This window comes from Halichoeres trimaculatus, unplaced genomic scaffold (assembly GCF_033239565.1).
Source record: "Halichoeres trimaculatus isolate MK-OKI-2021-1 unplaced genomic scaffold, fHalTri1.1 fHalTri1_scaffold_14, whole genome shotgun sequence".
Classification (NCBI taxonomy): Eukaryota; Metazoa; Chordata; class Actinopteri; order Labriformes; family Labridae; genus Halichoeres; species Halichoeres trimaculatus.
Genome location: NW_027437192.1, coordinates 14524046 through 14581599, shown reverse-complemented (window position 1 = coordinate 14581599; position 57554 = coordinate 14524046). Strand labels below are relative to the sequence as shown.

The window sequence follows — 57554 nt, the reverse complement described above, 5'->3', positions numbered from 1 at the left end:
CGGATGGAGATGGATGATAGTGAACGTCATGACTGTTTGTTGTAAGCTTTGTGTTCGCCGTCAGTCACATTGTCCTCACAAATAGCACTTCAGGCTGCAGTGTAATGCACTGTACAGGTGTCACTGTTCACAAATAAGACAGGTAAATATGCATGTGAGGAATGCAATAACTGTACATGTCCATGCTCAACTGCACGTCTGTCTTCAGTCTGCTCCTTCTGCTTATGTCAGTGCAAGTTGTTCTGATGATCTATTTACATACAGGTTTATGCAAAATATGTAAATGATGCAACAAGGATGCAATAAATCTGGTTCTCTATATCAGTCAGATACCTCATTATAATGCAGCTAAGCTGTTTAAATACACAGAGAGGATAAACTTTGTCTTGAGGTGATTAAATAATAAAATTGGAAGAATTAATTTGTTATCACGCATATTTAACCACCTGTAAGGACACAATAGAGTTCCAGCACAAACATGACGCTGGTGGACTTGCTGACCTACTTTGCATGTTGATAAATTAAATTATTTATAAACAGCTTAACATAAGATTTCCAGAAATACCAATTCTGTTGGCAACATCCTCTTTGCTCCTTCCTTTTCAGTTTTGGTCTATGCAAACCACTACATACCTCTGTTATAAAGGATTATTATATTTTATGGTTCATATGTTCCTGTTTTTAAACAGTAAACATTTATGTGTTAGATATTTTGGATACCAATGCTAGTCCCTTAGTCCCTGCTTTCTTCATTTGATGTGACCTGCAGACAGGACAGTGTCATCTGGCTGTGCAACAATGCACATTACAACAGTCTTGCTTACAGGCTACAGACAATGAACCAAGTGTGATATAGCTGGAAGCTGCTGTTTCTGGTGACTACCATGGAGATTGAGCCCTCTGGTGGCTGCACAGGGTTTTACTCTATTTATCCTAAAGGTCTGTGTCGCTTTTATTAATGAGAACAGCTATTTCAAGCAAGCTGAAGGAGGCACAGTTCCTAAATTACATAAAGCGACTTGTTTTTAATTATGACTTTTATATGTGTAAATTGAGGCTAAAGTGGCTTTACCACTAATTTCATTTTTATCATATGCAAATGACCTGTTGATATCATATTAGATAATGGAGTGAATAAGTGCAAAAAAATCCTTGGCCAAACACAGCATACAGCTGTGTTTCAGTATACAGCTGGGGATCTAATTCTACCCATAGTACAAACACTAAAAAGGTATCAAACATATCTTAACACCAAAATAGTCACTTAATTGAAAGAAAACTTTTGTTAAATACATTTTTGGCATTGTTTCAGTAAAAAAGAAAAAAAGAAAGAAAAAGGAAGAAAAACAGTCCAACAGTTAAACATATTAAAGGGTATAAATCAAAATATACAGCATCTTGACAAAAAAAAAAAAAAAAAAAAAAAAACAGCTGTAGTATAGTAGAAGAAAAACAGTTCAGTACAATAAACTCATCAACACAGACTGAGACCGCGTGGACCAGAGCTAAGAAGAGGAACTCAAAACAAATAGATATGAAATTGTTAGAAAGTCAATCAATATAAATTTTATAAATAAATCAATAAAAATAAGATTAAAGTTAAAATTAAATTCAAGTAAAATGCTAATGATCCATGTACCATTTTTCATATTCAAACATGGGTTAATTTTATCCTCTTTTAAACTTTTAATGTTATCTCACATAGCAGCAGAATATAGACAGACATATGGTCAAAAACCCCAAATACAAGATGCTGCAGGATAGGAAAGGTTACAACACAGTACGCTACTATAAAACATAAAGGAATACAGTTTCAATATGATCAGTGAGATACAATATAATATACAATATGATACCATATGATGAAATAAAAGACAATAAAATTTAATAAGATTTGATTGAACCTGATATGATAATAAAATAAAGTATAATCCAATAAAATACAGTTTCAAATTCTAAATTATTACAGTTGTTTGCAAACTTTGTTCATGACCCAGCAGAGCCTGAGTGACACAAAACTTGACTAACCTGTGACCACAGTCACTAGAATGTGGCTAAAAACAGCATGAAATATCACCTTAAGCTCATCATTTTTTAGTTTTCCTCCTGATTCCTGCTTCAAAGGACTATTGCATTCTTTTAAGTGAAGTTTATCATATTAGTTACATAAAATGAAAAACTTTCCTGATGCACGTTAGGTGTTTATAAGAATTGCATGACAAACGTTACTGAGTGTATGTTCCCAAACATTCAAGCGGACCTTCATATTTTTTTGGGCCACCTTTTGGTCCCATGATTAAATACTGGTGCCCCAGTTGGCCTTGGAATTTAGGTGTTCCTCGACTGTTCAGTTAAAAAGGGGTAGAGACGCTATTGCAGGAGATCCTGCTGACTTCCAACTCTTTGCTGCATATCTTCCCACTTTCTCTACTCTCCACATTTCCTGTCTGTCTTCAGCTTTTTTTTACAGCTCTACAGTTTCATTCAGCACACGCTTTTGTCCAAAGCAATGTGCAACAGTAAAAGAAAGAAAATACAGAACAATATAACTTACAAAAAAACAAAAAAGCAGAGTACTGAACTATTAGAAGTGTTTTTGAAGCTGATGAAGTGGTAAGGAAGAGGTTGCCACTGCATTTGTGAAGGGGTAGTTATTTTCGAAGTCATTGAAACAGAAGACTGTTTTATGTGCAGGGATCAAATCAACAATATTCACTTATGTACAGAAAACAGTTGCAAATGCCTATTTGCCTGTTCCCAAACATTCAAATGGACCTTCATATTTTTTTAGGGGGCACCTTTTGGCTATCTCTTGACTTGGTGATAGCCAAAAGGTGCCCTGATGTAAAATGGAGAGGTCTGATAATAAGCTGGAGCTCCTGGATTGCAGGATGGGATGTTACCCCACCTTTCTCATTTAGAGAAGTTTGGGGTCCAGCACTTTTTCAGGCTGCTTGTGCATCTGTGAGATCTTTAACCACAGGCAAAGAGCTAATAAGACTCTTGTATGGCATTGATTTGGCATATGTGATCCTGGTGACACTATTGTTATTTGGGGACAATTACCCTTGTAAAGCAGTTTTGATTAATTAGAATGAAGTATTCAATGCACCAGAGAAACAATTCTGTGAATCCAAACTGAGTTTTTCATCGATTTTTAGATATTAGCCACCTCCACACACTTATCATTAAACAGTTCTGAGAAACCTGTTTTGGTCTCAGTTTTCAGTTAATGTCTGAAAGATTTACTTTAGTTTATATTTCTGTTTAATTTTCATACATTCAGAGGTAGATGTGGTGTCTTGACTGTGAGTGCAGCTTACTCAATTGTAAATCAACCTGAGTCTAAGCAGTACTGTCAGAAACCAGGGTTACTCACCAGAGGACGAGGCATCAGACAGAAGCAGGCTTCAGACGACATAAAGAGCCTCTTTGCAGAACGATGTCATAAATCACAGTCTGATGATGATGGCTGAACATGGCCTGCACTATGGATGAGGTGATGTGGCGAGAATAGAAGCGCCGTTCCATAAACCAACCATCAATCCTTCGCAATCACTCCTCCATGTCTACCGTTGCACTGTTAATTTCTTTTCTTTTCTTTTTTTAATTTTATATCAATCTTAATAACATCTTAACTTAACTAGGCTGTGTTTAAGAATTGAGAGGAGATAACTTAACTGGTTGTTGTGGAAACCTGCATGCACCAAAAAAGGGCCTTCAACTTGTTCTTACATCTCAACACCTTTATACTTTTGAAGAAGCTTTGCCTGAATGAAGAAAAAATGTGAACAAAGCAATAAAGAAAGAGTATAGTAGTAAGGTATGTTGTTGATGCAAAAGAGCAAGTGAATCTTTCATGTTTGCTTTGTTTTGATGCAAAAATGCCATCCTACAAGGAACTGATGGATCAGGATTGAGGTTAATGTACTGTTTGGCTGTAGCTCATGATTTGTTGGTTAATACTCACTTTACCATTTAACGTCAGAAGGATGAAAATGATTTGTTTAATTGATGAATAGCAAGACCTTATTGCATTTGTTGTTTCTGAAGATATTTTTCTTGAAAATAATCTTTGTCTTAGTGGATAAATGTGTCCTCTCCCGCATGAAACTCAAAGGCTCTTTTAATTTTTTAAAATAGCAAACTCCCATTTTAACACAGAGGTGAGGGATCTGTTTGTTTGTGCTGGTATAAGCAGTGAAAATGGAGTCCATGGTTGAAGTGTGAGAAACTGCAGCTCCAGGTGTGTCAACAGGATGTTATCACTTAAAGTGAGTCAGTTACTGTGGCTCATTTCTTTATTTGTAAAACTGCACAGAGGAAGAATTGTTTTACAATCATCTGTTTTAATTACAATAAGAAAGAAAGTTACACATATATTTATTGAGTCAGCATTTCCAACTTTCCAACTGCCTTTAATGGGTCTTGTTACTGAAGAAACTAACATCACAGGGATTACATTGGTGTTTCAGGTTAGGTTTTTGGGAGTTTTCTTTTTTCTTTATTGCATTGAACAGCTTGAAAAAGACAGAGAATCCTGTGACCAGTGCCAAGAGAATTATGGCTGCTGTTCATGTGATGTCAGCTCTAAGAACTGAGCTCTGCTGACGCCTAATTCATCCATCTTTTATGTTTTGGCTCGTGTATTGACAATAGCTTAGGGTTGGCTAAGAGTAAGTGTTTTACAGTAAGGGTATTGCTGATTAAGGGTTAGTGTAGGGTAAGTGGAGGATTGGTGTGTACACAGTAAAGGGTTATATTAGGGTCAGTTAAGAGTGTAGATTTAAGGTTAGAGTTAGGATAGGATTATTCAAGGTCTAGCTTAGACTTAGTTTGGGGCTTGCAGTGGCTAACCATAGGGTTAAGGTAGGGTCAGTGTAGGTAATGGCTAGGGTTAGCAAAGAGTTAGTGCGAGTCAGTGGCTTGGGGTTATTGTTAGTATCTCTCTGGTTAAGTGAGCAAACACATTCATACTACTGGAAGTTTAAGACTCACTTTGAAAGTCCAAGAACAGGTCGTCTCATTGTTTTGGGTTGTTTGTTTGGATCTAGAGGTTTAGAGGTTAGAATACACAATCCTCAAGCAAGTGACCTAGGTTTGATTCCCAACCTGTGGACCCTTCCCATAGATGGATACCTACTTTCCCCCAGGTTTTCTGCTTGTTTCATTATTCTATTCCCTCTGAATAAAAGTGTATAAGCACAAAATATAAATAAATTAGTAAATGAATATTTTTTCTCCATATGGAATTTGACTGACATATTTACAACTACAATTTACAGCTACACTTGGCACTACTCGTTTCTTTAATTTATTATAGTTACCAACATGAATCCAAGTTTACATTATAGTTATATTGCAGTTAATTTTTGTGGGCTTTTTCCAATAGAATATACTTATAATATACGCATTTTTACTTGTCTGGACCTCAAAGGGAGCTGTAACTGCTTTTCGAAGCTGTTGTTAAACCACATAAACAGAAAAAATATAAATTTGATTGAGGGGACACACTGCAGTTTTTTTTTAATTTGACCGTTATTGGTGATGAGCTGCTGGTGCAACTACAAAGCTACAACTTAAAAGAGAAATGACGCGAATCGAGACTTAATGATTGTGTGACAGTGACAGCAGGTAATGCTCCTTCGGTTCATCTGCCGACGGAATCTTTCACAGAGGAATCAGAAAGAAAGCAACACACAGAAAGACAGACGGACAGACAGAACTGTAGTGGGTCTCTTCTGCTCTGCACAAAGCGTCTTTCACTCCGCTCATACTGGAAATTCCCCAGGATGTGTCTCATATCACAAAGGTGCAGTCTACCGCTGCAACACCCCGCGCGTCACCCGCCTTAATTAACCAATCGGCATCGATCCTCGCGCCGTTCACACTGGAGATTTTTACAGTGGAGGGTAGAAGGCTGGAGGAGATGGAGGCGATAACAAGGCACAAAGTGATCTGGTAAAATCGATGATTTATTGGTGATATTAAATAAGTGTGTGAGGGGGGGTCAACGCGTCGGAGGGCATGGACCAGGAGAAGTGATGCTTCAGCACTTTGGACAGCTCCAATCCGGGACTGGAATCCTGCAGGTTTGATTCCCCACAGGACCACCGGCAAACTGAGCTGACTCTTCCTCGGGTAAGAAGCTTTTTATTTCTCTCCTCTTTGACTGTATTCAAAGTGATGTTTCTGATTTAGTGGTTTTAAGTCAGTGTGAGTGTTAGCAGGTCGGCAGGGGATGAGGGCGCGTCCCCCCTCTCCCTCCCCTCCACATATGAAGAAGTGATGCAGTGTGATGTGTGCAGGTGAGGATGAGGAGAAAGTGACAGAAAGACGAGACTGACTCTCATTGAGCGTCTCTTCAAAGATAAGAGACGATGTATGAAGAGAATGTCTGTTTTTATTGAGTGAAAATGAATCATCATGTTGCTTACAGTCTTTGGTGCAACAACATATGAGGGTATGCAGAATTCAGCCGGGAGAGGGCGCTGCTGCACCGCCTTTAACATAAATAACCCCACTGTTTCCTGCACCAGGAGTACGAGGAGCATCTATCACTGCTGCTCAAACCACAAAGACTGATTTTCTTGGTTTTCCACATGAAAAAGAGCTTGGATTCTTGTGCATTTAATACTACAGTCACGACCTAACTGGTTGTTTGTAGAGGCTCACTTGGCTCAGGTTGCCTTTAAACAGTCCAGTAAACAAAAAGCATAAACAAATGCAAAAAATGTTAAACCATCAGGAGATTTTTGTGTTTACTGTGCACAGTGCACATCTTGCGGGGATTTAACCCCTGTGTTGTTGTCTTTATGTTGTATTAGTTTATTTTATTCTATTTTTTCACTCTCATATGGACCAGGGTTTCGGGTTTCAATAAATCAGTGAATGTTAAATTTTTCTGAGGTCTATGCAGGAAATTTTTTTTCACACCTTGTTCCTTTTTGTACAGACCTTACAGCTCATATCCTGCTCTTACAGGCACAGATCATTTCAACTTGTGTTATCAGAGGATTAATCCTTTGACTCAATTAATCACATTTTGGATCACTTTTTTAAACTTCCACTATTTATATAAAGACTGTAAAGCCACCCTTCCCACTGTTTTGATTTGTGGATTAAATGAAAGCACTGATCTGCTTTATGATCTTGACTTTTAGATTCATCATTCAAATAAATGCTGCACTGCTACACTAGAAAACGTGACTCGGAGGGAGGAGACAGTTTCGGAGAATTTTTTATGTTTAATTTTACATATATACATTTTCATCCATTCAACGCAGTGCAGTTCTGCAGTGTACAGTGTCAATATAATGAACAGTTATTCAGGGACATTTTGATTGTTCTGTGAAGGCCAATTACACCAACAACAATATACAATTAGAAATACTGATTTATGACCCAAGAATTCAGATCGGTCTATCAGCATTAATTGGAATTCCTGCAAACACCACACATACTTCATTTGATGTAATTTTTTCATTTTGTCTTAGTTTTTTTCTCTGTCCACCTCTCTTTCTTTCCAAACCTCCCTCCACCCCCCATCCCCCTCAAATGCTGACAGAGCCAATTTGTATAACATTGTTTTTGTGTTTAAATTTTAACTTAACTCGGCCTTAGCAGATGTTTGTCCAACATGGGTCTCTGCCTGTTAAAGAGAGTTTGTTGTTACTACTGTACTGACTAAATGCTACACAGGCCTCATAGTGGGCTAAGATCAGATCAGACTCCTAATCCTGTCTTAATGTTGCATCTTTGTAAATATAGAGTACGGTCTGTTAAAGGTTTTTTTTTTTTTTTTTTGAGATACTGTTTATTATTAATTCTACTGAATGGTCATTGCAAAAAAAAATTCCATCTCTCAGGACTTTCAGATAGGTTGCTCTCTGTTTAATACAGGTTCTGATTGTGTGAAACTATTGTACCCCACACACTAAAAAGACATATTACTGGTCACAAAAACCTTTGGTTTTCTTACAGCAGTGGTTTCCAAAGTGTGTGGGGACAGGGGGTCCTCAAACCCTGATTAGGGGGGTCACGAAATGCCTATAAACCTAATACTATTTTGACAATTGCACATTTAAACCATTATTGTAAAAATATAAAGAAAACTGGGTTTACGTTTTACTTAAAACTAGTGAATGTGTTTGACCTGTTCCCCCACAATTCTATGTTGCATCAAGACTCTAGAGGTGACTTAGCCAGGATAACGTTGGTATTTATTTAGGAAACATCCATATGAAAACACAAGTGGCTTAGATTTCTAACAATCAGTAAAGTATTTAAGGGATTTTTTTTCTTCTTCATTTCTGTCTGTTTTTGGATTGGCTTGTTAGCGTAGTCCCTCAGCAGGTGGTTCTTGGTCTCTGGCATTGCTATCATTTGGATGGTGGGCTGAAGAGTTCGGAGAACCTTTTCCTTACATTCATATACCTTATGGTGTAGTCAGTTTACACCCCTTAAGCTGCGCTGTAGATTACATCTTGGGATCAGTTTTATCTGTGGTGATAAAAACAATCCTAAGTGGAAATCTGGCAGCTGACATCTGTCTTATTAACTGCACCTGTGTGCTTAACTTCTAGATTGTAACTCAAACTCAAAATACCTCACTAAAATTTTATTTCTGCTTAGATGCAGATCACATTCTTGTCCATTTTACAGTGTAGGAGTTCTAAAAGAGGAAAGTACGGTGATACACTGTTTTGCGTATAAATATACTCTTAAGCTCTGTCACATTTGCTTTAATAGTGGGGGAAATGTAGGTGCAGATGACTTCTATGCAGAATTTGATCAACAAGAAAAGACTAAATTATGGTTTTCAGATAAATCAACATCCAAAAGACAATAAGGCCCATCAAAAAGGTGTCAAACAAAAGGAGAAACACAGGGAAACATCGACAGAAGTAAGAGATGGAAAAAACAACAAAAAGAAAGAATGAAAGATGATCTGTAACAAAAATATGAGGAGTACAAGGGATGTCCACAAATTATACCGTGAATCAAATCTAAGAGACAAATTCTCTGTGTGGGTCTTTTTTTCTCCTACTACCGCTGGAATATATATTTGTATTTCTTTTTTAATCTTTTCCTCTTTTTAATTTATGAGGTTCAGTTCAGTACCTTGGATACTTAGAAAGGCAACCTCTCCTTAAAAAGTGAAATTTTTAGGTAAGAGTAAGTGACTCTACAGGCCTGAGCCCCTCTGAATCTGACCGTCTGTCTCCATGTCTTCATCCTTCACCTCCCTGAAAGCATCCATTAACCAGAAATATCCAGAAACCAAAAATACTGGCATAAAATATGTATCATCGCAGACCGTTTTCTTTTCAGCACTCCTGACAGTTTCTGCTGTAAAGCCATGTCTTTGCACATGAGCCTGCACAATAATGTGCAAAGGAAGACCAGAATTGGTCTCACATTTTCTGCAGTTATATCAAGACCTGGTGATGCTCAAATAACAAACTATGTGAGAGATGATAGAAGACTTTTAAAACTGCAAAGAGACAGGTTCTTAAATAATTTGCCTTCTTCACCCAGACTCTCCCAAAAATAAACCATGTTGCTGCTGCTGTGTTACAGAGCTAAAAGATAAAAACACCCTTTAAAATGTTTCAGGTAATCTAGAGCCCACAAACAAAATACAAACAAGTTTTGATAAATCCACACTTCTAATTATCAAGAAAAGTAGTACAATTCTAAAGTTAGCATAATTTCTTCAGGAAGCATCTTATCAGCTTCAATGTGTGCAGCTAAACAATCTGTTAAAATTAGATTTTGATATGAAAATCTTAAATCTGTAAAAACTGGATTTTAGTCCAAGAAGAGATCTGGTACCTGCTTGTAGTTTGGTGAATTAGGTCTGGGTAGAGTTCAGTGTCTGCAGGAGAAACGGTCCGTATGGAGAGTAAAAGCAGGAGAAACACTGCTGATCTGCCCTCCATAGTAGATATCTGCATGCCAAATGAGCCAAGATTCTGTTCAGGATCAAATATTTACACTGACACAATAATAATTGCTTGCTTCTGTGTCACTAAAAATAATCAGCATTTAGATTTGCTGACTACCTGGAATGAATGGACAGAAATGATGAATCCAAAGTCCAATCAACAAATGGCAGAGGAAAGACCTGAAAAAGCTTGATTTTTTAACAATCCAAATCACTATTTTGTTGTTTCTTACTTAAGACTTAGTTCGACAAAAATCATGAGAAAAAAGTTTCTTTTTCAGCTTCATACCCCTGACATAAACCAGTGGGAACCTTCTGCGGAGCTATTAACAGTGAAGCTGAGACTCACCTAAAACTGATGAATGTGCTTTCCTCCGGAATAAACTAGGATTTGATAGTTCTACTTGACAGATGTATCTAGAGGTTAAATTTTACTTAACTTTTGATCAGTCAATTTGTGATTGGACTGTCAGCAATGCATTCAGTGATGATAATAAAATTTGCCTAATTAGACAGGCGTCATGATTTCAGGAAGTGTAATTAGAATGTGTGTCTAATTTATATGTCCCCTCCCTGTGTCTCAGGATGTCAGGAAACCTGTCTCTGTGGGTGTCCCCCCCTGGTGATCCTCTAAACGTCTCCAGCCTCTCCCTGATGAATTCCTCCTCTCCTCCTTCCCCTCCACCCTGGGAGGCTCCTTCCTTCACGGTGGCAGCCCAGTGTCGCGTGGCAGCCACTCTGGTGCTGTTTGTGTTCGCCGCCTGCAGTAACCTGTCAGTCCTGATCAGTGTGTGCTGGGGGCGGGGCTATCGGCTGGCTGCACACCTGCGCCCACTCATCGCCAGCCTTGCAGCGGCTGACCTGGTGATGACGTTTGTGGTGATGCCGCTGGACGCTGTGTGGAACATCACGGTGCAGTGGTACGCTGGGGACATCATGTGTAAACTGCTGTGTTTCCTGAAGCTCTTCGCCATGCACTCTGCAGCTTTCATACTGGTGGTAGTGAGTCTGGATCGGTATCGGGCCATTCTGCACCCGCTGGACTCTCTGGATGCTGGACTCAGGAACAGACGCATGCTGCTGGTGGCCTGGAGCCTCAGTCTGCTGCTCGCCTCCCCTCAGGTACAGACAGGTGAAAGTTACATTGATCTGATCCAAGTAAACACAAGTCAAAACAAAACAAAACAAGTCAAACAAAAAAGGGAGAAACATATTATACACTAAATTATTTTAGGACTCAAACAGATTTTTCTCCAAAGTTAAACTTTCAAATAATTGAATTTATGTAAAATATTATCAACCATGTTTTTGCGCGCAAACTATATTTTGATATTAATTCAGCATCAAGAAAGTTGCAGGACTTTTTTTTATATTGTCCAACACTCTTGACCGCTGCCAACAACAAAAAATGCAACTTTTAAATGCTAAGAAAGCCTGTCATGATAAGCTGATTTCAAAGTAACTCTCGCCCCTGGTAAAACAAAAGGCTAAAGCTAGATGCAGAGTTCAGGGTAGCAATTCAGATTTCATAAAGGGGGTAGTACCACTCCTGGCTGTCCCCCTGGACACACCCCTGCCTGTCATGATATGAACATACACTGCCTGCCCCCCCAAAAAAGTCGCCACCTAGATTTAACCAAGCAAATAGGCACGAGCCTCCTATTGGATAATACTGCATGGGCGATTATTTTTCAGCTGGCAACAAGTTATTTAACCCCAGCTGGTACATTGAGTTGCTTCTCATTTCTTTAACAACCATGTCGAAAGACACATCCTGTGGTCGTGGGGAAGATGTTAGTCTGAATGAGGTCAGCTGACTACCTGAATATACTGAATGAGCAGGTTATTCCATCAATGGATTTTTTTCTTCCCTGATGACACGGCCATATTCCAAGATGACAATGCCAGGATTTATTGGGCTCAAATTGTGAAAGAGTGGTTCAGGGAGCATGGGACATCATTTTCACACATGGATTGGCCACCACAGAGCCCAGACCTTCACCCCATTGAGGCTTTGCACAGCGGTCAGACTCTACCATCATCAATGTAAGATCTTGAAGAGAAATTGATGCAACACTGGATGGAAATAAATCTTGTGACATTGCAGAAGCTTATTGAAACAATGCCACAGTGAATGTGTGTCGTACTCAAAGCTAAAGGCAGCCCAACAAAATATTAGAGTATGTGACCTTTTTTTTGGTGGCATTTTTTTTAGCCAGGCAGTGTAGTACTGCTTTTCCCAAATCAGTTTCTCTGCTTGTGCTCCCTCACCTATTATCGGTAAGTGTTTGAGTTTTGCTCTCGTGTGATCCCAGCTCTGGTCAATGAAGCATATTGGTTTTAAAAGTGATGCGATTGAATGGATGTTTTTGGTCCTAGAAATGGTAACATCTCTATTTTTCCCATTTAACCAGACTCTTCCTGAGTTGCTTTGTTAGTGTTATTTTGTCGGTCTGATGTTCAAGATCATTATTCCCCCCCCCTTAATACAAAAATTATCTAATGAATCAAAGAATCAGTGGATCAGCAGCTCCTGTGTCCTGTGAGTTTTCATCGGTTCTTTGGGCTTTGTAGGTAAAGATCATTGTGCTCTTTAAAGAGGGGTTATAGAGCCCCCCCATATTTTAAACATGGATGTAAAGTATTGATGCTGGATGTTCAAGCTAGGGTGCAGGTTTTCAAACTGCTACATATTCATGCATTGTAAAAATCTCTGAATCTGTGTACTGCTTGAAATGGTCCATTCCAAAAAATAACATGGTCTTCATGAGACTTGCTGAGTTGATGAGACATATGGTCCTCCAAACTGGTTCATAACAGGTTGGAGCAGTGGGCCTCAAACACCAAGGTCCGCCCATGGCTCTACAATAAGAGGAAAGGGGTTTATATATGCATACTTTTGAGAAAATGGGTTTTCTAAAACACTAGAGGGGGAAAAAAAAAGAAGTTCCTGCTGTAAATAAAAAGTTACTACGGAGGCACAAGAGGGACAATATAGAGACTAAAAATAAGGCACAACACCCCCTCTTTAACCAAAAGCTCTGTCTCTTTGCGGGAATTCTTTTAACAACAATCTGAAAAAACAAGAACTTTCAGTGGGTAAACTTTGATCCTTCAAAGATGATGCTGCAGCCATTACAGCATGTTTACCTGCTGCAGGGTGAAGCAATAGACCAGAGACCCTTAAAATGTTTATGCACACTTCCATCCTAAATGTAAACAAAACAAAACAAACAAACAAACAAAAAACAGTCACAGGCTTTAAAAGTAATTGAGTTCTCCTCTAATGTAGCAGAAAAGCTATTGAATTGAAATGGCCTGTGAACAGTTAATGAGATTTTCTGGCTTCATCTGATGGGTCTCTAACCACACTGTGCATCCAGCAGCTTTTCCTCTGAGGAGAGAGCAGAGCCAGAAATAAACCTGGACACAAACCTGTTCAAGGATCTGATCTGTCACGGATAAAGCAGCAGGGTGAGAAGCTGCTGGGCTGTATGTCAGACTGATCTGATATCTGATGTGTTTGAAAGCAGATTACTGACCTCTGCTTCCCCCTGTACCACCGTGTATCCCTCTTAAATGCTCCTGTGACAGGGCTGAATCCCAGCATGCATTAGGTGCAAGGCAGGCTATTTTACACCATGAAAAGGCCAAACTTGACAGACACTGAATTTAAAACAGATAAACTGCTGGAGAGCAGCATGCACAGAGCAGGGACAGAAGATTTAAAAGGCGATGTTATCAGTAGTCTGTATCGGCGGGTCACTTTACAGAGCTTCATCGATCTCTCTCGTGATAAAATGGTGTTTCCAGCAGCAAACCATTTCTGTTCGTCAATATCATTACAAACTCTGCCCAGTGTATCCACGGATATTGATTTTTCTTCTCTTATTATGCTACAGCTGTACCTCGAAGTTAGAGTTAGGATCTGAAGCCCTGAGAGCCAATGCTGCTTAAAATTACAGTCACCACAATCTGTTATCATACATCTTTAAATACAAATTAAACATTTCAACGAATAGCTTCCAGCCCTATCAGTGGAATCATCAGACTATCCAGTATATAAAAAATACTTTAAATGACTAAAGTCTGTTTAAGTACCCCAAACAAGCTGTTCAGGGAAAGTGTGTCCAGCTACTAAACGAATACCCAGCTATCTGATATTTTGAGAATTTGAAGACATTCAGTCTGGAAATTCAAAACTTTAACATATGTATGAATAAACACAGATCAGCATGATAGTTCTCCTTTAATTGGTATAGATGATCAATAAATCAATCAGAGCTCAGCTCAAACAGAAAGACAAATGTAAAAAGCTTGTTTGAACCATAAACCTGTGCAGCTGCATCCTGCTGAAATAGTGCCAAAACAAAAACCTTCATCAACTTTCAGAACAAGAGTTTTTTGATGTTTTGAGGTCCATCAAAGTGAATTCAATGCACATCACAGAGACAAAGAACAGCCAGAGGTCTGCAGTTCTTCGTCTAGTTTTCAGATCTAAAGTTTGTTTAACTGTAAACAAACTTTATCTGTGTTTGCTGTGACCGCATGAAACTCATTCCTCATCTCTCTTCACTCTCTTCATCCTCAGCTCTTCATCTTTCGGGCCATTAAAGCAGATGGAGTGGACTTCACTCAGTGTGTGACCCATGGAAGTTTCCAGTATCTGTGGCAGGAGACGGCATACAACATGTTTCACTTTGTGACGCTGTATGTCTTCCCCCTGCTGGTCATGACTTTCTGCTACACCCGCATCCTCACCAAGATCAATGGGCAGATGCTCAAGAGCAAAGGTGTGTGTGAGTCTACGGAACACAAGAAGGGACGTTTTTCTACCAAACACTTCACACAACGTGCTGAGTATAAACAGGATACTAATAATAGTGCAATGATGGAGTCAGCAATCTGACTTTTGGTGGAGTCACTTGTTAGTAAAAAGTCAAAAAAAGATTAACAGTCACCTTAATAATCAAATAACTTTTTAAAAGGTGAAACAAAACAACACACCAATCAAGCAGCTTAATCCCGACTCTATAAAGAAACAGTCATTAAAAAATAGCAAAACACAGGAGCCGCTGACACATTCAGTTTGTTTTTAAAGATACAAAATATACATATATAAAAAAACTTCATTTATACAGCACCTCTGAAACAGTAATTTAATAAGAAGAGAACCCAGGCAGTACAAAACACAAACTACATAGAAAGAGGCCACGAGAGGTAAGAAGAAAAGACTAAAATAAGTAATAAAGCAATAAATAAATAATAAAGAAGATAATAAGTAAATAGATATTAAAGGAGATAAAAAGTTATAAAAAAAATAGCAGTGAATTATTGAAATGAACAGATAAACCAAAAAATAAGAGATACAGAAAGATTGTTTCAAGCCAAAACAAAAGTAAGAAAGGGAAAGAGTAGAAATTAGAGAATGAAAGAAGGAAAGACAGAACATGTAAAGGCCAAGTTTGATAAAAGGAATAAGAAAAAGAATAATCAACTGAAAAGAAATAAACACATCACAACAAAGGACTGAAAAAAAGACAAAGAAAGAAAGAAAGAAAGAAAGAAAGAAAGAAAGAAAGAAAGAAAGAAAGAAAGAAAGAAAGAAAAAAAGAAATGTTAAAAAATAAGGCATGAACAAAATAAGAAACTGAATAAATGTATATATTCATTTTTCAGAGAAAAAAAATAAGAAAGCTTAAAAAGGAAGTAAAATGTAATAAAAACCTAAATAAAAAAAGGAAGGAGTGGAAGGAGAAAGAAAGAAAGAAAGAAAGAAAGAAAGAAAGAAAGAAAGAAAGAAAGAAAGAAAGAAACAAACAAACAAACAAACAAACAAAGAAACAGAAAGAGACAAAGAAACAAAGAAAGACACAAAGAAAAAACCAAAAAGAAACAAAGTAATGTTGTAAGCTACATAGAATAAAAACCTGATGTACAATTTGAGTTTAAATTCCTGCTCTCTCAGTAACGTATGGTGTGTGTGTAGAGTGCTATATCAATTGTGTGTGGTTAAAAGTAGTCATCTCTTTAACAAGAGGCTCTTTCTGTAGTGATCATTTCCGTTACATCATCAGGCCCTGAAAACAACAACCTGAACCTGTCAGGGACAAAAAGAAAAACCTTTCATGTTTACATATTTTGACCAAATTGCACCAAAGGATGATGTTGTAGTAGGCTACTTTCAGTCCTGCTGCCTGAACAATCTACCAGAGGTGTGACATGTTTTTGTAACTATAAACCATTAAGCTTTCACAATACACAGAGGGGTCTGAAGGGACCAAAATCTATTAAAGGTTTCAGTTGAAGCTAAAAGAAATTTGAGTTACCAGACCTGATTTATTGCACTGCCTTCTGTGTTTGTGGCTGCAGCTGAGTCAGAATGGTTTTTAGTTTCTCTTGGTGACGTTTATTTGTTTAACTTTTTAAGAAGTGTCAGGTTATTTAATTAGATGGTTTAATATGCCTTTTGCTCCCATGGGGTTTTATTTTCCCAGTCATTCTCCTTCATTGAATATTGCACTCAGGTATCACATAACCTGATTATCATTTAAGATAGCCACAGGCTATAATTGTTATTTAACTTTGCTTTGACTAAATTTTGATAAAATAAAGAACTGTCCCTTGTCCTTTGGTTGAAGTTGTTGTTGATTTGTTGATCCACAAGGGTGACCTCATGGAGTTGTTTCTTGTGTTTCAGCAGAAGGTGAACACTGTCTCAGACGCAGTGGGACTGACATGATACCCAAAGCCCGCATGAAAACCCTGAAGATGACCATTGTGATTGTCAGCTCATTTGTCATCTGTTGGACCCCCTACTACCTCATGGGAATCTGGTACTGGTTCCAGCCAGCCATGATCAAGCACACACCGGAGTACGTGCACCACATATTGTTTGTCTTTGGGAACCTGAACACGTGCTGTGACCCCGTCATCTACGGCTTCTTCACTCCATCTTTTCGAACTGACCTCGCTGATGTGTTGGCTTGCTGCCGTGGCCGTCGGGCCAGCAATGCCTCCCCTCGCTCTGTGGACCGTCTATCTCATCGATGCCATGGAGCCGGGGTAGAGATGGAGTCTGACCTGAGCTCAAACCCTCACAGTGGAAATCCAAGTTAAACGGACTCCAGGACTGCTTGGATGAACTCCATGTCTTACATAAAGATGTCAACGGTTTCAAGCTCAGAGAAATCCAACTGTATACGATTGCATGGTCAACAACTTTCTTTACCCTTTGGAAGAACTTGGGCTGTGATCAAGATCCATAAAATCTGCACAAACTTTCATATCACACAGTTAGTGAAGAAAATCCCGTCACATGTTCTCTGTGGGTTCCCTCTTCTCTATAAACATATATCTGCATAGGAATGCAAACCAGAATGCAAACAAGATTTCTTTGTGCTTGGAACTTTCTGGTTTCCAATCATTGACTCGTTATGTTTCTGGGAGGATTTGGTTGTGAGCATGAAAATGGTTCAGGTGAAGGATGAAATAAGGATAACACATTGACCAAAATCCAATCCAGTAGCTCAGCTCTTAATCTGTGTGTAAAAATCTGCAGTCAAGTGCTGATAATCAGTGAGACTTCACTTCAACCTTCTACCAATAGAAAAAGTTAAAGCTGCAAGTTTAGCCATAACAATTGTCTATCACTCCAGAGGCTACCATTTGATAACATTTTGATAACTCTTGGGTTTGGTGACTGTGTTTGGCTACAAAAAGTTTCCATTTCTCTATTAATGACCATCCCTCTCACCTCAGAGGACATCCTATTTTTCCATTCCTTCCATACTGACCGAATAAAAGAAGTGGGTGTGGCCATTTTAATGTCAGCAATTGCTTCATAAACTGTTTTAAAGGTCCCATATTATGCAAAAATCACTTTATTAAGTCTTTTAGTGAAATTTGTGGGTCTTTGGCTTTCCTCCCAGCCCACAGAATGTGATAATTAATGACAAAAGCTGTACTTTGTAGTGCTTCCTGACCTAATACTGACCTAAAACGAGCTGTTTGGAATTTTCGGGATTTGCTGATGTCAGCGATTCCCTTTTTTGACCAATCAGTAGCAAGTCTGACCTGATTGGTCCACCGGAGCAGATACCCCTGAACCTCCTCCCCGCCCACTCCCCTCCCCTATGGTAAACAAGCTTCGCTGTTTTCTAAACATTATGCACTCGGAGCTTGGTTGTCATGGTTATAAGGTGCCGCTCTCGGTGATGCGGAAGAGCGGGGCGGTATCAGCGGTGGCTCATTTACATATGAAGGTCACGCCCACTAAATCAGACCGTTCTGAACAGAGGGGCTATGAGAGCCCAGAAACAATGCTGCCGTGCTTCATTTATTGGCTTTTTGGACCAAAACATGTTACGACCATTTCATGAAGACATCAATGATCCATATTAAACTGCAGAAAAGGAGCATAGTATGGGACCTTTAGATTTTGATGGTTTAGTATTTTGAAGCTATAGTTAATCAGATTTTGTTGAAGGGATGAAACTCAAAGGAGCAAGAGCTAAGAAACTAGCAGCTAATGCTAGCACAAACTCAGTCAGATTGGTGCATCTGTAGATCTTACTGATGTAAATTTAAACACGAAACAGCTTGAGTCCAAATGTATACCAAACTTTGTTTACATGTAGACGGAGGCAATAAGTAAAAGTTGAAATAGCATTTAAAGAAGCAAAATTCACTTCCACTTTACAACCAGTAGCTTAGCCAGCCAATGATCCAAATCACCATGTGAGGATAATAACCCCGGTATGATATGCAGTGTGAGGCAGCTGCTTTCTGGCTTGTTTATCCTGACCCTGGTCTCATACTTGGTGTTTTTCTGTGCTTATCTTTGGCTCAGGAGGATTTTTAACCAATTGACAAAACTCAGTCAGAGTCAGCCCTATGTTTCCCCCTTCCCTGGACGTTTTCAGCTGCAGTATATGGTTTAATATACATAATGGCTTTTGCAAGTTGACACTCAAGGACATTATTTTTTTAGTTTGTTTTTAACTCTGTTGCTTTGGTTTAATTTTCTGATGCAAGAAGATGTTGTTGACTTAAAATCAGAGATTGAATCCAGAAACTCATCTGAATAAAAGTTGAGTTAAAAATAATAATAATAATAATAATAATAATAATAATAATAATAATAATAATAATAATAATAATAATAATAATAATAAAATCCACTGAGTAATGTTTATTTTATACGAGGTGAATTGGTCTTTGAAACCACTGTAGTTACCCCCTGCTGGCTGTTATAAAGAATGCAAGTTTAGGGAATTCCTGCCTTGGCTAACTTTAAAAAGCAAAAGGTTTACGTCCATTTCTTGAATACAGATTACAGCACAATTTCCTTATTTTTACACTTATTTTTACCTTTTTTGTCCTGCAAAACTCTTAAACAACAAAGTATAAATGGCTGTTCTCTTCGACTTTTGGCCCACTGTGTATTCCACTGAAGCCTGATCACACTCAGCACTTCCATATACTAAGCACACACACACCACACACACACACACACACACACACACACACACACACACACACACACACACACACACACACACACCCACACACCCACACACACACACACACACACACACACACACACACACACACACACACACACACACACCGTCTGTGTCAACACTACCTCTTCCAACTGGATAATCAGCAAATTTTGCATGATTGTGAAAACTACTGTGAAGAGTAGTTTAATCTTAGCCTATAGAGAGATTTTGCCAGAATATAAAAAGATGTCATTATTTGCCAAATATTTGTAATAGCAAGAAATCTGTTGTGATGTATGCAACACTATATATGATAAACAAATGTGCAATTCATGTTATTTAAATGTAACATTGTACTGACTGTGAGTGCACCAATATAATATTCTCTCAAGTGCAAGATGATGTAAAGTTTAAACAGAGTCTAATATATGCTCAATAAAGTCTACTGCAAACATTAAAGTCAATATCGTTGTTTAAAGTGTTGAAGACATGTTTTTGGATCGTACCTGTTTTTTTGTGTTTTCAGCATGATGAGGAAGAATGGACAGGTCTCTCAGATTTGATCAGTGACAAAAAATCAGTTTATTTTTTCAGCTTTATACTGCTAAAATAATTCAGAGAGAAACCTCTGCGGAACTTACTGTTTACAGTGAAACTGAGACTCACCCAACATTGATAAACAGATGCTACTTAGAGCTGTTTTCCAAACCGCCTACTACATACTACATGTGGAAATAGTATGTAGAAGCACCACATACTGCTTACTGCCTACTGTGTTTGCATGTAGTATGTAGTATGACTGTTCTGGTGGGTCTGTTTGGTAGTATACTACTCTGGTTTTCAGTTTCAGAAAATGTAGCTACGGGTGATGAATTTCAGTTTTCCTGTATTATTAATGTACAAGACAAACTTTGGGTAGATCTTGGCATTTTAGTTATTTTGTTTATTATATCATAGCAGAATCATCACATTTGATTTATATTGTTTACTGAAAAGAAATCTAGTCTAGATATGGTCTTTGACGGACCAACCCAATACTGACATGATCTAAATGTCTCTCCGACATCTGGTGTTTGGTGGGTATAGTTTAAAAAATATGGTTTAGTGGTTTATATGGGCCTTGGTAAATTTGTAGAAGTAAACACCTCTTTTAAAAGTGGAAGTGACAAGATTTACCGTTGTTTCTTTTGAATCACTTCACTTCTAACTCACAGACAATCTAACGTTAGCGTTGTTGTACTGTAGTTGTAATGCCAGCAGATTGCGGTAATTCACCAAAACCTGCCAACTTCATTGACAAATAGCATTAGTGCTGTGCATTGTGGGAAACAGTATGTAAGGTAGACTGGTCTGTGGGATACTGAGAAATTTTCCCTGGATCAGTGGGACACCCTGGGATTTTTGGCATACTGCAGATCTCACAAGTTTTTGCATACTGACAACTGCATACTGAATTTCAGCCAAAATAGTAGGCACTGATAGTGTTGTAGGTGGTTTGGAAAATAGCCTGGGTGATCTAATGAATCAAGAAACTACAGGATTTGTTTTACAGCAGCAGTCATCAAGCCATCAAACCTTGAGTCCAACTCACGTCATAGATCTCTTGGTGATCAAGTCTGTGTGACCAGAGAAGAATGGGAGTGGAGTCTGATATCTCAGTTTAGGCCAAAGTCACTCTCTTTCTGAGTCTGAGTCCAAGTTAAGTCCACATTACCCAAGTCCACTGTACCTCTCTTGATGTGGAGACGCAGTAACGTTTGTCTGCTGCACTGGTATCTCTTCTTATTAACCTTTAAGTACCTGTAATCCACCAAGTGCTAAAGTGCTAAAAAAGCAACAGGACTTGAGTTATAGTCCAAAATTTGAGTCCAACGCTGCTTTGCAGACCTGGAGGGTAAATTTTTCGTCTCTTTTGATCTGAATACATGGTCACTTCTCAAGCCGCTGATTAAACCGTCAACCCAACATTGAACACAAAAGAGCATCTTGCAGTTGTTCATCACTTGCTGCTGGCTATGCCAGCATGCCATAGTAGTGTGCAGTCTTGAGACCAGCTACTGTTACTGCGCATATGCTGATGAGAACCAAGTAGACAGAGACAAAAGTTCAACAAAGAGTCTTTATTTGGTTTGAGGCATGTTGGAAATGTGATCAGAAAGGAAGAAAAGTCTGAGGGTCAATCAGAAAGTTCAGATCTGCAGTCACACAGAGACCAAGCTGTTTGGTACCATTTAGAGAGCAGAGCATTTCTCTTCAATAATTCTCAATTTAAGTTAATTTACAATATTTTATTTTTAATTTTTATCTCAATATCTTTTTTTTTTTGATAACTGAGATAGTTTTGATATGTAGTTAGGTCTGTAAGTATCTTTAAACAGTGAAAATATGGCTTGAATCACAAGTAGCTTATAGTCTGGTATCATGGGGATACTTAAATAAATGAAAATGCAGTTTACTTTGTTTTTTTTTTATCAACTTAACGCCACATGTTCTGTGGCAAAGTGCTGGTGTTGTCTCAGGCTGAATAAATAAATAAATAACATCAAAGGGTCAGTTCAAGCAAATGACAAAAAGAATGAATATTAAGCTGCTAAAACACTATAGTCAAGGCAGGAAGTAAAATTACTGTTCAGTTTTTTAAGTATGTTTGAATTCTTTGAAATTCACCAGAACCGGGAACCTTTGGAAGAACTACGTCACTGGGTCTGAGACTGAAATCTTACTGCTTGTATAATTCCTGATCAGGGAGAGTTAGAAACATTTCGTTTCTTGAAAAGTACTCCCTTCAACTCAAAGTTCCTGCTGGTTTTGGTGGAAACATGGCAACCAAAACTAGGAGGAAGAAAGGATCCAGCATCTAAATCAAGTCTCAGGAACAAAAATACTATATATTCTTGGACTAAACATAACTCAGCTACCAGATACCAGGAACCAATGGAAGAACGCAGGTCTTTTCTACAGCAGAGCTCAGAGTCTACAGCATATGAGGTTCAAGGGATATTAGTTACCCAACAAAACACCAATTTGTTTTAAATTCAATTTTAGTCAATCTCCAAAACTTACTGGAAAGTATTTTGGCTCCAGGAACTAAAGGTTCCTGTTACTTTTGGTAGAAACATCTCAACTAGGTAAAATCACTGACAGAAATTGTTGTTTTAATGTCAGCGCCATACTAATTTAACAAAAATGACTGTTTGCGCAGCATCGACTGTCATGTTATGAGTTACGCCCAATGTTTTACACAGCATATCTTAAATTTTTACAAACTTGAAACAAACTGTAATGGATACTGACTTGTTTCATCATGTGCATGAACTGAAACCATTAGAAGCAGTGTCTATGTAAATGTTTGACATTAATCTGTAAAAAAAGCACTTTGAATCACAGCTTGTTCTCTGTTTTCAACTGCATCTCTTCTGCATTCCTTCTTAGACCCCCAACTCTTCTGTTTTGGCCAAAGACCAGGCACAGAGCCTCAGTCAGGACGGGTTAAAGCTTTAAGTTTTCAGTTGGCTTCAAAAACCGGTGGAAAGCTTCAAGAAGCATTAAAATCATTAAAGCATTGTTTCTCTTCGGTACTAGCAGCCAGCTTCTACATTCCTACATTTTTTTCTCATTTTTATGCTTCTTTATCTTCTACTTACTGGCTCTTCAGGGCAGAATGTAAGACAATATGAGCGTCTCTGGGAAACTCACATCACCTGCAGAAAAAGACTGTTACAGAGTTATCCTAACAATCATCCCATCCTTACACAAGTCAAACAAAAAGAAAACATTTCAAATCATCATAATCCATGTTATCAGAGCTAATAATAATTATAATAACAATATTAAACTTTCCAACAAAAGCGAACATTTGTTTTGGCAAATTTTCCCGAGCACAGCAGGAAGAACGAAAGACTCAACAGAAAAGAGGCAGAGAAATGAATCAAACAGAAGCAACAGATGCTTTCCATTTCAAAACTAGTTAAAGCGCTACACACTGCACACTACAAAACACATCCACTTTTTGGGTCTTCATTTCAAATACACTTTTTGGTATAGCATTGGTTTAGCAGTTTGTTGTACTGTAGGTAAGAAAAGTGTTAAAAGCCTGTTCTTTTGTACTGCTCCATCTTTGTGTTATCATTTAACACTCAAAAAGGGATACGGTGAACCTTGAGGACCATAAAGCTTGAAGAAACACACAATTTTTCTTTGTACATTCAACCCTCGGTTAATTTTTACAAAAATATTTAGGTTTGACACACTTTTGAAAGGCCATCTGAAATAAGGAAGAATAAGATTTTGGGCGCATAACAGAGAGCAACTGCTCTTCAAGTCTGGATAGTATGGACACCTGCTTGTATTTGTTTAACCTAACAACATTTTTTTGAGGTAGATGCTATTGGTTCAAATGCAATCAAAGGTCCCTCTGAAAAAGCCCTATCCATGCACTAGAAAGAGATTTGCATAAAGAAAGACACTAAGTTACCTAGAAACCTACACTAAAGGTACCTTTCTAAAATTAATAAGTTTTCTGTAAAGTGTTATGGAGAAGGGGGAATTTTTTACTTAAGGGAAACCTCAGAGTGGGCCGAAAGTGTACCCAACAACAGCCATTGTACCTGAAAACAAAAACTAACAAGTACTATTTGTATAAATCTAGGTTTTTAAGAAACAGACCTTATAAAAAAATCTGAAAGGTACCTAAAAGGTGGTCAAGAAAAAAAATAAATGAGTGAAAAACAGATGCTAAAGGTACGTTGGCTTGGACATGATAGAGTACCTCGAAACAGTTGCTAAAGTGTATCTTGAAACAGACTCATGTAAAACCTATGACACATGTAAGACTTCACCTAAACCTAAAGTTATACCTAATTATGGATTAAACAAACAAACAAACAAACAAACAAACAAAAAGTGTGTTAATAGATGAGAAGGGGTACCTTGAAACAGACTATGCTACCTGTATAAATGTGTCAAATACAGACCCTTTGATAAATTCTCAAGCTAGCCTGGAAAAAAAAAGCTGTGGTAAGAAAGGGGAAAAAAACAAACCTTCAAGATGATACTAAGGGTACACTGAAACAGACTCTTTGGGGTGCCTTGAACAGAACTATTTAGACCTGGGAGTGAAGTCAAAACAAACTTTAGGACTGTTTCCTGAGAAGAACAAGGAGTATCCAAAAATGTGGTTTAGACAAAGAAAAACAAACTTTTTACCTCAAAGAAGCAACTAAAGGGTACCATGAGATCGATCTATCCATAAACTAGGTTACCTAAAAACAAACCTATCCCCTAACATGGTTGAAAGTATGTGTCAATACAGACGTTGAGGGTACCTTAAAGCATACAGGAAAGGTACCATGACAGATATAGTTTAAAAGAACTGAACTAACCACATGAACAGAAACATATAAGTAGCAGGACAAAATAGGGGGAAAAAAACAAATGCATTTCAGATGGACCTCAGTTTTATGCACAAACCGTTGGGCTGATCTGAATTTATTCTCCTGAATTAGTGTTTCCATCTTAAAAATTTTGTCCTCAAGGTTCACCCATTGTTATTTCATCCACACACATGTATACTATCACGCTCTGAAGCATGTTTCTGTGCTTTGGTCATGAGGAAGTGAAAAGTTATGGAGTTAAGGAGCATGAATGTTAAAAATGTAGATGAGGTTTTTGGTTACATAATTCTTTACGATATCTAAATATTTGGCAAGAATTCTACTACTTTAGAAAAAGGAAGAAATTATTTTTCATAGAGTTAACATTTAAAATCTTTTAAAATATCTGACATCTTCTTTTGGTCACTTTTAAAAGGATAAATGTTAGAATAAACAAAATAGAGTTCCTTGCCATCAGGGGCGCCTGCAATGACTTCCAAACTAAAGGTCATGGAATATTCTTTTTAAAAAATGGAAATTAAAAACATGAGAAAATGTTTTTTGGCTTGGGTTCAGTTAAAGCACTTTACACGCAGGCGACCCCTTTCAGACAGGAACAATCCAAAATCGTAATCAATGTAGTCTTTTCAAAAAAATTCTTGAAAGTAAAAGAAAGAAAACCATCAAAATGTTAAATCTTTGGGGCTCATTCAGCTTGGTTTTCATAGAACTTCTTTTTCCTTTTTGGATACGCTGACATGGTGAAAACAAGCCTTGGTGTCCGTGCATTCAAGCGAGTATCACCTTAAAACTCTTTTAGCCGCCAACGCAGAGTCGTCGAGGTCCCAGGTTGACCAGTTTTGGCATCTGGAGAGCTCACCTGACAGCGTTAGCCTCAGTCATTTTTGGCTTGTGTTCAGTATGCCATCAGGTTTGTGCTCAAACAATCAAACAAGTGAGGCTTCATAGAAAGAATGGAGTACTGGCTTCAAAAGGTTTGCACAGCACTCTTTCGAGTCCTTCTTTTCTATGAGGCACATCCTCGGCACAGTTTCGTCTTTGGAGATGGACACTTGGGATATTTGGAAGCCATGGATAATAATTACGGACTTTTTCTGATACCTGATCAGAAACATTGAAGATTTCCATGAAACACGGTGAACAGAAAACGTGACCTGGACTTGACGTTAAAGCTCCTGTCGATCTCTGGTGCGGTAAGGCTTAGGTTGTGTCAGTGGAAGTCAGGCTCTGTCACGGTTTTGCTCTCCATGGTAGTCGTCCCTGTGAGCACTCTTTGGACTGGCCTGGTTGGCGGCTGGCACGGTACATTGGCACTGGCACTGGTGGGGGAAGTTTTTAATGAAGGGAAGGCTTAACAGAGTATCTTTTTGGTTGAGGTAGACTAGCAAAAGCAGCATCATCAGGCTAACATCGGCCTCAACTATGGCTCAAACACTCCTGTCAGACTGAGGTAGCTTTCTTTGGAGGTTTACAGAGGAGTTAAGTAAAGAACGTCTGTTTAATGGCATGTATGGCTAAAGACAATCATTTCTATCCGCCTCTCACCTCCGTAAGGCTTTTGCAAAAGGCCGCTATGTTTCTTCCCTTTCTTATTGCAGAGAACTGAAGGCAAAGTCAACAGACCAACTGGTACGTCCCAGTCTGGCGACAATATTTGGCTTCGTTTTGGTTTTTAAGATCACTGTGCACATCTTCATACGTCACCTCACCAGAGGAAGTCTGAGGAATAAAATATTTTGGTTATAGAGCAGACTCCTGCTGGATGTTTGACAGGACGAATGTGACAGGATTTTATCTGTAGAGGCAACGCTTGATGAAGACTTCTCTCTCCACAGGCAGTAAAGGCATAAGCTTTGGTTTGAGGTAGACGTGGAGGATGGAGGGTTTGGGAGGTAAAGGACCAGGATATCATCTCCTGGCCTGTTAAAGCTTATTGCTGTAGTTTTTGGAAGCTACTTTTGGGATGTTAGCAGCAGGTTTTGGGGAGACTGAAGCTAAGACTGACCCCCATCAAAGGACACCAAAGGGGCTCATTGATGGGGGGTTAGAGGTACTAAAGTAAGAAAAGGGAAGTGGGATGAGGTGTGGGGATGTTGGGTGCTTATACAAATGACCAGTGTTAGCCAGTGACCGTGCCAGGCAAACCTGACGTGTGTTGCTCAATGACGACTTGGCACTGTGACGAACAGATCTGGAAAACAGGAAAAGATGTTACTGAAGGATTCTTTATGTAGTAAAACAGTGCACTGAGAAACCAATGATTCATTCCCTCCACCACCCTGAGCTTCAGTGGGTCAGTACCTCAGTGCTACAGAAAGTGTTTAACATGCAAGTGAATGTCAGGTCCATTTGCCCATCAGTGGTGCTCCGGTTTTTTTTATCATCTCTTTAAAGTCTGTACATGAACAGTAATATCTTTAAAGTCATCAGTGCTGACACATTAATCCATGCAATTAACCTTTAGACCTTTACACTTCTGCATTTTCCAGCACAAATTAATATAATGACTCCTCTGATTTATATGCAAATTAAGATGGAGATGCATTCACCTTCATTATAAACCACTTTGAAATTGTAACCCTTGTTATCATGAGGCATGATGTTCCCTGACTGCTCTGTGGATTATCATTGAAGTATAAGACTGCAGTCTCTGCTACGAAACATCTGTCTGCTCACTGCCCTGCATGATCTGAAACTAGTGGGTCACCACTCCTAATCAAGTCTCTAACAGCTCATGAAGGAATAGATAATGCATTATAATCAGACAGTCTGACTTTGAAACTGTCACAGTGAACATCTCTGCCAGCTGGAGGAATGTGCCCCTTCAGGAGACATTCACTGTCTAATTTATTGGTAGTAAAGGTCAGATACACAAAACAGTTGTACTTGGTGCATATTATGTAGTTTCCTGATTCTTCTTTATTGTATCTGTAATTTTGGAAAGCAGCAGGGGTGGGTCCAGCCAGTGGGCAGGGTGGTATTGGCCCCACTTTAAACCTGACTGGCCACCTCAGAGGCCAGCCTAACTTCCTGAATCACCTGTTTGTGCTCTCTTTGCATTCAAAGTGGCACATTTTATCCCAAATTAAAAAAAAAAAATCGACGTCACAATTTCAAAGCTGTTATTAATTTTGACTAGAACAGGGGTGGCCAGCCCGTCAGAGACCAAGAGCCACAAAAGTCACTGCGGTACTACGAAGAGCCACATCACACACGTGGTCTTACAAACACACTTTCTCTCACACATGAACAAAATGGCATAAGATAAAAATCAATACATTTCCAATTTTCAAAGCGAGTTTCATTGTGTCTGTGTGTTTCAATTCGTACAAGAGAAAAGAAACTGAAACTTAAGTATCAATCCCAACTGATCCCAACATATATTTTTTATGAATGGATCGAAGAGCCACACACTGAAAGGCAAAGAGCCACATGCGGCCCGCGAGCCACAGGTTGGCCACCCCTAGACTAGAACGTTTGATTCACTGACAGCTCGATACTGTGAAGGCCAATGTATTTAATTAAGACAAAGGGGAAGTATGTTTGGATGACTACCTGAGGCACTGACTCCATTCGAGGCCGGTTTGCTCCGTCTTTAGGGACACCGTTGTGTCCTGTGTTGTTCCTTGGTACAGTCCAGCTATCCTGGGTCCCTTTACTGCAAAACAGACTGAAAACAGGGTCCAGGTATGAGGAAAGACGCTTAATATCTTTACAATAACATGGCTTAAGATTCTGCAAAACACCTAACTTGGTCCAGCTTTCTGTTAGAGATACATTTTGTTTTTTTTTGTTGATTTTAAGAATTGATTAAAGTGTTTAATTCTGGGTTGACAGTGTTGTTGCTCTTACCTGCGTCGGTATCCGAACATGAGGAAGAGCACACAGAAGATGATGCAGGCGGTGCCAATGTGAATGCCGATGACGATGCTGCCCAGAGAGGCCTCTCCGTCTCTGCACTGACACAGACTATTCCCTCCTGCAGACACAGCCCAACACACAAGGTCATAAACAAAGCCACACACACACACACACACACACACTGTACAATTTATCACAGAGACAGACAGTCCTTGTGGTGTTTCTGTCAGGACCAAAAGGGGTAATATGAGTCAGAGTCTGTCTGGGTTTCAAACAGAAATAACACCACTGATGAGCAATTATCTGATATTCAGACTATCTTAATGAGATTTAGTCTAAAAAAATATCCAGTAATGTCGCTGAGAGCCACTACATTTCTATTTCTGAGTCATAAGATATTTGATTGATTATAGTCATAACTTTGAACAGAAGCTTAAGTGGTTGGATTTTGTTACATACTGAACTAATTTTCTTCCACATTTTCATAAACTGTTCAATGCTGAAGCATTTTGAAGTTGATTTTTATTCTTAACTTACCCTGACACCTTCTTTATCCCCTGTTTTGCATGTATTCTATGTGATGAGAGGTGGATCCTGACATTTATTATTCCAAAACTTGTCACTTAAAGGGAACTTCAAGTCCTCCTCAATCACTGCATGCCTCTTTATTTTCATGCTTGTTTCTTAAGAACTAATAGATTCAAATCTTTTGGGAACTGCTCCTAAAGATTAGTGTGACCATCAGGTGTAACACGTCTTTAATGACTGCAGAGTAATCCATGGGGGAAATGCATCTTCATGTTATTTTAAGTGTCTGACAGCAGCATGGAGAGGGTCCTTACAGAGCTTTTAAGATAATGACTGAGCAGCAGCATTAGACCAATATCAAAACAGGAAGTAAACTGTGCAGATTACAAGAGTTTCTGATCAACACATGACACATTATTTTGGTTTATTTGAGTTCATCAAGAGAAGAATAAGCTTCTAGTAATCACAAGGAGGAGATTCTGTTGGTACATTTGGGTAGATTTTGAATTGAGTGAATTTGAATTAACTCTTAATTCACAGCTGTAGTATGAGAACATGCCAAAAACTGCTCCATGTGTCAGTCTGTGATCGTACTCACCTGCAGCTGGGTCGCTCGCACCTTCCTCCGCCAGGGACACCAGTCTCTTGGAGCAGTCGCTCTCTCCATTTCCATTATAGGCCACCAGTTTGACTTCATACACAGCTCCAGCGTCTGAAACAGGAGATGGTCAGGGGGTTAAACACGTCAGAAAATATACACAGTTCATTTTATAGCACTGGTGGCAGGATGCCAAGTTCACCAACCAAAGACAATCTGACAAAACAAGTTGTTCGAAAGAAAGAGGATTCTGACATCTGACCAGATCAGGTGACCCAGCTTTTCATCCTGATCAAACCTCTAGTTTGTGTTGTTCAAAATTTTAGAGAGGGTTTTTGATACTTTGATCCCAGCAGAGGGTAAATTCATTACAGTGCAGGAATTCTTGCTTTTAGATATTTAACAGCTGTTAATGGAAGTTATTTTCAACCATTTATCATTTAAGGCATCAACAGATGTGAGAGAAAACAATGAAACAAACACCTGGCTATAAGAAAAACTTTGACTGATTGGTCATATAGAGTGAAAACATCATTTCTGTGTTTATGTTTAGTTAAGTGTGGACGTTATCACATGATTCTGCTGACAAAAGGTTTTTTAACTACCAGGCCATGAATATACTGGTTTAATTGGAAGCCACAAGAGCATCTTACATTTGATCAACATCAACAGAACCTCATCATGTCTTTGTTTTATTACTCAATTTGTCTTTCTCTCATTTAAAGGTTACATCATGAATCCAGACTAATGCATCCTTTAACATCCTTTAAAAGCTAAAATCTGACCTGGCTGCTGCGTCATCTGTTTAACTCAATCAATAAGTGGAACAAACCAGTTTCTTGGATCATCTTCTTTTCTGGGTCAAACTGTCTGCTGTGACTGATGTGTGTTATTCTGATGGAGCTAACAGAGGACGGACTGACAAGGTAATTGTCATGCGTCACACAGCTGCATTGGTCATGATTATTATTGATCAGATCAATATGTGTTCAGAGGATGGTGCACGCAGTGACAGCAGCTATTAGAGATGCTTTAAGGAGCAGAGGATGGCAGATAATAGAGTGAGGGACTGCATTCGATGTGCAGGCTCCTTTATGGAGCTGAATAACTCGAAGACATTGTTCTCCTGGTATGATCTTGGTTCAGCAATAAATAGATTTTTCTTTTCTTTAATTATTCTGATCTAAATCAAACCATAAAATGACTATATTTTGCAACGTACACAATTATTCTCTTATGACTTAATTTGTATAGATAATCATTTTCTTGAGATTATTAGTTATTTCAATTTTACTTCGTAATTATCATAACCACTTAATTCATTCAAGACTTCAGTTATGATTTGACCTTATTTACTTTGTATAACTTTTTTGAAACTCTTGCATAATTAATACACTTCACATCATGACCTCTTTTGTGTAGCATTACAGCATTTAACATATTTTTAATGCAAGTAGCTTTCTTCATTGACTCCTGAAACTCCAATTAATTAGTTGTGGATTTTGAAAATATTTTAAAGGATCATTTGTGTTTTTTCTTGTCACTCAGACATTTGTTAAGTTTTTCCGTTCAGTCAAGGTTTTATGCCAAAGTATTTATGTCAAAACCTATTTTCTTGTATTTGAGCAAAATCTATGTAAAAAAAAAAAAAAAAAGAGTCATCTTTGGCTAGGTGAAAATATGTTTTTTTTTTTTTTTTTTTTTTTTTGTCTTATACTCATGTGGCTTTATAATCTCTGATATATTACCTGCTCTTTTCACGTTTACAGTGTAATGCATGTATCAATAACTCATTGACAAAACTAGGTTTATACTCAGAAATTAAAGTTCCTTCCTACAAGTTTGTGTTTTACCTCAAATTACTTTCTTGGAAAAAAAAAGTGCTATTTTGGGGGGTAAACTAAGGTTAAAACAAAATATTAAAACAGAATACTCTAAAAGAGAAGAGTGGACGTTTTTTCTGCACATCAGCAGTTTGTGTTCAGATCCTTCTCATGTCCTTTGAAGAGGTACAGCATTTCCTCTTGTTCAAAGGGAGTGAATTCAAAAAACTCAGCTCAGGGCAGCTGATGTCATTGTTGTAGATGATCTGGATAGGTATGTCGTCATGGTAACAGGTACTGAGCCTGCAGGGAGCACTATGTACACAAAGATGGGGGAGAAACAGATGCTGTCATCCAGGACAAAGGACAGGAAGTGAGCAACCTCTTGGTTGTCTGATGTGGAAATATTTAAGAGTTAGTTTGTTTTTTCTGTAATGTTTTCTGCGTGAGGGGTAAAGTTTATCAGCAATGTTCCTGTGTTTTTAGCCTGAGACAAATGACCGATAGCGAGACTTCACCCACACATTCAGACTTACCAAGCTTAGTGATGGTGTGGGCGTTGGTGTGACAAGACAGCTCGATCGGCCCTTGGAAGTCAGCATGGGGGACCCTGCGGTAGGACAGTCTGAAGCCCTCAGCCTTGCCGGCTTTATTGGGGAGCTCCCAAAGGACCTGCACAGCAGTTGAGTTCACAACCTTAGTAAAGAAGGTGGGAGCGCTTGGCACTGTGAAGAGAGAGGGAAACAGAAAAAGACAAAATGAGAGATGGTAAAACAGAAAAAAATTAACAAAAGACCTGTCTTATATTATTTATTGTAAACCTCAGCCCTCACACACTCACACACTGAAGTCATTACAGGGCTCAGTGTGAAAGATGGCTTAGTCAGTTTTATGTTCTTACCGCCCCCTAGTGTTGTGGCCACCACATTGCCGGACTGCTGGCTGGCTCCCAGAGGTGAGTAGGCCTTCAGGTAGAGGGAGTAGGTGGTGGCTGGCTCCAGGTTGGCCACATCATGCTGGAAAGTTCCTTTACTGATGGCCTCCTGCAGCTCCAGACTGTCGGGCTCTGATCAAACAAATCATTTCAGTTTATTTCATATTAAAGCACCACCTCCCACGCCTTCTCTCTGACTGTTAACACGCCAACCCTCACCTCCAATCTTGCGAATGTGCAGCACGTAGCCAATGATGCTCTCTGTGACGTCAGCGGGTGGTTCAGTCCAGATGATCTGCAGGGCATTGGTGGACAGGGGTTTGGCTGTGAGGCCTTCAGGGGCTGCAGGCAGGTCTTTAACTTGGGCCACAGCCAGGCGGGCGCTGGCCTGGTTGGTGCCTGCGCTGTTCTCTGCGATGCACTGGTAGATGGCTTCATCATCTGGGCCGATCCTGGTCAGAGCCAGAGTGCTGCAGGGAGAAAGAAGAGCTGAATCAGATCACTGTGGTGACATTTACCAGACAGAAGATGCTGCAGGATACGATTTATCCACTAGATAAATGCTTCTCACTAAAACTGTTCAGACCAGTCTTCGTCTGTAAGAATGTGTTTGTTGAATCTCCCTCCTAAACTTATACTAATTTCATTTCTCACTCCTAGACGTACAAATCTGAGGGTAGCTGAGGGTTAGTTTCACAGATCTGAATGTAAAACTTTCAACACAGAGTTGGTCTCATCCTCCTCCTACCACCACCCCATCATTGGTCAGTGTTGACTTCCTGCAGTTTGTCAAGCTGCACACTCTGACCTCCTGTAACTATAATTACTATTGTCACATGAACACTGCTGTTGAATCACAGATCTCCTCTCTGTCAGCATCACCACACACCTGAGGTGGATGATGTAAGTCCAATTAACCTCATTAACAAGTTACCCTATTATAACTGAACATACTCTGGGTCACAGATGAAATCCACGACATGTGAGCTACTCGCAGATGTGAGGAGTGGCTGGGTTAATTACTGTGATGTAAAGCCTCATTATGTAGTCTGCAGTGTGCACTTTGGGTTGAGTTAACACACACACACACACACACTGCAAACAGAGAGGAGGAATCTAAGGTGTCAAGAGCTGCCGGTCAATTGTTTCTCTGAGTGCGTGGCTCTTACAGTGGCGCTGTGTTATTTTAATGCCATCATTAAAATGTTAATGTTAACTTATGACCCCCTAGAGGCAGGTAAATAAAGCTCATATTTATGTGCATAAATTATGAAAAAGATACTTAGATATGGAGATATATTGTAGTTATATAGACCCCTCATTTGACTATTTACAAAAAAATGTATAGTCTGTACAAAAGCACTCATACAAAGAAAACACATCAACACCTGACAACATAAACATGTTTATATATACAGACTTTAAATCACTGCTATTTAATGTTAACTATTTGAGTCATCTTTACACAGCTGAAAACAAACAAACAAAATAAACACATCTGTTTTATATTTTTTATATTTTGTTGGCTTGCTAACCTGCTGGACGCCTCTGAAACTCACTACTTTTGTGAATCTGTGGTCATGGTTTTTGGATGAAACCAACTGCAGAGACAGAGAGGGGGATGCCTTGTACTAAGCAGATGAGTATATTTAACTGAAATAATAATTGGTTCACTAGAATTTGATCAAATCTTTATGTAGAGTGTAATACTGGATGGATGGAAAATAGGTTGTCCACATCTCGGATGTCAGTATTCTTAAAAAGGGTCTAACATCCAAGGTTGGGAAGCTGCTGGGGACGGTTAGCACATTGTGGAAGCTGGGATACAGTGGAAGAGAATGGGCTGGATGATGCTTTTGTAAAGAAACAGTAGAGAGCCAAAGGCAAGGGCATGTGCTGTACAAGCTTACTTAGCAGAAGAGTTACTCTCAAATTTTTCAGTTAAATAAAGAAAAAATGAACCTATTACTGGTTACAGATTTGATCAGGAGTCAATTTGATTTAACTTTAAAGGATTAAAAAGAAATGATTATCATTTACTAATATACAGTATTAGTTTAAGCTTACAGAGTTTAAATGAAATCAGAGGGAAGATTTGTTACAGGCTTCGAGTCTCAGCAGCTTCACTCTGTGCAGTGCTGCCATCATGTGGTCAGATTCTAAATTGCAGCCCTGAAACCAGCTCTGCTGTTAACGAGAGGATATTTACAAAACCTAGGGGGAAACTGCATCTAAGGCTGCTGATTCAGAGGAAATATTTCCATGTATAGATTTCATGATCCTTTAGCTGTGAGATAACCACTTACACTGAAAGAGTTTCTTTTTATTCACAGACCACATCGGTCCAAGGGCACGAGAGAAAAAGAGCTTTAAGGACAACTTCAAAGACTGAACATTTAGTCCATGCAAATAAAAAAAAGCCACCAACAGACTGCCAAGTTCAAAATAATTATTGGTCATGATTATCAATTATCAGTAATTATTGATAACACAGAGAAAAAACAATGTAATCCCTTAACACTTACTCCACCCTCAATGAATCCGCTTAGCTCTACGTCATTATCCCAGTTACAAGTAAAGTTGAGATTAGACAAAGCAAGGAGAAATCACATTTGATATATTTTTGGATTATTAAACTTTCCATCTTTGTAGATATGATGTGTGTGAATTCTCTTAGCAGTTCTTAGACATATCTTTCATCCATTTGTGACTGCTCAGCTAGGGTAAATGTTTAAAAAAATCCTAAATTTAAGGGTCTTGATGATAAATAATTTTTAATATTACATTTTAACTATTCTGCGATTCCTATTGTTTCACAGAAAACTTCTGTTGTATCTTCTTATGTCATGCTTGATGACACCTAACAAGTTTTCAAAACCCCTTTCATCTGAGCTGGAAAAATCCTGCCTTTCCAGTTTAATGATTAAACTGTATAATTGTGTTTTCATACACTCTTCCAGCAGTGTGACTTTCTACTCTTTGGGGTCTAACATCTCTCACCTGTTGTTGTTGGTCAGCTTTACATTGTGCCCAGGCATCAGCACCTTCCCGTTCTTCAGCCAGATGAGGTGCGGCTCTGGGACGCCCTGAGCCACACAGGTGAAGACGGCGCTGCCCCCTGCTGGTTTGGACACAGACTGCGGCCACTGCAGGAACTCAGGAGGAGCTGAGAAGGAAGAAGAGGAGTTCACATCTTCACTTGAGAGAGTGCATTGAGCTTAATTAGAGACTGAGTGTTGAGGCAAGGTGATGTGTGAGAAAAATTTGGGAAATCAAAGAGTGCTTTGGAGTAATAAATAAACTGTCAACTAAATGTTACAGAGTTTGTTCCTTTTCTTTAGAGAAGAAAAATGTCTTCTGCTAAGTTCAGGACAGCTTTAACCAAAAAGACATAAATAAAGAAACAAAATGTTTATTTTTCATTCTTCTGCAGGAAAAAGGAAACAGTATGATTTAGAAACACACACACACACACACACACACACACACACACACACACACACACACACACACACACACACACATAAATCCAGCTTTGGACCTGCCCCCTTAAACAAAAGAAAGCTAACGAACTCAGACAAGGTGAAACTCAAGGTCACCAGAATCACTGATCAATACAGAGAATCGATGGGCTGATGAACGGTCAGCTGTAGACACCTGACACTTTCTAACACAGAGAGGAGGGGCCTGATGAAGGGGAGGACACCAAGCTACCGTGACAGATTATGACCACACACACACACACACACTCACACACACACACACAAAGAAAGTGAAGGGAGCAACCCCGATGTGTGACGTGTCAACCACAGTTAAAGAAACAGATTTCTTGTTTTCTGCCCTTGTTTTTAAAACCCCTTCAACATTTGAAGAAAATGTGATTAACACAACATTCACACTTGGCATAAGACACTGTGATTTGACATTAAGGATGAATGCTTTATCAATCCTTTGCTGCTACTCCGGTTAAAAGAAGTGTCTGCTTTGATGAGGGCTGTGGCCTTAAGGAGAACTTAACCAAAACAACAAACATTTGGAGGATCTGGAAAAAGTTTTCAGCATCTAGAGAGTATTTATGAGGATAATGAGAAGCTTAATTGGGTTGACTGGAGATGCATTCACTGATGTGATTTTATCAGCTGTGTTAAAGAAATCTAAAAAAAAAAAAAAAAAGAGGTCAGTCAGTCTGAGCTGGTCTGAGAGCTGCAATGATGAATGTGCTCTTATTGAAATGGTCACTCTGTTGACGCCCCCCTTCCTCAGTTCATATGTGGATGGATGGGGGTGTACAGGGGGGGGGGGGGTCACAGTGGGTGTTTAGGTCAATAGATCAATGAGATGCTGAGTTAGGGCTGAAATGTGTGTGTGTGTGTGTGTGTGTGTGTGTGAGAGAGAGGGTGTGTGTGTGTGTGTGTTGGGGCTTAAGGATCTGCTGCTCTCCCAGCATATATATGCATGTTGTATTGTTCTGTGATATTGAACCAGGCGTCAGGAGGAGCAGTGAACCCTGCGTCTGTGTGTGTGTGTGTGTGTGTGTGTGTGTGTGTGTGTGTGTGTGTGTGTGTGTGTGTGTGTGTGTGTGTGTGTGTGTGTGTGTGTGTGTGTGTGTGTGTGTGTGTGTGTGTGTGTGTGCCACTTGGGATCTGCAGACACATTTTTGACATGAAGTTCAAGCACAGACTGATCTGTAAAGGGAAAACCTTTTCTTTCTCATCAATGGTTTCGGTAGGTTTCTGAATTGAGAGCAGTTCACTACTTCTCTTGTGTTGAGATATTATTCTTATTTTAAGACACTTAACAAGTGTTTTTTTCTTACCCTGTTGGCAGATTTTATTTTAGGGATTCAGGCGTCATTCTTTTCTTTTTAATCCTGAAAAAAAGCTTTGATCTGGACTTGTCAGCTTTATATTAAGTGTGTGAAATGTTTTAATGTCAAATAAGACCTGAACACTACAATAGATTTCAGTTTGTGCAGTGCGCAACACCTGCAAAAACATCTTTTGTTTAGCAAAAGTTTTTTTTTTTTTGCCATAAAATGTTCATTATTAAAGATTAAAAAAGGTTACAGCTGTAAAGATACATGAAAATTTGGTCCATTTAAAAGCACAAACACATTTTTCAGCAAAGTCTAATTCAACCATTAAAGTTAACTGTGTTTGGTCATCAGCAGATGGCAGAAATGCTGATTTCAGGTGTTTGTACGTGTAGATATAACCCATAAAGATATAAAAAATATAGATATAAACCGCACCTTTTTAGCCTATTTGAGGTTGTTCGGAGGCGCATGATTTTCCAGGGGGATAATCCTTGGTAAAAACCAGGATAAGAGCTAAAGAATAAAACACGTTAGACATTTTTACCTATAGGTATCTTTAAGATAGAAATGCGGCACTCTAAACTTTATTGCTGCAGTCTAAGAGCTGCAGGTTTTGCTTTTAACTGATATTATTTGAAAGTAAAACTCTGCCACATATGAGCAAAGCTAAACATCTTTTTACTGCTGATTTTTTTTTCTGTGCCTGCTCAGGTATTTTCTGATAAATAAGAAAAATCTTCTATCTAAAATATCTCAATCTAAAATAACGATTCATAAAAATGAATCAGATTTTGTTGCTGATGTAAGGATGAGGTCTAAATCTGAGAACACTGATCTGCATTATAAAACCCCTGCACCCCCTCCTGTTAAGAGAGCACCCTTCTCCAAAATGTTCGTCCATGCTTTGTGTCCCCCTGCACAGTGACACCCAGGTTGCCCTCACCCCTCCACGGGGATGCTATCCATCATCCTGCGCTCCCTAATTGACCCTGAGACCACACCCCCATTCTCCTTACACCTCCCTGTGAGTCCGTCCTGTCTCCACCTCCTCCTCCACCCTCACTGTGACCGTTTTCACTGAGCCTGGATCCTTCTGTCGGGGTCAGGGGTCAGGGGTTAGGGGGTGAAGGTCACTCCTCACCCCCCTCCTTCTTCCCCTCCTGCACCTTGCACTCAGTCTGCTCGTCTTTTTGTTTCCAGTCTTTGTCCCTCTGTCCTGAACGTGAACGTGGACTCTGAGACAGACTGTGTGAAAGTTCAGACCTCGGTAACCTCCACTCACTCACACACAGTCAAACACACACACTGAACTTGACTTTGCATTAACATTAAAAACAGTTCAATGAGTCATTATGTCTGTGCACACTTGAACCTGGAGCCTCTCCAGCTGGAGAGCTGCTCTGTTTGTAAATGTGAAAATAAATGCACAAATGCATTCACAAATCCTCCTTTACATCTGCACAAAACATGCAGAAATACATCATTTTTCTCTAAAGCTGACAGTCTAATTCTTCCTGGACAGCTCCCTCATCTCTATCCTTTTATGATCTATTTAAATGAGCTTTTTTGTTTTACTTTTAGATAACTGGAAGAGACAGGGACCTTAGAGGGTTTAAACTGATAACCTGTGAATAAACACACTTCCTGCAGCTTCATTATAGGAGTACGTTATGATTCACCTCTCTGCATCTTCATCACAGATGAACTCAGCCCTGATATTCCATCTCCCTCCACTATAAGAGCTCCTTAAACCACAGTGTATGTGTTCATGTTATCAAATGAAGCTCTTTGTTCTCTCCCTCCATCAAACAGAGAAAGCTGATCAATAAATTAATGAATATATTAGAGATCAGCCCCTCCACCACAGCAGAGGGGCTGCCAGTCACAGAGAGAGTGACAGGGAGAAGTATTGATTGATCTGCTTGGCAGGAGCACTGACACTGACACTGAATTATGTGAATTTAGATGTTTGTCAGTCAGTGCCACCATGACATGTGCTTCAGCTTTGTTTGGCTTTGACAGAGATTCAGATATTGCTCAGAGACCCAAACAGCTGGAAAGCACTGACATAGTCTGCTTGTTTTTGCTCTTTTAGTACAAATCATAACTGACCTGGTGGATTACCCACTTCTGTTAAATGCTGTTTCAAGCAACTTTGGAAACATGTAACTTGGCACAAAAGGGCAACTGGAGTCCGTTGAGTTTTTTTTTATGTCCTGAAACAATCTAAACTTTAAACATATCTATTAAACCATTTCTGTAAATGTTTCAGCGGTTCAGCGAGGAGGAAGAAGTCATGTTATCATCCTGATCTGTGTAATGTAAGTAGGGATGGGTACCTTTCACATTTGTCAATTGGTACCTGGCAATCGGTACTCAACGGTACCAATTTTCGGTACTTTTGTGTGTGTTTATGTGGTAATAAATACCACTTTGTTTGATAATAAAATGTATATTCTTTTCAATTTGACATATTTATTTTTCAACATGTAAACTTGCAATGCTGTGTTTATGTCCAGCAAGGAAAATCGCCTACTCTTCCACTCCCTCACAGCCACAAGGTTGCATTTAGGTACCTAAACATGGTACCTTTTGATTATATGTGAATCGGTACTTTTGACAGGATTTGGTCGGTACCTATAAAAGTACCTAATTCGGTACCGATCCCTAAATGTAGATATCTTATCAATAACACATATAATGACACTTACTTCAATAACATTTTGGCTTACAGTACCATAAGTGATAACTGAATTAACCCTGAACTTAAGCAGCATTTTGTGAACCTCAGTTTATCAGACCACTTTGATGTTATCATTTTCACCATCCCTGTATCAGGTATTATATCCTTTTGCACCTTATCACATCATATCATATCAAATTATGATTTATTTTATCTTATCCTACTGTATCATATCATGCTGTTATTGTTTACATCATATTATATTGTATTGTACCACAACAAAGTGAATCACATCTTATCCTAACTTACCCTATCATATCACATCACATTGTGTCCTAACATAGAATATCATATCCTATCGTATTGTACTGTATTGTAAAAACAGTGGCATAAGGATAACATACTGTTTTGGATCATACCATATGGTTTACTTTCCTATGACTGAATCAAGGCTTTTTAACAATATTTGCTCTCATCAACCCTAAACACAGCAAACTTCTAGTGTCTTTAATAAGAATCAGTGTTTCTATTATACGAATATCACATTTTTGGTGTTTTGTATTTTAGCACTGAAGCTGGTTGAGGTTCAGCTTATCTATTCAATGAAAATCCAAACTTGAGTTGGTACACAAGAATCTGAGTCAATTTACAGAGGCCACCATGAGTGTTAACTCACGTTACATAAAACACAATATGATAGAAACCCAAACGACACAATACGATGTGTCGCTTTAAAGAAAAAAAAATCATATGATACCACACATGGTTTATCCTTGCGCCACCCACCCCTCAAAGTGCTCACTTTCTGAAAAGTGGTTCTTTGGATATTTGGTTGAGTGCATATTTTTTATGATTTTGGAAGCTAATTATTTGATTGGAGTATTTTGTAACTACATCACAAATCTGTAGTAAATGTTTTATCATATGCTAATTTAACTCTAATCTCTTCAGAATAATTACAGCTTAGATCTGTAGAAGAATAGAAGTAAAGATGCAGAGCACTGCAGTCACAGGATTCACATCATTTCTTCGAGCTTTAAAATGAAACTGAAAATCTGACGTCAACATTCACCTGACAAGATACATATAGACGTTTGAGTAATAAGAAATAACATTTTCACACTTTGTGTGTGTGTGTGTGTGTGTGTGTGTGTGTGTGTGTGTGTGTGTGTGTGTGTGTGTGTGTGTGTGTGTGTGTGTGTGTGTGTGTGTGTGTGTGTCTGAGAGAGAGAGAGGGAGACAGGGAGAGACTGAAGGTGAGGCTGTTAATTGATCCGGCCTCAGCCAATTAAAAGTGAGCTAATGACAGAGAGAAAAATCAGCTGAGTGTGTGTGTGTGTGTGTGTGTGTGTGTGTGTGTGTGTGTGTGTGTGTGTGTGTGTGTGTGTGTGTGTGTGTGTGTGTCTGTGTGTGTGTGTGTGTGTGTGGGTTGGGGTGGGGGGGGCATCATTGGGTTGATGATGGATGAGACCACATCATACAAACCCTCGACTGAATCTCACACACACACACACACACACACACATACACACACACATATGCAGGCAGCTGAAGAAGGTGTTTGAGCTTAATTATTAGTGAGGAAGTGGACAGAGCATGGGGGATGGAGGATGGGGTTTGGAGGGGGTCTCACACCACCCCCATTATAACAGCCAAGGCCAAAGGTGAGAAGAAAAGGTGGAGCTTGATATTGACCCTTTCCTCCCTCCTCTTCCTCTCTGATGGAGGTCTGCTGCTGGTGTTACTCAACAAAGGCTGTAACAATGGCTGCATCAGATGGTCAGTTTTTAAAACCAGTACAGCATTATTACAGGATATTTTCAGATTTAAATGTGTTTTCATTTAAGTAAAGATAACATAGTGTTTGACCTTTTTTCCCTCTGTACTTTTAAACGTTTCTTTGAAGAAATAGCTTCAGCCTGTCTGGTAGTGGCGTATGTCAGGGTATAATTACAGCCAGTTTGATGCAGCTGCACTGTTTTTATCTGTGTCAGGAAAGTTGTGATGGCTCTGGGTTGTAAAACAAGTTTCATGTTGATTAGAAAAACCTTCTAGGAGGAGTCAATCCCTGAAGAACCCCAGGGAATGAACCAATCCACCAATTTTAACTTTTCTTTTTCCAGAGGCCAAACTTCCTGTTGATATTTCCAAAAGCTGAGTGTGAGGAGTGAATTTCAACTTTAAAAATGAAACAACCTCCTGCTGCATGCTCAAAAACAGACTGACATAGATTTTTTTTTGCACCTAGATAATCTAAAACCATTGGGGTTTTTCCAAATATACCCCCTTATTATTCCATATACATAGACAGGCTTTAACCCTCTTTCCATCTGATGGAGTTATCATCAGTCCTGTATCACAGATGATTGGGTTTTTACAGCTATATCTCATAAACTCTCGATCAATAATACCCTATGTGCCCTCACCTTGCACAACGAGTCGTCCGAGCGCCGTACGTCTCATTCTGGTGCCCGGTCGGTTTGCAGCACACACATAAACACCTGAGTGCTGCAGAGAAACATCTGAGATCATCAAGTTCCCCGTTCCTAGAACCTGGATCCCCTCCACCCCGATGGAGCGTCCATCTGAAGATCACACACACACACAGAAACAGGAGTTAGTGAGGAAATGAAATCTGCATGTTCTCATAACTCTTGTACGGATTCTTCCAGCAGTACCGAGCCTGCTCCAGGAAACGATAGGCCGAGGGTTTCCTGTGGCAATGCACTCCAAGATGGCGGTCTGGTGGACTGTAAGGGTAAGATTCTGGGGTCCTGACAGGATCACAGGCTCCTTGTAGATCCTGGGAGCTCCACCTGGATGACAGAGAGTCAAGAACATGAGATTGTAAAGACAAAACCCAAATCTTTCCAACCTTTCAACACATAACATTCAAATCCTCCTACCCGTGATGTTGAGCACGGCCTCGTGGCTGTAGCGAGTGTTGGCGATGTTGGTGGCGACACAGCGGAAAACTCCGGCGTCAATCTGTCTCACACCTGTCACCTGGAGGATCCCCATGGGCAGGAGGGTGTACCTGGAGAGAAAGAGGGATGGATGTTAGAGACGCTGTGAGGGCGACGTCATATTGCAACAGAGCTTTCCCTCCTGGGAGATTGTTGTTTGTCATTAAAGGTGCTCTAAGTTGGTACAAAAACTGTTTAAACAGCTGTTCACTGTGGTGCATGCATTGCATGCTTGTGTGTTACCTGATGTCAGAGGTGTTGAGCGCCACTCTGTCCCTCTCCCAGGTGATGTTGGCCTCGGGTACTCCGTTGATCTGACACTGGAAGCGGGCGACGCCTCCCTCGTCCACTGACATAGAGTTTGGGTGTGTGTGAAACTTTGGAAGAGCTGAGGGACAAAAAACACAAATTTAGTCTTAAACACTCAAAAGTTTAATCATTCAGAAATATTCATATTTTTAAGGCTGAACTCTTTTAGACTCAAAACATTAAATTTCCTAGTACCGGAAAGTTGAGAGGATGGATGAAAACTTTTGAAGTTTAATGAAGCAGATTAGAGATCTATAACTTCACGTTTTCCCCAGTTTTATAACTGATATTTCAAATTTGGCTTTATAGCAAGAGATTTTGCTGAATCCCTTTTATTTACACCATCTGTCATTTCTATAATTCATTCCTGTGAATTATCTCCCCAAGCTGTTTCCCTAAAGAATATTTTCTAGTGTCTGATAAACAAACCAGAGAGGGGAACAGAGATCACTTTACTAATCCTTGTGCTCATTTACCAATCTGTGCAGGGAAATCAATATTTCTGTCCATTTTTTGAATAGGATGAAATTAGTCTTATTAATAAGTCAGAAACTGATTATTATTATTAAAGTATGTGATTTTTGTGCAGATTTGTATGCACTTTTCTGCCATAAAAAGTGACAATACCACCCGCCTTCCTTTAAGTGCACTGTTGCTGACCATATTTGAGTTTTCCTACAATCCTAAAGCTTTTGAGTTTCATAAAACAGCGTCAGCATCTCAGGACTTCCACACAGGCCTCCTAATAAGCCGGTACCAATAATCAATAAGGGTGTTGACTGAAGAGGAGGAGCCTGCAAATGAGAGAGCGTCCCCATGGCAACACATTGCATTGAGGTAAGACCACCTCCAGATCACCATAACTCTCCTGGATTACCCATAAACCCCTGGTGTTATTTGTTTGAGTGAAGGGGAGGGGTGAAGTGAAGGTTGTACTCTCACATAGTGCAGGTGTGTGTGTGTGTGTGTAGGCGTGTACAGTAATGTGCATGCAGGGTAATTTATGACTGTTTCATAATGAGACGATGTGTGCGTTTTGGTGAGGGGCCTTGCAGAGGATCAAAGGGTCTGAAGGGGTCTGAAGGGGTCTGAGGGGGGCTCTGGTTGCTGAGTTCGGTGCTGAGGTGTTCACCGTGTGGAGCGCCATTTATAACAGAGACTATGGGATGTTTTGACAGAGAGAAGAAGATATTCTGCGACTATCTGTGGGATGTTTCTGCCCTCTGTGCATGATTTTGGACAGTGGGTGAGGTCGGTTTTAGATAAATGCCTAAAAAGATTGTTTGGTTTCTTCTGTGGGGGGGCATAAGGCAGAACTACAGAGTTTCTAACTTTCACTGATGATTGCATCCTGTATTTCAAAAAGCACACAGATCAAACCAGACCTGCTCTGTTTCACTTACATGCCAAGAGGACTTTGGCCTTCCTGCTGACCAGCATGCCGTAGCGGTTTTGGGCGGCGCAGTCGTACTCGCCCATATCCGCATCGTTCCCATCTCTACGCTTCTGGAAGTTCTGGATGAACAGTGTCCCGTTTGCCAGTACCCGAACCCGCGGGCTGGTGGGTAAAGGGACCCCATTTTTACGCCACGTCACCATGATGGGCTCCTCGCCTTGAACCCGACAGTCCAACATGAGCGGGCGATCTCTCACAGCGATAACATCGCTGGGCTCCTGCAGGAAGGACAGCTCTGAGGCCAGACAGCAGCCTGAGGAGAGGAGGAGAAAGAAGGATTAGAAAAGAGAAAAGGAGTTTGACTTCTACTTCACAAACTCATGAGGTTTATGTTTTGTCTCCAATTACCCTGAATGTTTAGAAAGTGAGAGGAGAGTAAATTTGAGACCCAAACTTCTCCTTGAATTCATATAAAATGAATTTGATTTGTAGGTTTTCTGCAGCCCTTGCATGTTAAAATTATTAACTATGAGCACAATAATAAGAAATAATTTGTTAACTGAACAAAAGAAGAAAGAAAGAAGAAAAACAAATTTCTGTGTCTTCCAGAAAGTGCTAGTGCTAAACTAATGTTTATTACGGCAACACTATATTTGGTGCAGAGAAAATGAGAAAACCACTGAGGCGCTGGTAGACCAACAACTCCGATATTGTTATGCTTGTAAATGGAGCAAAACCTTTGTGGCTAGTTCAGGCAGGTAACTTAAGCTGTCCTACTCTCTTACAATTACAGGACAGAGTACCCCATTCTGTGCTCAGCACTAGTTTTAAGCTACAGTTCTCAAACTTCTGCAAACTAAGTTAAGGAGGAATATGGTTCAGGGTCTGGATGCCAAACACAAACATTTTTGAGCTGGCTGAAATAGTTGTGGAAGCTGCTGGTTTGGTCCTTATTTTAGAGTGATTTATTCTGACTCTTTATGAAGACTGTTTCTATTACCAGTATGGCACCAAAATTACATAACACAATCTACTCAAATGAGGTATCAGTCAACAGTGTTGTGCGTAAACGAGTAAAAATGAGCGTGTTCATTGAACGCAGTCATATTTTCACCAACAGTAAACTGAGCTGCTCAGTTTTTAACCCACAAGAGAAGTTTACTGAGGCAGTGAAACGCCGCTTGCAGTCGGAGGAGCACCGAAGGGTGCAGAGAGATAAGGGGACTTGCTGAAATGTGAGGGGATACAGGGATTCATATATTTGGAGAAGTAGCTTGAGAGATATGGATTAAAGCATGGATGAACTTGTAGCGAAAAAATAAACGAGAACTAGTTCATTTTTTGGGCCATGAACTGAGTTCAAAGTTTTCAAAAATGAGCTATGAACATGAACTAGCTGATTTAAATTGGAGTGAACTGAACTTTGAGCTAGCTCACTTTTTGTTTGACCTGGCACAATACTGTCAACCAAATGTTTATAAACTTGCTGTTTTGCAGAAGAGTTTGGTGTGTTTGTAGAGGGTGATTTTGCTCTTAGAAAAACAATCTGAGCCAGTCAGGGACAAAATCAGGAAGTTCTAGTGGACACACTTTGAGTCTTGAGACATTTTGTTGAAGCCATTACAGACTTTTTGGCAGCTGCTAGCTTCATCAGTCCACTGGAGGGATCCTATCTTAACACCTTTCATGTGGATCTTAAATGTTAAAAAATAAAAAAGGACCCAAGTTCACCAACAGTGGGAGTGTCCTTGAGAACTTTCTAACAGAGGGTTCTTTTATTTTCAATGATTGGGACTTTCTTCACAACACAATGCAGTGAATCATCCTTTTGAGAACAACCTCACACTGCAGGAGTAAATATTGGGACATCATAGAAAACTTATTTTATCTCATGGTTTCTGGAGACAATGGCCCAGTGGGAGGCTTCTCTGTTGGACACCCAGCCTCAAAACACCCTATATCTAAAATTTCTTAGAAACCTCAGCCAGCACCCAAAACCCTCTGATTTGATGGATTGTTCATGTGGTTTTGTGGCCTATAATGCTTTTACTGATGACAATCCACAATGGAGGCTGAATGCCAGCGAGCCATCCAGCCAGAGAAGGCCACAACAATACACAAGAACACAGGCGAGGTCTGCAGAGGTCAAATTAGGAGCGCCTCCATTGAAGCAGGAGCCGATTGTGACAATGGTGTTGTGACTATGCTTATTTGCGCCCAAACCCAAAGCAACCTCTGTAAAACTTCCCCCCAGCCACCCTGCACCCAAGGGCACCATCTGCCCCTTCTTATGCATCCCACCACCCCTCCCATCTCTTCCCGTCCTTTCAGATCCATCTCCGAGGTGACTTTCCCATGCCACCAGAGCTCTCCTCCTCGCCCTGTCCCCACTTCACCGTGACCTTGATGACACTCCCCGTCTCCTCCATCTTTTTTGGTGCTAATGTCCTCATATGCAAAGAAAGAACCTTGAACTTTGGCAATGGCTACTCTCCTTCCCAGCTGTGAGGCAGGAACAATCGCAGCTGCACTTGAACCTGCTCCATGACTTATCAGTGTCACCAAGTCTGGCATCTGCTCAGCCGGATCTGGACGTCACTCCTACTCCTCCAACATTTAGCATTGTGCAGCCGTTAAACATCATCCCACACAGCAGCCTGCAGCTGAACTTGACTTTGGATTGTTTAAGGCTGTTTTGTGTTTATCTGGTCAAGTTCAGTTCTCTGAAAGCCAGGTAAAACATCTTGTGCTGATATTCTCACCATCATGATCAGGAACGGTTCATTCATATCTCTTCAAATCAAACAAACCAAGGTGCCACTTTTTTTTTGACACCAAGACAGAAACCATTAAGGGTGAGAGCCTTTACATCTTTGAACTTCTACCTCCAGTCCAACACAGGAGACTTCCGAAAGGTTTTGGGGTTTTAGTATACGAGATTTATCATTTCAAAGTAACAGAGTCCTGGTTACTCTGTAAACTCTGTTACCATCCTTAGAAACAGGAGCCTATTTATTTTCTCATTGTGGGATCCTGAACTGACTGCTTTTTGAAATAAAGGCTGGCTTTGCATGGAGAATCCTGCACATCATTTACATCAAACCTTAACCGTAATTTAGAAACAATCCAGGCACATTTTCCTTACTCCACTGATAGAAATTTCCATTCATTACAAACTTTTTTTTTTGCCTTTGATATCCTAAAATATGATCTGAACTTGTTAAGTGAATGTGGCTTATTTGAAGTCGAATGGCATAGATTGTTTATCAAACATAAATTTTACCAAAACCCACTCATTTTTAATTTTTTTTTTGTTTCAGAATAGCCTGTCATTCATAACTCATCTGCTAAATCAAGCCTGCTCCCAGTAAACTGAATGAGCACACTTGCAGACCACACATAGATTCAAATTTGTTCAATCACACCAATGCAATAAACACTCAATTTTGATCCATATCCATTATTTTGTGCACTGTTCATCATATAGGTATTTGGATAACTTTTTAACTCCCAAGTTCGAGGAATCTAACGTTCTGCAAAACTCAGATCCTTCCAGGTGCATTGGTCTAATTTCTGCTTCAACATTAAAAATTTTTTATGAATTCCATTTCTAGACATTACAAGCCAAGAACAGAGGTGTAATGAACTGTATTAAGGAGAAAGGTGCAACAATGATGAAGCTACTCTGAGTTTTGGTTAATATAAAACAATAAGGGAGATAAGAGCTTCGATGATGGTGTACCACTCAGAGAGAGAAGCTTTGGATACCTGGTATTGGCTTGAGCTAAAACTGACAAGTCTGCGTAGACATAACTCAGACTTCATTACCCTGAGTGCTTAAAATACACATGCAACCCATAAGTAAATTTATATTTTAAAGATCCTATGTTTTCTTAGTACAACTACTGTGCATATCAAAAATCCAGTTAGGTCAACATGTCTAAAGTAGCTGTGTTCATTCTAAGATATCTTGAAATAGTATTTGCGTCTGGACTTGTTAGGTCAGTGTGCCTTCATGAAAGGGTAATGGGATATTTTAATCATAAATCAGACAAAATACATGCTATGGTTAGGGTTTTTTGCCATTCACCCATCATTTCTATCCACAATCTATTATGTGAAGTCTAAGCTTTTGATGTTGTTGCTGTAGTTGAAGGCCAAAGACTTTGATAGTCGTCACATTTCAGGACAGCATTTTGACCAATACCATCCTCTTATTTTTCTTGGACACTGCCCCTCACACTTTCTTCCTATATTATCATGCAGTTAAAACTGCTGTTGGCCACACTTGATAAACCTTGGGCATTAAGGTTTCATGTCAGAGCTTGTTCAATAATCAAAGGTGTGGGGGGGGCTGTGTTTTGTTGAGTTTATAAGCTGGTTGGTGGCACCTTGTGCACACAGCTGATGAAATGTCTTTAAGATTGTTTAAGAATCTATCAGATTATAGACCATGACATTAAAAACAGCCTGAGATCAAACCCACAGCCTGCACAGAGAAGAGCAGAGAAGCCCCCCTTCTCTTGATGATCCCTGCCAGTGGCTTCACTGATGTGTCACATCTAGAAATGAGCATCTGCCCACTGTCTAATGAGAGATCTCACACCCAGCAGATGCATCTAGCAGAGAGGATTGTGGGTCTACTGGTCAGCTGCGTCTGGACAGACTGATAGAGCACTTGAACCCCCTCCTGAGCCCACCCTCCCCCAGGCCTGGTAATGAAATTCAGGGCTCCCATGGGGGGACTTGCAGAGCGTTCGGTGGCCGCGGTTTATTGAACACATGGTGTGGCAACCTGTGAGGCCTGAAGGGCCTGGGAGCATGGGAGTGGTGGAGGGAGGAGGAGCAGCAGTTATTGGGATCCAAGTCTACAAACCAGGTTATGTCATAGCTCTGATTCATACAACACTGCTGCAGATTGTCCATGATGTTTCTGCCTTTGTCCTAAAAATAAAATGACTGCAACAAATCTTAAGGAATCTTACATAAAACAAAACATTGCTCAATCTCTATTCAGAAGCTGCTTTTTGTGCTAGATTTTGGTTGGAAAGTATCTTAGGAAATGTCCTTTCTGTAGGCTTACCAAATGTGAGACACATAATGTAATCGTTAGCTCTGGATGATACAGTAACATCAGGTGATTTAGGTTGCCCAGTGCAAAATTCAACACTTACACAGATGATACAGTTTTATTCTTCACCATACCTTCACCAACCCAGGCTCTTTATCCATTACACTGTTTTTATTTCTTTGCTGCAAATCTAAGCTAACGTGAACCCCCCAGCTATCATCACTTTTATGGGTCAAGCTATTGAGTTTGATCTCATTCACTGTACTTTTTAAGCAACACATCTATTAATGGCTGAAAAACTGAAGGTAAAAATGTTTCTCTTATAGTGTGCCTGTTTTGGAGAGCCTTCTGAATCTTCACTGGGTGATATGAAAATGACTTGGCTATAAACTTGAAATGACTGTCAAATGTTGCTTCCAGTCTGGATTATTGTTTGCTTTAGCTTTCAGCTGCGCTAGGACTTTATGTTTACCAGGCCACAGTTGTTCCCCTAAAAAGAATCTTGATCTTAATCTCATCTTTTAACCAAAGAGCAGTCTGCTATTAATAAGGGAACTAATTTCCTGGCGTAAACAGAAAATTATATCCCAACTAAGTGATTAATTTTAGTTTAAGTCAACACACTGAAAACGGTCAACGGTAAGTGCAACACAGATTTATGCAGAATCACAGAGTCTGCAGTTAAATCACAAGGTTAGTTGAGTGCTGCTAAAGCTAGCAGAGCTAGCATCACCAACCTCCAGTCCTCCTTACAGGTTAGCATGTGTTGGTTACATCTTCATTTTTCTCTCCATTTTCTAAATACTGACGAATAACCTCACACTACAAGCTGACACCTATCATCTGTGATGTTTTTATCCTGGTGGTAAAGCATTAAACCTTCAATCATAGCAACAGCACCAGCTTATGGAAGACAGCTGCACTTTAGTTTAACTGTAACTTCAAAATAGTAGCCAACCCCCTCTGAGGTTTGTGTTTGGACTCCACAGCTCTGAAGCTGGATCAATCTCGCCTTGTTTCAGGATTTGCATCTCAAATCCAACAGAGCGCTCTGCATCAGGATAAAAAGAGCTTCTCTGAAAGCAGCTCCAGGCTGGAGGAGTCTAACACCTTCCCTGTGAGCTGAACCTGCATGTGGTTTGATTAAATGCACAGCATTCCAGATTGGACCATTTTCAATATAGGGATCTGACCATAATGAGATTTTTTGGAGGGGAAGGGTTGTCCAGCAACCGCCCACCATCACCCCGAGCCCCTCAGGGGTCATGAGAGAGTCAGGGGTATGAGGATGGATGGGTGTGGGGGTTGCTCGTGTCCAGCCGGAGCTCCACTCCCAGGCCAGCATTGCTATTGTTTGCTGGCCCTGAACTTCACAGATTTCTGCCCACCCCCCATAAAAAAGGGACAGAGAAAGAGAAAGGGGGTCTGATCACCATATACAAATCCTTTCATCAATTTATTTTCCTTTATCCTCTCGCTCTCTCCCCCTTTAGGCGTCTCTGTGTGAAAGGCTAGCGTGGAGGAAAGCTTGGTTTGTGAGCAGAATGAAAATGAAATATTTCTGAAATAATCCTCACAGCGCTCGAGGCTTTGGTAGAGAAAAGAGTAGAGTCTAAAGGTTCAAGATCAAACTATTTTGCAGTCAATACACATTTCTACAGACACACAGTTAGGGTTAATGTTTAATTGGAGTCTTGTAAAATCATTGTGTTACTTAAAATTGTGCAAAATTTATAAAATAATACGTGAAAGTGATCACTCTTCTCATTTTCTACATTTGTCTCCACCTGAATCATCTCTGTTTCAGAGGAGGGATCACTTTAAACAGTGACTGTGCAGTTAAAAGAAGGCTAAGGTTGGACAGGCATGAAACCCATCGCCCCAGGGCTTCATCCTTTGTCCTATAATGGGAGTAAAACTCTCTTCACTCAGAGGGGGCTGTGTTACACAAACAAGCTGCTTTAGCAGCTCTTAAGGGGGGTCTCTGAAGGTCTTTTGTTTAAGCTAACTGATGGTCAGTCTTTAAGTGTCATGTGCCAAGTTCAATGTTCAAACACTGAGTGTGTCTGTAATCAAAACCCTTCTGTGTGCAAGACTCAGGAAATGTATTTGGATAGTTTGTGCTTTAAAAAGTTCTTTTTCTTTCATACCAAAAGGCTAATATTTTGGTTTGTGGGATATATGAACTTTTTTTTTTTTTTACACAAAAACACCAAAATATAAAAAACATCAGTCCAAAATAATCAAACGGCAAAGTATCTAACACAACAAGGGAGGGTTCACGTTCTCCTATTTCCTGTCCAACTAGATATTCAATCCAAGCATGCTATACATTTATGTCCACAAATTGAGTCAGCTAGTCTTCTTTTTAGGATTAGAGTTTTTGTTTGACTGAATTAAGTCTAGTTTGTCTGGTTTAAAGTCATTGGCACTCTGTAATACTGGATAATATGGAAATGCACATTTGTAAGAATATTTTCCTCATTTCATTGCTTTTTTAAACTTTTTCCTGGTTGGTTACTTTTTGCAGTGTTTTCAATATTTAATATTTAAAACAACTCAAAATTTGATGAAATGGTTTCATTTTTAGTTGATCAGTATTTTTTCCAGGCTCAGGTCCTGGCCAAATGATAACAAGCTCACCCATGGACTAACTGATATTGGCCCCATGGGCCCCAGGCTGCAGGGCCTCCCCTCTGCATGTAGGGGTGGGCTTCTAATGGTCAGTGTAGATTCAAAAAAAAGGTCCCATCAGCTAGCCAGGTGGATCAATAAGCAATAATGTCTAATGTGATGGAGAGGAGGCCTCTTTGTTTGTCCTGCAGCTTTAATCAGAAATGTGTCAGCTCACAGAGAGGCTGCAGAAACTCATTCTTAGATCAGACTCTTAGATCAAAAAAATCACCCTGCCTGTGGAGGACAAATCAGCCAGGTGAGTCACCGGTGATTATGACAGGTAAGGTACTCTGCAACAGAGCAGCTCCTGCAGGAACAGTAAATGCACCCCTGCACAGTGACCCAATAAAACAACAGTCATATGAGGTGAAGTTTACTGTTAGCTATCTGTATGTCAGGTGAACTAATCTGTTTGTTAGTTACAGAACTAATGGAGGAATTATAACAATAAGCAAAAACTGTTTCAATGGCTACACTTCAACTGGAGCTAATGGGTACCCTGAAACTGACACTAAAGGTACCTTAAAACAAATCTCAGAGTCACTATGTTGAAGGTGCCTGAAAACCAACATGACAGGTCCTTCAAAATAAAAGACAGAGGCAGCTCTTAAACAGGTGTATCTTCACATGGGAATAAATGGATACCTAGAAATGTAGAGGCTAATGGAGGCATGAAACTAACCTTATTACCAAAACCAAAAACTTAGTTATAGCAGATACAACAGGTACAATGAAACAGAAACAGGAGAAACTAATTAACCAATTTAAAAGTACCTGTGGAAGGACCTTAGGATGTAAGTTAATGGTTGGCTTAAAACAGACACCTGGGGTGAATAAGAAGTACACTGTCACGAATGCTGAAGGCTATGTGGAGACACACACAAATTTTATATCAACACTAAAGGCTGGAGGTACCTTAAACCAGATGGTAAAGGTTTACTGGGAACATATACTTGACAAATACTAATGGTACCTCTGAACAGAGGCTAGAGAGGGCCTTGATTATGTGCAAAAATGTTGCACATGAGGCTGAAAGTTCTTAGAAACAGTTGCTAAAGGTACCTTATAACAGGTTCCACCTGTACATGTAGAGAGGCTTTAGAGGTACCTCAAAATGGGCCCCAAACCAACAGCCTTGATAATTGTTGATAGTTTTGTGGGTTAGGTGGTGAAGAGCAGGCTATCAAACAGCAAGAGGTTTATGCTTTACCGGCCTCAGTGTTGTACATTATATCTTTATCATGGACATATAGAATGATCTGATCCATACAATACCATACCATATCAGAAGTGAAGTTTCATCACCCCCGTGTGGAAACCTTTAACCTTAAAGTTGCACACATTTTATTTTGTCTCAGTGGTCCTGTTGTCTTTACTGTTATGTGTAAGGATGAATTTAGGTTGAGAAAAACTAAGCTCTGAGGATTTTATGAACTAACTCATGATCCAGCAGAAGAAAGCAGCTGTGTTCTTCAGAAAGCAGTATGGGCATCTTTACGCCTCATAACGTCAGGTCATGATTGGATGAAGACCTTCAGCCCTGTAATCGCACCTTTACAAACTAAGATCCTGTTAGCATTAGCCTAAACGCTGCACAGATTGAGATGTTAGCCTCTTTTTCATCACACCGCAGGAAACCTGGACCACCTCAGGCCTCTTTGTGTCCCACTGTGGATTAAGCCGAGGGGTGTTTCTGCTGTGGGAGTGAGTGAGGAGCCGTGACGGAGGATGGGGGGCTGTGGACATGGTCATGGGCAGCTGCAGGGGGGATTAGCTGGTACACAGATATCTTTAATAAGGTCTCAATCTGAGCGCAGACTGGGGGCAGTGTTATGGAGATGAGGTGTGAGGGTCAGGTCACTGAAGGCTGAGGATGTGGGGGTGTCTATTGTGTTTCTGTTTCCCCCTCCACAGACTGCTGTGCTGACCAGGGCCCTCCCCCTCCTGGGGTCAGAGGTCAGTGACTCTCACCCCTCTCTTTGGTCGAAACAGAAGCTGAGTCCGCCTACACCGTCTGCACTGACCCCCCTTAATGCAAAAATGCTGAATTTATGCTTTCCATAAAATATCTTGTAACCAAGTAAAACTTTATTTTAGATTAAGGGTTAATTTTTTAATTCTTATGTAACTAATGAGCTTAGATCCATTTAATATGAGATTTTTTCTTTTCCTTTCCGTAACTCTTCCCTGACTGTTCAGAGCTGTGATTATTAGAATAAATAAGCACAGGGAGCAAAGAGGGATAAAAGAGATAGAGAAACTGTTTCGGGGTCCAAACAAGACAAAAATACATTAAAAAGTAATCTCTGATGTATAAAATAATCTCAAATTCAACTTCAAATTGTTTATCTGGAGAACTTTTATCATGTGGAAAAACTTTTTTTAAATTTGTTTTTATAGTTTTAGTTTTTCATATCCTATGTTTATTTGAGATCTTTAAATAATAATCTCACTTATGTTTGTTATTTTTAGTAACTATTTTGAGAACACCCTCTGCTCTCCACCCCCACATAATGGTTCATTCAGTGTCGTCCTGCTTTCTCTATTTGGTGGGAAGAAAGTGACACAATAGCTGCAGAATTTGCATAAATTTAAGAGGAAGTTCTCCTTCATTTCCATAAAAAGAAAACCTTAATATTTCTATGAATTGCACTCCAAAAAAAAAAAAAAAAAAAAAAAGCTTGCTTCTTTTTCTTTAATTTTATGTTGTTGTTTTTTTGATTAACATATGATCCTCTCAGTGTTCCTAAACTCACATCCACAGAGGCCTCATGATCGGGCTCAGGGTGTCTATTTCCGCTAAAGTTTATTTGAGCTGCTTTGGTGCAGTGTAGTTCTTGGTGCATGTTTATACCTGGATATTTTTTGTCAGTTGTTGTGAGTTCGCATTTTTGCATTTTGTGCAGCATTTCAATGAAATCAATGATAGTAGTCAATGCACATGCATGCAGATATTGACAAGAGCTCCTGGAGATCACTCGATTCTTGTTGGTTAAACCTGGATTAGTTAAATTAGAAAAGCACGGACACCAATACCTACAAAACAGAAAACAAGGCTGTGCATGTTTGAGTAATATGTCAGTGTGCACAAAGAGTTTGAAATGCATAGTTTTAGGTGATCTTATAGGGTTACGTCATTAAAAGTTGACTTTTTTGAGTCCAACATGTTTGGAAATAATGCACACATGAGCAGGGAATAAAAGGAAATCAATGCACATGCATGAAGCTAAAGAGGAGACCTTCCACTAATCATTTGATCCCTGTTGGTTAAACCTGAGTTACAACAAGAGGACGAAGCCAAGGCCCATTTTCTGAAACTGAACCATAAAGCTCCCTTAAAATACAGATATACCAACACAACAGTTTACCTATCATGCTGAGATGGTCTCTTTTCAAAACTTAAATACTCAATGAGGAAGTGATGAGATAACATTGAAAGGTTAAATTGTGTGATCAACATGTTGGATGTTGTGAATTATAAGAGGGTCTGCTTTAAAAACTTGCATCCAAACAAGGAGGAATCATGATGATGGTCAAGTTTAAACTGACATCTTGAAGGTTAACACTTGATCTTAGAAGCAGCAGTGTGTTGCTACTCCTCAGAAGAACACATTGTTTGGCTGCAAGAGTTCACAACATTTATCAAATCCGCCTTTTCTGGCAAACTTGTTAGAATTCCAACATATGCAGTCTCTTTGTTTGCATATTTGTGCATGAAACCATGCAGATGTTAGCAGATTTGAGCAATCATTTGATCCTTGTTAAAAATCTGGATAAGCAAATGAGAAAGCAACATATTTCTGTACTGCAAAACAGTCAAATGTCTTTAGAATACAGTGACAAAGATATATACAACAAACCTGGAGCACACATCTTTCTAAACTTACTGGCAGTGTAAACTGTGAATAGTTGGATCTACAACATCAAGATTTTAAGATAAAATCCAGGATTTTAATGAATTATCAGGGTAATTTCAGGAACTAGTGCTAAAGTTAACTGATAGTTGAAGTCAAAGCTGCAGCAGAGCAGCAGGAGCATCCCTTCCTCTCTGCACTTTACAAACTTCCTTCAGTTCTCTATAACATCTGTATCAAAATAAAATCTCTGGATTTAAAGGTATACTTACTCAAAGAGAGGAGAGCTGCCAGGCAGGTGAGCAGGATTCTTGGTTTCATTTTGGTTTTCTTCACTCCAGCCTCCTCCACGTCAAAGCTTTACACCTTTCAGACTCCTCAAAAATCAAAATTCAAAAAGTAATCCAAATGGAAAAACCTCTTCTTCTCTGTCCTCCTTATTTGTTTTTTTTCTTTGGTTATAAGGTTAATTTTTGTTTTTCTTTTGTTAAATCATTTCTCTGTCTTTCCTCCTTGGTCCAGCGTTGAACCACAGAAGGCTGCTGGTCACGTCCAAAGCCACTCGCAGAATAGAGGGAGGAGGACACCTCGGCCTGGACGGGGCTCATTACACATTCAGGCTCATTGTTGTCAGAGAATGGACACTGATGAAGCAGCTTTCACCGGCCGCTGCAGGTTGGTCTCCTCTGGACCAATCACAGCTCCAGAGGTGATGGAGGGGCGGCAGCTCGGCCTGCGAGGCATGATTGATATTCATTTAAACAGAGAGCTGCTGGCCGGCCGCTCTGCCCCGCCCCCCATCAACCCTCAACCCTCAACCTCTGCCTGATGGACCAGCTGTGACCTGAGCTGGACACTCTGCTCACAGCCCGGCTGAGGGGGATGACTTAATGTTTAATTACATACATGTCGTTATCTGCTATGGCTGATTGTTCACAGTCTGATCATTTATGCTCTTCTCCAGATAAACAACCAAAACACTCCAAAGGAAAAAGCTGTCAGTTACAGCTTTAAGTGAATGTGCTCAAAACAGTGAAAGGTCCACTTTTTAAACCAGCATCAGGACTCAATCTGGCCTTGACCAATGACTTCATAAGAACCCTGGCTTATTTATAAACAAAGACTTAAAATATCATTTATTCAGTTTAGAGTTAAGAGCTGTCGTGTGTTTGCCAAGGGTGACCACATTCT

The 57554-nt window shown here is 39.6% G+C and overlaps 2 protein-coding genes across 3 annotated transcripts; one reads left to right on the top strand and one right to left on the bottom strand.

The window, feature by feature from the left end:
* Positions 1–5696: 5696 nt before the first annotated feature.
* gnrhr1 (gonadotropin releasing hormone receptor 1) lies at positions 5697–17520 on the top strand. Of its 2 annotated transcripts, none has more exons than XM_074687282.1 (4): positions 5697–6141; positions 10534–11071; positions 14541–14742; positions 16653–17520. In XM_074687282.1, exons 2-4 carry the CDS (start codon positions 10535–10537, stop codon positions 17066–17068), a joined length of 1155 nt encoding a protein of 384 aa, XP_074543383.1. In that variant the 5' UTR covers positions 5697–6141; position 10534; the 3' UTR covers positions 17069–17520. The 2 variants fall into 2 exon arrangements, with proteins under 2 accessions (XP_074543383.1, XP_074543382.1); XM_074687281.1 differs by having other exon boundaries at positions 16650–17520.
* An 8879-nt stretch (positions 17521–26399) lies between these two features.
* LOC141803320 (immunoglobulin superfamily DCC subclass member 3) lies at positions 26400–57107 on the bottom strand. The gene is made up of 15 exons (XM_074687283.1): positions 57027–57107; positions 54138–54267; positions 44770–45075; positions 43301–43445; positions 42998–43128; positions 42770–42907; positions 42518–42676; positions 35593–35758; positions 32812–33062; positions 32560–32724; positions 32195–32383; positions 29836–29949; positions 28701–28827; positions 28404–28518; positions 26400–27039 (listed from the first exon to the last, which is right to left on the bottom strand). The coding sequence occupies exons 1-15, from the start codon at positions 57105–57107 to the stop codon at positions 26968–26970; spliced, it is 2289 nt and encodes a 762-aa protein (XP_074543384.1). The 3' UTR covers positions 26400–26967.
* Positions 57108–57554: the final 447 nt, after the last annotated feature.

Bases quoted from the DNA above. Each gene is read 5' to 3' on its own strand.
- gnrhr1 (XM_074687281.1), top strand. From the start codon at position 10,535: ATGTCAGGAAACCTGTCTCTGTGGGTGTCCCCCCCTGGTGATCCTCTA. The intron at 11,072-14,540 runs GTACAGACAGGT...CTTCATCCTCAG, and splicing joins TGCTGCTCGCCTCCCCTCAG to CTCTTCATCTTTCGGGCCAT. The intron at 14,743-16,649 runs GTGTGTGTGAGT...CTTGTGTTTCAG, and splicing joins GCAGATGCTCAAGAGCAAAG to CAGAAGGTGAACACTGTCTC.
- LOC141803320 (XM_074687283.1), bottom strand. From the start codon at position 57,107: ATGCCTCGCAGGCCGAGCTGCCGCCCCTCCATCACCTCTGGAGCTGTG. The intron at 42,908-42,997 runs GTAGGAGGATTT...TCTGTCATCCAG, and splicing joins GGCCGTGCTCAACATCACGG to GTGGAGCTCCCAGGATCTAC. The intron at 28,828-29,835 runs GTGAGTACGATC...CTGTGTCTGCAG, and splicing joins TGCGAGCGACCCAGCTGCAG to GAGGGAATAGTCTGTGTCAG.